Below are 72,089 nucleotides of genomic sequence, written 5' to 3'. Positions count from 1 at the left end.
AAATTTTATTGATCTCTTCTAAAATACTTCTCCATCATACCAAATTCAGGCCTGTCAACCCTCCTTCATAATTTATGAGTTCAAGCAAACACTGAGCTCATAATCCCTTGCTTCAGTTCCAAGGCTTTATTTTTTTCTCTTATATAGACAAACTCTTGTGATAGCCTTTGCTTATAGATCATGGGTCTCACAAACTTCACAGAAGGGGTGCAGTGTTACTAGAGAAGACCACACACACACACTTCCTTGGCCACTCCTCCACCTGACTACAGAAGTAAGTGTACAGTAATACTACCTTCTACAAAGCATTATGGCAACTTCAAATAGGAATCAAACAAACAATCAAAAAAAAGCAAATAAAAGCAAATAGTGAAGGTTTGGTTTTGTTTTATTCTTGTTTTGTTTTATGCTTTTTGTTGCAAAAGTTCTAAGTACTTTCTTTCTCTTCTTCCTGGCAGATCTTTGTGATTAAGGAAATGTGTGTTCATTAGGAATTCCGAATCTTGACCTGAAGCAAGCAGATGTTTTTGTTCTTTAAAGGTAGTCAGTCAACATCATTTACTGTTCACCTTATGCTTGCTAAGGCCCTTTCTGACATTGTGAAGACATTTCAGTCTATATAACGTGACAAAACAAACATACATGAGATGACTTAAGACCAGTTACAGAAAACATGTCAGCATAAGCAAATGTCTGTATGAATTGTGTCTATAAGTCCCGAGAACACATAGGGCATTTTGAACCAGGTGTTAAAGGAGGGGGTTGAACATAATTTAATGTAGAGAAGTAGAATAAAGGGAGGGTAAATATGAAGGGGGAAAGCATGCCAGTTTTGCACACCAGCAGTTATATTTGTAGCCTATATATTTCCCGGGACATTTTGTTAGCATTCCTTTCCCACTAAAGACCATTCTGACAATAGTCATATACTGATGTTATATTGCACAGCACTGTAAAACTTCATATAGTTTAAAAAGATTTAAAATCTGTACTACTCATACAATACTAACTGGAACTATCATACTAAGAAAAATTAACCCTTTGAATTTATCAAGATAATGTGGACTGTTTAGGCTAGATAGTAAATACTTATTTGGACAATTCTACAAGCAATTTATTTATCTAATCCACCTTCTTTTTTTTTAATTTTTTATTTTTTATAAACATATATTTTTATCCCCAGGGGGGAGATCCCACCTTCTTTTTAAAAAAATTATTTAAATTCCAGTTACTTAACGTGTAGTGTAATATTAGTTTCAGGTATAAGATATATTGATTCAACACTTCCATAAAACACCTGGTACTCATCATAACAAATGCACTTCTTAATCCCCATCATCTATTTAACCCATCCCCCCACCCACCTCCCTTCTGGTAACCATCAATTTGTTATTAATAGTTAAGAGTCTGTTTCTTGGTTTTCCTCTCTCTTCTTTCCCACTTTGCTCATTTGTTTTGTTTCTTAAATTCTACATATGAGTGAAATCATGTGGTGTTTGTCTTTCTCTAACTTATTTCACTTAGGATTATATTCTCTACCTCTAGTCACATCATTGCAAATGGCAAGATTTCATTCTTTTTATGGCTGAGTAATAGTCCATTGTATATTCATACTATATATTCCTTATTCATTCATCAATCAATCGATACATGGGCTGTTTCTATAATTTGGCTATTGTAGATAATGCTGCTATAAACATGAGGGTGCATGTATCCCTTAAAACAGTGTAGTACTGGCACAAAAATTGACACATAGATCAATAGAACAGTATAGAAAATCCAGAAAAGAACCCACAACTATATGATTGATCTTCAACAAAGCAGGAAAGAATATCCAATGGAAAAAGACAGTTCCTTCAACATTGGTGATGTTGGGAAAACAAAAGCAGCATGCAAAAGAATGAAACTGGACAACTTTCTTATACTATTCAAAAAAATAAATTCAAAATGGATTAAAGACCCAAATGTGAGACTTGAAACCATAAAAACCCTAGAGGAGAACACAGGCAGTAACCTCTTTGACATCAGCCATAGCAACTTCTTTCTAGACATGTCTCCTGACCCAAGAGAAACAAAAGCAAAGATGAACTATTGGTACTTCATCCAAATAAAAAGCTTCCACACATCAAAGGAAACAATCAACAAAACTAAAAGTCAACTACAGAATGGGAGAAGATAGTACAAATGATATCTATGATAAAGGGTTAGTATGTAATATATATATTAAGAACTTATAAAACACAGCACCTGAAAAATAAATAATTCAATTTAAAAGTGGGCAGAAGACATGAATAGACATTTCTCCAAAGGCATACAGATGGTCAACAGACACATGAAAAGATCCTCAACATCACCGATCATCAGATAAATACAAATTTCACTGATCATCAGGGAAATACAAGGTAAAATTATAATGAGATATCATGTCACACCCATCAGAATGGCTAAAAGAAACAAAAGATGTTGGAGAGGATGTGGGGAAAGGGGGATTCCCATGCACTGTTGGTGAGAATGCAGCCTGGTACAGCCACTGTAGAAAAAAGTATGGAGGTTCCTCATAAAGTTAAAAATACAACTACCCCACAATCCAGCAATCGCAATACTAGGATTTACCCAAATAATACAAAAATATCCAATATATTTTCGTGACTTCATAGGAATATTTTAAATTCATCATTAAAATGTATCACTAAACATTTTTAACATGTATAGTTTACTTGTTAGACTCTGAGAGTTGACCCAGAGACATCAGTAGCTGTACATAGAGAACTTTTGGAGCATTCTTGAAAGTAGTTCATAAAGAAAAAAGGCATAGAAAACAGAATTACATCCTCTGTCACTGGAGAACTTTGCACATGGAGTAATCAAAAATTTATGAACTGTAGTGATGAAATACCTTGTTTTGGATTCAAGCCATCTGAGCTAGAATTCTGGCTTTGCCACTTATTAGCTGTGTGATTTAGAAGAAATCACTTGACCTCTGTGCCTTATTTTCCTTAACTGCAAAATGGAGCTAATACAATAATCCCCTCCATCCAAGGGGGATATGTTCCAAGACCCCCAGTGAATGCCTGAAACCATGGATAGCACCAAATCCTATATATACAATTTTTTTTCTTATACATACATACCTATGATAAAGTTTAATTTATAAATCAGCCAGTAAGAGATTAATAACTAATAATAAAATAGAACAACAATATACTGTAATAGAAAGTATGTGAATATAGTCTCTCTCTCTTTCTCTCAAAATAGCTCTGTTCTGTACTCACCCTTCTTGTGATGATGTGAGATCATAAAATGTTCACATGGTGAGGTGAAATGAGGTAAATGACATAGGCATTATGATATAGTGTTAGGCTGTTTACTGAACTTCCTGACCTCTGCAATATTGTTAACTGCAGTTAACCACAGGTCACTGAAGCCACAGAAAGCAAAACTAGATAAAGGGGACTACTGTGCTGGTACTTACATTGCAGCATTGGTGTGAGGATTAAATAAATATATGTAGAGCATCCAGCACAGTGTCTGCCACACAAAAAGCATTCATTCCTACAATGGAGGAGAACTTTGAGGTGAATATTGCTGCTGTGGGGAGAGAAAAGATAAAGAATGAAATGAGAAATTATAAGCTCAATGTTCTTGAACTCCTAAGAAATGTATTGTTTTTATACTCAGTCCCTTGATTACAGCTAAATCTATCAACAGGTCTATGTATGTTCATCAACAAATGGTAACTGCTAGATGCTATCTACACCAGGGAAATTTATATGTCAAGGTATTTTTAAAAAATAAATAATGAGAAGTACTGATGATATTTGACTCATACACAGTATGACCAGCCTGTCAAGTTTCAGTTATAACAGATAAAAAGATTCACATAAAATCCTGGAACAGTATTAGGTGTCAAGATGATGAATTTCTAGAATACAGGTGAGGTTCAGTGAGGTGAGGTCCGGAGCCGATGACCAAGAAAGAATTCTTGATACATCTTTGGTGCAAAATGGTGGTTTATTAAAGCACAGGGACAGGACCCATGGGAAGAAAGAGCTGCTGCTGCCCCGAGGTTGTGAGGGGTGGCAGGTTATATACCATGGGTTTGGGGGAAGTAAGGAAAAGGGAGGTTTCAATAGAACTTTCATAGGCTAAAGAGGACCTACAAGACACCAGATACCAGAGGCCTTGCCATTGTCAAGGTGTTCTGCCCTTTTTAGCAAGCTATTAAGATAGTTGGGAGATTCCTAAAGAATGTCACATATGTCCCACCCAGGAGTGGGGGTTAGGGGAGGTTGCAAGGTGTAAGCCTTTTGCTTTGTCCTCAGCCAGCCTTCTGTTCCCTCATCAAAGAGGAGCTGTGGATTTGATGGCTATGATGTTATTGTAAGCCTGTCAACTGTATATTCCCACTCCTTTATTCAAGGGAAAAACTTAGAAAGCCATCTTTTACACCAAGTGATCCGATCCTACACCATCACTGATGCCACAAACAAAGGCAATGACTGATCCCATATCAGCCATTCCAAGTATGGACAGAAACTCAAATGACAAGCAATCTAGACTAATCTAATTCTCCCTTTTGGAAATGTTAACAGGGTAATGCAAAGAGAATCTTGAGAGGTGAAACGGAGAAGATAATTTTAAAAATGCCATTACACAAAACTAAAGTCATGAGGAAATTATAGTCAAGAGAAAACTGTGATGATGAAAAACCAGAGAAGGTGGAGAGTGTGGAGAGTGGGATGGAGAGAAAAAATACACACACACACACACACACACACACACAGTAAAATAATAGAAAGCCAGTTTACAGGAAGAGAGAAAGAAAAGAGATCCTCTGAAAATTCCCTACTCTGATGTACAAGTCTCTGAAGTTCCTTTGGATTCTGAATTCTCTTCTAGTTCTATCTCTAAGTAGCCCATTTTTTTTTTTTAAATTCTAGCAGCTCAGCACCACTGCTGATGTCAGAAAATAGTTCTTATAAACTTTATGGCCTTAAGGAAGTAAATTCACTTATTGTAAGTTCTCTTACTGTAATGAGGATAATATGTGTACCAATTATCTTCTTGCCTTGAGTATTGTCTAAGCACAAAGCCACCCAAAAGAGACTGTATTTCCCAGCCACACTTACTGCCAGCTGTGGCTATGTGACTAAGTTCTTACCAATGGCTTGTGAGCAAAGTGTTGTGTATCCTGAAATAAAATTAATTACTCTAAATTCACTCTTTTCTCTTCCCACAATCTGGAATGAAAACATGGCAGAAACCATGCACATGAGGACAATGTCCTCGAGTAGGGGCTGACAAACATTTTGTGTAATATGCCATACAGTAAAAAGTTAGGATTTTGCAGTCCATAAGACCTCTATCAAAACCACTCGGTTCTGCTGTTGTAGTGCTAAAGCAGTCATAAACAATATGTAATGGAATGATGGTGGCTGCATTCAAATAAAACTTTATTTATAAAACAATCAGCAAGATAGATTAGGCCTGCCAGATGTAATTCATCAATCTCTTCTCTAGAGGATGCTGAAACAACAATGGAAGGTACCTGGATCCTTAAACTACCTTATGGAGCACAACTGCACAACCTGCCAAAACTACCTATACTAAAATGAGAGAAAAAAAAATGGAGGAGAGAGGGAGATAACAGAAGGGGTGAAAGAGGGTGGAAGAAAGGAGAGAGAGAGAGGGAGAAATTGAGAAATGGAGAGATTTCCATTTAACTTAAGTCATTATGTTTTGGGAACCCTTATAGTAGCATATCCCTTACCTTAACTAATACATCTCTCTTCCTGAGACCTGGTTTTCAACCATTTTCTGGGTTCTAACTAACACAGGTCTTTGTTATAAATTATCCACTACTTAAGGTACCTTGAATGAGCCATTCACGACCAAAAGAACCTAGTCAGTTATTTTAGTCTTGTGAAAAAAGCTGTTGGTATTTTGATGGAGATTGCATTGAATCTGTGATTGGTTTGGGTGGTATGGCATTATAGCAATATTAATTATTCTAATCTGTGAGCATCAAATATCTTTCCATTTGTTGTATTGTGTTATTATGTTGTCTTTAATTTCTTTCATCAATGTTTTCAGAGTACAGATCTTTTATCTCTTTGGTTAAGTTTATTTCTAGATATTTTATTCTTTTGGTGCAACAATTAATTAGATTTTTAAAAAAATTTCTACTTCTGCTACTTTATTATTTTGTAGGCTGAGACTTTAATGAATTCATTTATCAGTTCTAATACTTTTTGGTGACGTTTTTATGGTTTTCTGATACTCATCTGCAAATAGTGACAGTTTTACTTCTTCACTAATTTGGGTACTTTTTATTTCTCCTTCTTGTCTGACTGTTACAGTTAGGACTTCCAGTGGACAGTTCCAGTGAAATAAAAGTGGATATCCTAGTCTTGCCCCTGATCTTACAGAAAAAACTATTTTTCCCCATTGAGTCTGATGTTAGCTGTGGGTTTTTCACATATGCCTTATATTATGTTGAGGAACATTATTATGTTTCCTCTAAACATAGTTTATTGAGAGATTTTATCATAAATGGATATTGTATTTTGTAAATAATATGAAAATTTGTATGAAACCACAAAAGATACTGAATGGCCAAGCAGTCTTGAGTAAGAACAAAGCTTGAGGTACCACAATCTCTGATTTTAGAGGTTATCAGAGATTGTGGTACCTCAAGCTTTGTTCTTACTCAAGACTGCTTGGCCATTCAGTATCTTTTGTGGTTTCATACAAATTTTCATATTATTTACAAAATACAATATCCATTTATGATAAAATCTCTCAATAAACTATGTTTAGAAGAAACATAATAATGTTCCTCAACATAATATAAGAGGCTTAAGTGGGTAGAAGAAGAATAAATGAAACAAGATGGGATTGGGAGGGAGACAAACCATAAGTGACTCTTAATCTCACAAAACAAACTGAGGGTTGCCGGGGGGAGGGGGTTTGGGAGAAGGGGGTGGGATTATGGACATTGGGGAGGGTATGTGATTTGGTGAGTGCTGTGAAGTGTGTAAACCTGGTGATTCACAGACCTGTACCCCTGGGGATAAAAATATATGTTTATAAAAAATAAAAAATTAAAAAAAAAAAGATATACTACAAAGCTATAATTATCAAAACAGTATGGTACTGGCACAAAAATAGACACAAAGAAATCATCAACAAAATGAAAGTGCAGCCTAATGAATGGGAGAGGATATTTGCAACCCTGGTAAAGGGTTAACATTCAAAATACAAAAGACTTATGCAATTCAACACCCAAAAAATGAAGTCTGATTCAAAAGTAAGCAGAGAACCATTTTTCCAAAAAAGACATACAGATGGCCAACAGGCACATGAAAAGATATTCAGCATTACCAATCATTAGGGAAATGCAAATCAAAACCACAATGAGGTATCACCCTACACTTGTCAGAAACAAAAGACAAGAAATAGTAAGTGTTGGCAAGGATATGGGAAAAAAGGAACTCTTATGCACTGAAGAAGGGAATGTAAATTGGTGTAGCCACTGTGGAAAACAGCACAGAGGTTCCTCAAAAAATTAAAAATAAAAATAGGTAATTCCACTACTGAGTATTTACCCAAAGAAAATGAAAATACTGATTTGAAAAGACATATGCACCCCTGTGTTTACTGCAGCATTATTTACAACAGCAAAGATATGCAAGCAACCCATGTCCATTGATAGATAAATGGATAAAGAAGATATGTGTATATACATATATACAATGGACTATTATTACTCAGCCATAAAAAGAATGAGATCTTGACATTTGCAACAATGTAGATAGACTAGATGGCATTATGTTACATGAAAGAAGTCAGAGAGAAAAACAAATACCATATGATTACACTTATACATGGGACCTAAAAAACAAATGAAAAAAATAAACAAAAAGTGGCGCCTGGGTGGCTCAGTTGTTAAGCGTCTGCCTTCAGCTCAGGTCATGATCCTAGAGTCCTGGGATCCAGCCCCACATCGGGCTCCCTGCTCAGTGGGAAGCCTGCTTCTCCCTCTCCCACTCCTCTTGCTTGCACTCCCTCTCACTGTGTCTTTCTCTGTCAAATGAATAAATTTTTTAAAATCTTTAAAAAAATTAAACAAACAAAAAATAAACAAAAAGACTATTACATATAGAGAACTGTCAGTTGCCAGAAGAAAGGTAGGTGGGGAGACCGGTACAATAGATAAAGGGGATTAAGAAGGGGCGCCTGGGTGGCTCAGTGGTTTGGGCTGCTGCCTTCGGCTCGGGTCATGATCTCAGGGTCCTAGGATCGAGCCCTGCATCGGGCTCTCTGCTCAGCAGGGAGCCTGCTTCCTCCTCTCTCTCTGCCTGACTCTGCCTACTTGTGATCTCTGTCAAATAAATAAATAAAATCTTAAAAAAAAGGGGGGGGATTAAGAAGTTCAAACTTCTAGTTATAAAAATAAATAAATCAAGAGATGGAAAGTACAGCATAGTGAATACCATCAATAATACTCTAGTAGCATTGGTTGGTGACAGATGATGACTACACTTATTGTGGTGAACACTTAGTAATGTATGGAACTGTTGAATTGATATGTTGTAAATCTGAAACTAAGGTAACAATGTATATTAATTATACCTCAATTTTTTAAAAGAACCTAATTAAAACAGGTGTCTGAGAGAAGAGGTCTACCAAGAATCTTGGAAAAACACCACAAAGATAGCACTAAATTTGCACTTGCTCAAACATTCTTTCTTTCTGAAAACTTTTTCTGACCCTCCTAACTATTATGATTGAGATAATGGAAGAGAGAGAGAGAACTTAACAACCAGAGTCATTATTTTTTTTTTCCGGTTTTGTTTTGTTTTGTTTTGTCAATCCAGATAATCCTATGATAATATACATTGGACTGGAGGCAGTGGAACCTTGTGACAAATTTTGAGTTGTAAGAATGAGACCAAAAATAGCACAACAGAACCATTAAGCAGTTACAACTCATATCTTCAGACAGAAGAACTTTCTATGGTAAGCAGCTTCTAAAATTGCCCCCAGTGATCCTTGTCTCCTAATATTCATATCCTTATGTAATATTATCCTCTCCCCTTTGGGTCTGGGATGCTTTCCTGGAGAGCAGCTGGGCCTAGTGAGTTGTTTGAGTTATTTCTAAGGAGCAGTATATGGCAAAAGTGATGAGACATTATTTCTAGGATTAGTTTATGAAAGACCATGATTCTGTCTTGTTGTCACTCACTTTTTCCCTTGCTTACTCAATTCAATGAAGCCAACTGCCATATTGTAAACTTCTCTAGGGAAAAGCCAATGCCGCAAGTAATTGAGGGTGACCTTGGGCCAACAACCAGCAAGGAACTGATGCCCACAGTCAAAAACCCATTAGGAACTGAATTCTGCCAACAGTCATGTGAGTGAACTTAGAGGTGGAGCATTCCTCAGGTAAGCATTGAGATGACTGGAGTCCTGAAAAATACCTGGATTGTAGTCAGTGAGAAACCCTGAAGCAGAGTATCCAGCTAAATCATAACCTAGTGCCTAGTCCATGGAAGCTGTAGAGCAATAAGTGTGTATTGTTAAAAAACTTTGGAGTAATATCTTAAGCACTGATAGAAGGTTTATATAATATATGTCTATTAATTACAGCTGGTTTGAGAATTAAACACCTTTTCTATACTTCCATAACATCCTAAAGTTCAGTGGTTCCAGCTGATAATGGCACTCAATTGGGAACTCCCTGGTTAACCTGGCTGCATCTCACACTAGACTATAAGCTCCAAAACAACAGGAATTGTATCTGTCTTGTCTGCTCTTGCATCTCCAACCCTAAAAAAGTGACTATTAACAATATTGGCTTGAATTAATGAATGAGTGGTTAAGTGAGTGGGTGGATGGATGAACGAATGAAACCATAAAGGCAATTGGGACCTTGTGGTTTGTGAAATGTTGCTTAGAAAGCCTTGTACAAAAATAACAAAACTGTCTTTTTATTTCACTGTTTCCTTCCTCAAATTCCAATAAATCTCAGTTCAGTGAACCACTTTAAGTCACAAGTTCAGTTCAATGGACCATGAAGAACAAAAGCTATGAAACAGCAGAAGTGAAGGAGACCTAAGTCAAAAGTGGTATGTTTTCCAGAAAGCACTTCTCTTGTCTTTTTTTTTAAAGATTTTATTTATTTATTTGACAGAGAGAGATTACAAGTAGGCAGAGAGAGAGAGAGGAGGAAGCAGGCTCCCTGCTGAGCAGAGAGCCCGATGCGGGACTCGATCCCAGGACCCTGAGATCATGACCTGAGCCAAAGGCAGCGGCTTAATCCACTGAGCCACCCAGGTGCCCCCACTTCTCTTGTCTTTTAAGGGTAGCATATACCAAAACCTTATTTATCTCTAATTCAGGAAACATTCAGATCACTTTATACAGAACTTTAGGTAAATGATCCTAGCTCATGCCTGGACACCTCACTTATATTGTGTATCTTCTTACCAGGTTGCATTATTAACAGTGCTGAAAATTGAATTCTGCCTTAAAAGTGTTAGAGGAGCTCATTATTGAAAGGAAACATATAATGTGTCCTCTAATACAACAAGTAATTCAGTTACATGGTCAACAAATTCAGATTTCTACACCTATAACCTTTGCCATATTATAAATTCAGATTTTCATATATCAAGTTGACTTAAAGCAGTGAAATCTCTGATTCTCCTAGGACAGAGAGACCAAAATTTCAAGTGGAGGGTATGCCAAATCCATCCTGCAGGCCTCCCCTCCTGGAATCACTGCAAGTCAGACTTATTCAGAACCAGATCTTCCCACAGCAAATAAATAAAAGGAGCTCTAGGAGGTCTAGCTGCTGGTCCAGCCCTGACTACATACTTCAGTTCCTCCTCTGTGGAGAAGTTACTGCACAGAACTTCAGTTCCTATACAGTCCCATTATAGCTTGTTACCTCTGAACTCCAGTGCTGGTGATCAACTAAACGCCTGCATTCCCTGCTATTTGAAACCCCCAAATTTCCAACCCCTACCTTTCATAAATGGATAATAGGCACGTAGTTTCTATCTTTAGCTAATGGTACTTGCACCTATCTGTCCCATGAACCAGTAGCAGTGAAGTATAGCCCATTGTTTCTCAAACTTTAAATGTTCATACAAATACAGATTCAGATTTACAAACTTTAGAACAGTCCTCTGATGAGCTCTGATGTCAGTGTTGCTGATACTATGTGTACCAAGGGCATAGTAACAAAACAGTATCTTACTGACAGAACACCTAGGTTCTTCAAAATTTTAGTTCCACTAGCTATTTAACCTTGAACAACTTACTAAATCTGTGTTTTAAAGACAGAGATGATAATTCTTTTGCTGCCATCATAATTAACTGCTTCAGTTTGAAATCTAGCTCTCAAATGAAATAGCTCTGTAACCCTGGGAAAATTAAACTTCCTTCTCCTCAATAGATAAAAGCAGTACCTACTTCATAGGGTTTTTGTGAAGTTTAAATAAATTAATACAGATGAAGTACTGAGAAGAATACCTGAAACTCAGCAACCCCTAATTATTATTATACCTGCATGTCTGTCCTTCAGATACCTCAATTTGATATCACTTATTCTGAAAAGGAATTTTCATTTTCGTTAGACCTGATATATCTACCAAGTCTACCTAGCTGCTACCCACATCATGATTCTGATGCAAGGGCACACATTAGATCCATCTCAAATCTCCTGGTCCCAAAGTCTACCACTTTTTCATCTCAAAATCTTCCTTTATTCATATGTACATTCATTTTATATAGACCATTAGCCACACATGAGCACATTTATGTTTTAATAGAATATTCTAGTTCCTCAGCTAAAAGCATTTATAGAAATACTAAAGAAACATACACACACACACACACGCATGCACACACGGTGCAAAGGAATCTATACTTCAGAAAGAAATTATATTTTCTGCTTTCATCTTAGTTCATTTAACTTAAGACAACAGAAGACTTCTTCACATGGGGCTCTTGATTATCTTCTCTCAGAAGCTCCAGAAAGTCAAGAAAGACTTTTTGCCAATTAACACTAAAAAATAGTTGATGGTCACATAATTTAGGTTCTGTCATGGCCTCCAAGCAGAAGAATCTTCTCGCTGCAGACCTCCATGTATACCACCTAACATACTTCTTGGGGTAAGAGGCAACATATAATGGCAGAAGTACAGATCAAAAAGCCAATCAATGGATTGCGGAGTGACAGTGAGAGCTAAGACTAGACACTATCTCTTTATAATGGCATTAACTCATATTTTTGATGAATCAGGGCTACAGAGAGCTGCTCATTAATTTACTAATGAAGTTTTCAAGCTTTTCAATATGGTCATTTTTTGGCAGAATCATTTCAGTTTAGCCTTTGTTTATAGGGACAATTAATTTAGGGGAAGAGGCTGTGTAAACAGGGTCTATTCCAAATTTTACTTACTTTTTCAAGCTCTGTTCTTCCATTTCTCCTTTTCTTTCAGTTGATGGTCCTTACCTCCAACTTAAATTACAAAATGGAAGCCATTTTGACTTCCAGTCTCCAAAACTAACAAACTGTGTCTGTCCCCAACTTTTTCTCCTTCCCTACTCTTATAATAAAAAAATACTTTTTTTAGCATTTCCTTCTGAGCTCTGGACCCCAGTCCCTTCTGGGTATTTATTTTACTTCTTTCTTTATCCCTCTCATTCCTCGATATTTAAAATCTCCCTCCCATTTTCTTTTTTAAAAAATTAACATATATTATTTGTTTCAGGTGTACAGTCTATGATTCATCAGTCTTACACAATTCACAGCATTCACATACCCTCTCCAATGTCCATTGCCTTAGCACCCCATCCTCCTATCCCCTTCCCCTCCAGCAACCCTCAGTTTGTTTCCTGAGATTAAGAGTCTCTTATGATTTGTCTCCTTCTCTGGTTTCATCTTGTTTTATTTTTCCCTCCCTTCCCCTATGATCCTCTGTCTTGTTTCTTAGACTCCTCAGATCAGTGAGATCATATGATAATTGTCTTCCTCTGATTGACTTATTTTGCTTAGCAATACCCTCTAGTTCTATCCACATTGTTGCAAATGGCAAGATTGCACTTTTTGATGGCTGCATAGTATTTCTCTCTCTCTGTGTGTGTGTGTGTGTGTGTGTGTGTGTGTGTGTAATATAAATATAATCACTTCTTCTTTTTCCATTCATTTGTTGATGGACATCTAGGCTCTTTCCATAGTTTGGCTATTGTGGACATTGCTGCTATAAATATTCAGGTGCATGAATCTCTTTGGATCACTACATTTGTATCTTTAGGGTACCCAGTAGTGTAATTTCTGGGTTGTAGGGTAGCTATATTTTCAGATTTTTGAATGACCTCCATACTGTTTTCCAGAGTGGTTGCACCAGCTTGCATTCCTACCAACAGGTAGGAATTTATAGATTCCTACCAGGAGGGCTCCTCTTTCTCTGCATCCTCGCCAACACCTGTCATTTCCTGACTTGTTAATTTTAACCATTATGAGTTGGTGAAGGCTAGTATCCAAAATGTATAAAGAATTTATCAAATTCAACACACAGAGAATAAATAATCCAATCAAGAAATGGGCAGAAGGCATGAATAGACATTTTGCAAAGAACATAGCCACATGGCCAACAGCCACATGTAAAAGTGCTCAACATCACTCAGCATCAGGGAAATACAAATAAAAACCACTGTGAGATACCACCTCACTCCCTTCCACTTTCAAAAAGTTCCCCAGGATATGAGCAGAAGTGGAACATAGCTGACTAGAAGGAAACTGGACTGAGTATCTAGCAGGCCAAGAAAGTTTCAGAAGATATCTTAGGTCTAGAAAGGTAAGCAGAGATATCAAGTAGAACAAATAATACAGAACAGTCCAGAATAGCAAAATACTTAAATTCCATGTCAGAGTATTTGATCAGTCTTAGTAGCACTAGCAAACAGGACTAGTGGAAAGGGCAGTCTATTGGCCCTGTGTCCTTTTTCCACTACATGCTGTGAGTTGGTGGCTCTAAGTTCACAGGTGTTGATAACAGTTGGAAAAGATGAAAGACTTGAAAATGAGTTCTGTCTCAGAATAGGAGTGAGGAGAGGCAGGAGTTTTCACGAATTTCTTAATGACAAATTCTGATGATCAAAAGGAAGGCTTGAAAGAATCCTGGTCCAAGTGTGCGTGCCCATAAGTCTTTGATATGTATTGCTTAGCTACATATCGTTTATATAATCATAAAGACTAATCTTTTCCACAGAGCTGCATATGAGGTTCCTCCTAAATGGAAATATGCTTAATATCCCAAACAGGGTGAGGACAGTTGGGGATATAAAAAATGAAAGACCATTTTAGTTTTGGCAAGATTGGCTAGACAGTTCTTTCAGAGTCATTATGAGCTATTAATGCCTGCACTAAAGAAAAAATCCACAGAACCCAAACTTTCGCAACTTAATTAGAACGCATGAAAGCTGCTCTAATATTGAGCACCAATACTATGAAGCAGAGCTAAATCAGAAAAAAAAGGTGCCCACATTACAACCCTAAAAACAAGGTGGTCCAATGTTCTAAGGCTTAATTAACATTTTCAAAAAACGGAAATTTTCTCCAGTAAAAGGACAATCTGGATTCATTTCTGCCACAAGGTGCTTCTCATTATAAAAAAAAAAAAAAAGTGAATCCTCTGAATATAGGAAATTTAAATATATGATTAAAGAACAGCTCACACAATTGCATGCTTTATTTCAGCCAAGATATCACCATGTGCCTGTCCCTTTCTGCAAATGCTCCTCAATGATGGTGACCCATCATGCAGCAAACCATTGACTAATATCCAGTACTTGACAAGTGACTTTAGGATGAGGGTTAGTTACTTAAGTATTTAATGTCCTGTGCACATTTCAGACCCTCTACAGATAGCCTAGCAAACCTACTAGCCTCTCAAGTACGGCCTTGAAAAATAAACCTGTTGTGTATAGAAGGAAGAGACATTTCTAAGTAGGAGTAAAAGAAAGAGGAAAGGCACAGAGAGAGCAATGAGATATTAAAAAGTTATCTAGCCAACCTTGCCAATTTTTTCAGTGATTCAGTTGTTTCTTATCACATATACCATGGCAGGAGAATGCTCATATTCAGCATTGGATGATGATAATATAGAAATAGAAAAGATTTGTGTTTACACTCTCTATGCATTCTTCAAAGGGCTCAAAGAGTCTGGCAAAAACCGCCTCTACTATAACAATACAATCTTCCCATAGAATTTTGTTCTAAACTCTGTTATTCCTACAACTGAATTTTATTAAAATTTTTTGTGTGTATCTCTCCTATTGCAAAAGATAGTGCATATCTCCAGATATGGTTTGTATCTTTTTCATCTCCATCTTTTTAGTGCCTAGACTATTTCTGCTGAATGAATTAGTGAATAAATTAATGTCATTTGCCCCATCTTTATAAAAAGGAAACAGAGGAACCACTCATTTAATAGACTTCCCTAAAACAAGGAATAAGTTAATATTAATAGAGCTTCAGGATAGTAATAGTCTAACCAGTAATACATAAAAAAGGGAGCAAAATTCTATTACAAACTTGTGGAGTGTGGCCCTGGACCAGCTGTTTTGCCAGTTAACTAAGCATTGGTTTCTTCTTCTATAAAATAGGGCCATCTGGTACGTGAGAAGACCTAACTGTTCAGTTCCTTCTTCTGTCAGGATGAATGGTTCTGTCTCCTCAATGTATCATTACCATTCAGACACAGGTGACTCACACAGATTGCCACTAAAAAACACAGAGATAGAGGTCAAGACCCAGTCTTGTCTTACCTATTTTGGAAGAGAATTCAGGGTCTCAGAACAGCAATGATATCCTTGTTTCAACTCTTATTGGCAAAACTAACTCCTTTCTAGAGATTCAATACAAATATTTACAACTCATTTTGAGAGAAAATGTTTGCAACTTTTTTGGGGGGATTTAAAAAATTCCAAAGCCTAATCAGTAGGGTTTGTTTTTTTCTTTCCATACTGATTAGGCTCTGGTATAGGACAATAGAGGAAAAAACTAACAGGTAGGGGATTAGGGGAAGAAGTTTTCATGAAGAAGCTAGGCCTGGGGTGGCAAAAGGCCCCATCTGCTTTAAGAAATGTGATGTACATGGAAACCATTGTAGAGTTCTGCTAAAATGGTTGATATCATACTTCAACCTTATTAATTAAAAGCTAGTGAATATCTTAGACCACTATAATTGCAGATCTTACAATCTACCAATCTTTGTAAGGCAAATATGCAAAAGAGACTACTATTCTTGCACTTTGCTTTCCAAACTTTTAAATCCTTCTACATCTGAACCTTAACCAATTACAAATGACCCAGGGCCATTGTGTTGTCACAACACCACTCTCCTGAGGAAAAGGCATAGAAAGCAGGCTGTTGGATTATCTTTCTGTCAGTTCTTGGCTCCACTCCAAGACACATTTCCTAATTCTATTTATTAGGGACAGAGAGCTATGAGCAAATGTTGCACTTCACCAAACAAGAAGTAAAGGTCTTCCCCTGAGGGAGCCTCTTATCTAAATGAAACTAAAGGGAGCCCTAGGAATTGATAAACACTACATCTGGCTGTTTTCACTGAAGATGTCAGAACCAGGGATTTCTAAGAAGGTAAATGAACAAGAAAAGGAAATCGTAAAACATGGGTAGAGTGAAGAAAAGACATGAGTATATATGATGTCATTAAAACTCATTGCAGACTTCAAGTTGCATAAGACAGATTGGTTGAGTTAAAGAAAAGAGATACAAGATTTTTAAAATGACCTATACACTACCACTTGGGACTTGTGCAATAGCTTGGCAACTTTGAGATAAGACTAGAGCTAATGAATTGGCTGTCATATGTATTGTCCTGTTTGAAGTATAGTCATGACATCTCTAATGTCACTACTGGTTTGCTGACAGAGAAACTCAAATATATTTAGGGAATATTTTGGTATAAACATCTTCAGCAAGGTCCTTGGAGATACTGCAATGATTTATTAACAGGTCACATGTAAGAAAGTGTTTGATGAGGAAAAAAAAGAAATAGTCAAATACAATTCCAAATATACATTTATTGCATTAGGCTTAGAATCTATTTCTCCCTCAAGGCAATTATCCCTGAATAAATGAGTTACTAAATAAATACATAAATAATAAATAAATAAATAGTTCTTCCTATAGACTTTTTTCATGAAAGCAAATTATTATGACTCTTAATCATAATCCATTATCTACACAAAAATTTGAAAACTGAAGGTGCCTGGGTGGCTCAGTCATTGAGTGGCTGCCTTTGGCTCAGGTCATGATCCCAGGGGTCCTGGGATCAAGTCCCACATTAGGCTCCCTGCTCGGTGGGAAGCCTGTTTATCTCCCTCTCCTGCTCCCCCTGTTTGTGTTCCCTCTCTCTCGGTCTCTCTCTGTCAGATAAATAAATAAAATCTTTTAAAATTTGAAAACTGTAGATATTATCAAGCAAATTCATTCTCATAAATAAATGTACCAAATTATAGATAGCAGAGGGAACAAAAGCCAAGTCATGGGCAGTTGGGATGGGTTTGACTTATTAATGTAGTTCTTTTCAAATATATTTTAAATACCTTTGAGCCCATTACCATCTGTGTGTATTCTTTTAATGAGCTTTGGCCTCCAGGAAGATCAGTCACTTAGCATTGATTAGTTAGATGGAGACTGCTTAATTTCTAAGCCATGAATGAGGCACATTCTCTCATTAGGTTGAATCTTCCTCTTGTTGGTGTAGTAATCTATTAATGAACCTTTAGCATATCATGGTGAAGCCTGCTTACAAACGAAGCCAAAACATGACAAAGAAACTCATCATGAGCCATACTGGCAGTGTTAGGGCACTTGGATGTAACTCGTAATAAGTAACAGACACTGATAACCTTTTGGGGAGTTTCCTTTGTCTGCATTTTTCCACCCATGTTTTCTTTTTTTTTCTTTCTTTTTTTTTTCTTCTTTTTTTTTTTTTTTTTTTGGTGGGGGTTATACTCTTCTAGGAGTGGCCCTTCTCAAAGAACTTGCTCTGGGTATCTTGCCTCATCCAATTATCAGGAAGTTACCTTAGGGGCTGTACACTGTGCTGTCCTGGTAGTTCTACCTCTTCCCAGCCTCTCAAATAGTCCCAGAGGACTCAGAGAATTAGGGAAGCAAGTACAGCATTTGGTTTAAAAGCTCAGTTACTGTGCCCAAAGTTGTGATTGCCTTTGTTACAGGAAATGTGCCACAGATCACAACTGAATTTGTAATCCTGCTTGGTAGCAATGAAAATATGTTCCATGTGTTAGAAGTAGGACCATGTGAAGGAATATATATAACACCACCACTGTCTTACATAAAAACCTGCCAACACATATTTACTGTGTACTCACTCTGTGGTTTTGGATTTGCAAGCTCAGCACCCATAAAGGTATTTCCTTCCAGCACTGTGAAAAAAGTTGATGGTATTTTGATAGGGATTGCCTTGAATGTAAAGATTGCTCTAGATAGCATAGACATTTTAACAATATTTGTTCTTCCAATCCATGAGCATGGACTATCTTTCCATTTCTTTGTGTCCTCTTCAAATTTCTTTCTTCAATGTATATTTTACAGTTTTCAGAGTATAGGTCTTCCATCTCCTTGTTTAGGTTTAGTCCTAGTTATTATATTATTTTTGGTACAATTGTAAATGGTACTGATTCCTTAATTTCTCTTTCTGCTGCTTCATTATTTCTTTATAGAAATCCAACAAATTTCTGTACATTGATTGGATATGCTGTGGCTTTACTGAATTCAATTATGAGTTCTAGAAATTTGGGGGTGGAGTCTTATAGGCTTTCCACATAGAAAATCTTATCATCTGCAAAGAGGGAGAGTTTGACTTCTTCTTTGTCAATCTGGTTGCCTTTTGTTTCTTTTGTCTGATTGTTGAGGCTAGGACTTCTAGTACAATGTTAAACAACAGTGGTGAGAGTAGACATCCCTGCTGTGCTCCCGACCTCAGGAGAAAAGCTCTCAGTTGTTCACTACTGGGAATGATATTCACTGTGGGGTTTTATAAAATTTGTGTGGAACCAGAAAAGTCCCCAAATAGCCAAAGGAATGTTGAAAAGAAGACCAAACTTGGTGGCATCATAATTCTGGACTTCAATCTATATTACAAAGCAAAAATTATCAAGACAGTATGGTGCTGGCACAAAAACAGACACATGGATCAATGGAACAGAATAGAGAACCCAGAAATGAAACCTCAACTCTATGGTCAACTAATCTTTGGCAAAGCAGGAAAGAATACCCAATGGAAAAAAGACAGTCTCTTCAACAAATGATTTGGGAAAATTGGACAACCTCATGCAGAAGAATGAAACTGGACCATTTTCTTACATCATACACAAAATTCAAAATAGATGAAACACCAAAATGTGAGATAGGAATCCATCAAATATCTTACAAGAGAATACAGGCAGCAGCTTCTATGATCTCAGCTGCAGGAACTTCTCGCCAGACACATCTCTAAAGTTAAGGGAGACAAAGGCAAAATGAACTGTAGGGATTTCATCAAGATAAACTCTTTGATACAACAAAGGAAACAGTCAACAAGACCGAAAAACAACCTACAGAATGGGAGAAGATATTTGTGAATTTCTTATCAGATGCAGGGCTAGTATCCAAAATCCATATAGAGCTTATCAAACTCAACACCCAAAAAAAACAAATGGTCTAGCCAAGAAATTGGCAGGAGACATGAACAGACATTTCTCCATAGAAGATAAACAAATGGCCAACAGACACATGAAACAATGTTCAACATCACTCAGCATCAGGGAAATACAAATCAAAACCACAATGAGATCCCACCTCACACCAGTCAGAATGCTAAAATTAACAACTCAGGGAACCACAGGTGTTGGTGAAGATGCAGAGAAAAGGGAACCCTCCTTCACTGTTCATGAGAATGCAAGCTAGCACAGCCACTCTGGAAAAGAGTATGGAGGTTCCTAAAGAAGTTGAAAACTGAGCTACCCTATGACCCATCAGTTGCACTACTGGGTATTTACCCCAAAGATACAAATGTAGTGATCTGAAGGGGCACATATACCCCCATGTTTATAGCAGCAAAGTCTGCAATAGCCAAATTATGGAAAGTGCCCAGGTGTCCATCGACAAATGAATGGATAAAGATGTAGGGTGTGTGTGTGTGTGTGTGTGTGTGTGTACACAATGAAATACTACTCAGCCATTAAAAACATGAAATCTTGCCATTTGCAACCATGTGTATGGAACTAGAGGGTATTATGCTAAGTGAAATAATTCAATCAGACAAAGATATTTATCATATGATCTTACTGGTATGTGAAATTTAAGAAACAAAACAGAGGATCATAGGGGAAGGGAGGGAAAAATAAAAAAAGATGAAATCAGAGAAGGAGACAAATCTTAAGAGACTCTTAGTCATAGGAAACACACTGAGGGTTGCAGGAGGGTTGGGTATGGGAGGATGGGATAACCAGGTGAGGGACATGATGGACATTAAGAGGGACATGTGATGTAATAGGCACTGGGTATTATATAAGACTGATGAATCACTGAACTCTACTTCTGAAACTAATAATATACTATATGTTAATTGAGTTTAAATTAAAAGTATTTAAGACTGAATGAATAAATAAATAAAATGTATTTCCTTCTTTTGTGGGCTTTCAGGCCTAGTCTGAAGGTCAGATGTTAACAGACTCATGTGGGACCTGAACTTCATGGCCTAAGAAAGCCTTTCCACCGGTATGGCTAATCAGGAAAAAAAAATGTAGTGCATTATTTTGCTCTGTTATTTTGCTTTGAACTAGAACTTTTAAAATATTTAAAGCTAAGTATTTTAAAGAATATTATATAAAATGTTAAAAATAGTAAATAAAACATTAAATGATTTTAAAAGATTATTAATTTAAAAATATGAAAGCAAGATATGGTTCTTTTTTTTTGTTTTTTTTTTCAAGATTTTATTTATTTATTTGACAGAGAGAAATCACAAGTAGATGGAGAGGCAGGCAGAGAGAGAGAGGGAAGCAGGCTCTCTGCTGAGCAGAGAGCCCGATGCCGGAGTCGATCCCAGGACTCTGAGATCGTAACCTGAGCCGAAGGCAGTGGCTTAACCCACTGAGCCACCCAGGCGCCCCTTTTTTTGGTTTATAATTCCTTTTTAAAAAATCTATTTAAATTTTTTATAAACATATAATGAATTTTTATCCTCAGTGGTACAGGTCTGTGAATCCCCAGATTTACACACTTCACAGCACTCACCATAACACATAAACCTCCCCAATGTCCATAATCCCACCCCCCTTCTCCCAACCCCCCGCTCCCCAGCAACCCTCAGTTTGTTTTGTGAGATTAAGAGTCACTTATGCTTTGTCTCCCTCCCAATCCCATCTTGTTTCATTCATTCTTCTCATACCCCCTTAACCCCCCATGTTGCATCACCACTTCCTCATATCAGGGAGATCATATGATAGTTGTCTTTCTCTGCTTGACTTATTTAGCTAAGCATGATACCCTCTAGTTCCATCCATGTTGTCACAAATGGCAAGATTTCATTTCTTTTGATGGCTGCATAGTATTCCATTGTGTATATATACCACATCTTCTTGATCCATTCATCTGTTGATGGACATCTAGGTTCTTTCCATAGTTTAGCTATTGTAGACATTGCTGCTATAAACATTCGGGTGCACGTGCCCCTTCGGATCACTACATTTGTATCTTTAGGGTAAATACCCAGTAGTGCAATTGCTGGGTCATAGGGCAGTTCTATTTTCAACATTTTGAGGAACCTCCATGCTGTTTTCCAGAGTGGCTGCACCAGCTTGCATTCCCACCAACAGTGTAGGAGGGTTCCCCTTTCTCCGCATCCTCGCCAGCATCTGTCATTTCCTGACTTGTTGATTTTAGCCATTCTGACTGGTGTGAGGTGATATCTCATTGTGGTTTTGAGTTGTATTTCCCTGATGCCGAGTGATATGGAGCACTTTTTCATGTGTCTGTTGGCCATCTGGATGTCTTCTTTGCAGAAATGTCTGTTCATGTCCTCTGGCCATTTCTTGATTGGATTATTTGTTCTTTGGGTGTTGAGTTTGCTAAATTCTTTATAGATTTTGGACACTAGTCCTTTATCTGATATGTCGTTTGCAAATATCTTCTCCCATTCTGTCAGTTGTCTTTTGATTTTGTTAACTGTTTTCTTTGCTGTGCAAAAGCTTTTGATCTTGATGAAATCCCAATAGTTCATTTTTGCCCTTGCTTCCCTTGCCTTTGGCGATGTTCCTAGGAAGATGTTGCTGCAGCTGAGGTCGAAGAGGTTGCTGCCTGTGTTTTCCTCAAGGATTTTGATGGATTCCTTTCGCACATTGAGGTCCTTCATCCATTTTGAGTCTATTTTTTGTGTGTGGTGTAAGGAAATCGTCCAATTTCATTTTTCTGCATGTGGCTGTCCAATTTTTCCAGCACCATTTATTGAAGAGGTTGTCTCTTTTCCATTGGACATTCTTTCCTGCTTTGTGAAAGATTAGATGAACATAGAGTTGAGGGTCTATTTCTGGGCTCTTTATTCTGTTCCATTGATCTATGGGTCTGTTTTTGTGCCAGTACCATGCTGTCTTGATGATGACAGCTTTGTAATATAGCTTGAAGTCCGGAATTGTAATGCCACCAACTTTGGCTTTCTTTTTCAATATCCCTTTGGCTATTCGAGGTCTTTTCTGGTTCCATATAAATTTTAGAATTATTTGTTCCATTTCTTTGAAAAAGATGGATGGTACTTTGATAGGAATTGCATTAAATGTGTAGATTGCTTTAGGTAGCATAGACATTTTCACAATATTTATTCTTCCAATCCAGAAGCATGGAACATTTTTCCATTTTTTTGTGTCTTCCTCAATTTCTTTCATGAGTACTTTATAGTTTTCTGAGTATAGATTCTGTGCCTCTTTGGTTAGGTTTATTCCTAGGTATCTTTTGGTTTGGGGTGCAATTGTAAATGGGATGGACTCCTTAATTTCTCTTTCTTCTGTCTTGTTGTTGGTGTAGAGAAATGCAACTGATTTCTGTGCATTGATTTTATATCCTGACACTTTACTGAATTCCTGTATAAGTTCTAGCAGTTTTGGAGTGGAGTCTTTTGGGTTTTCCACATATAGTATCATATCATCTGCGAAGAGTGATATTTTGACTTCTTCTTTGCCGATTTGGATGCCTTTAATTTCCTTTTGTTGTCCGATTGCTGAGGCTAGGACCTCTAGTACGATGTTGAATAGCAGTGGTGATAATGGACATCCCTGCCGTGTTCCTGACCTTAGCGGAAAAGCTTTCAGTTTTTCTCCATTGAGAACGATATTTGCAGTGGGTTTTTCATAGATGGCTTTGATGATATTGAGGTATGTGCCCTCTATCCCTACACTTTGAAGAGTTTTGATCAGGAAGGGATACTGTACTTTGTCAAATGCTTTTTCAGCATCTATTGAGAGTATCATATGGTTCTTGTTCTTTCTTTTATTGATGTGTTGTATCACATTGACTGATTTGCGGATGATGAACCAACCTTGCAGCCCTGGAATAAATCCCACTTGGTCGTGGTGAATAATCATTTTAATGTACTGTTGAATCCTATTGGCTAGTATTTTGTTGAGAATTTTCGCATCTGTGTTCATCAAGGATATTGGTCTATAGCTCTCTTTTTTGATGAGATCCTTGTCTGGTTTTGGGATCAAGGTGATGCTGGCCTCATAAAATGAGTTTGGATGTTTTCCTTCCATTTCTATTTTTTGGAACAGTTTCAGGATAATAGGAATTAGTTCTTCTTTAAATGTTTGGTAGAATTCCCCCGGGAAGCCGTCTGGCCCTGGGCTTTTGTTTGTTTGGAGATTTTTCATGACTGTTTCAATCTCCTTACTGGTTATGGGTCTGTTCAGGCTTTCTACTTCTTCCTGGTTCAGTTGCGGTAGTTTATATGTTTCTAGGAATGCATCCATTTCTTCCAGATTGTCAAATTTGTTGGCGTAGAGTTGCTCATAGTATGTTCTTATAATAGTTTGTATTTCTTTGGTGTTAGTTGTGATCTCTTCTCTTTCATTCATGATTTTATTTATTTGGTTCCTTTGTCTTTTCTTTTGGGTAAGTCTGTCCAGGGGTTAATCATTCTTAGAAATTCTTTCAAAGAACCAGCTCCTAGTTTCGCTGATTTGTTCTATTGTATTTTTGGTTTCTATTTCATTGATTTCTGCTCTGATCTTTATTATTTTTCTTCTCCTTCTGGGTTTAGAGTTTCTTTCTTGTTCTTTGTCCAGCTACGTTAAGTGTAGGGTTAGGTTGGGTACTTGAGACCTTTCTTGTTTCTTGAGAAAGGCTTGTATGGCTATATATTTTCCTCTCAGGACTGCCTTTGCTGTGTCCCACAGATTTTGAACTGTTGTGTTTTCATTATCATTTGTTACCATGAATTTTTTCAATTCTTCTTTAATTTCCTGGTTGACCCATTCATTCTTTAGTAGGATGCTGTTTAGTCTCTATGTATTTGGGTTCTTTTCAAACTTCCTTTTGTGGTTGAGTTCTAGCTTCAGAGCATTGTGGTCTGAAAATATGCAGGGAATGATGCCAATCTTTTGATACCGGCTGAGTCCTGATTTAGGACCGAGGATGTGATCTATTCTGGAGAATGTTCCATGTGCACTAGAGAAGAATGTGTATTCTGTTGCTTTGGGATGAAATGTTCTGAATATATCTGTGATGTCCATCTGGTCCAGTGTGTCGTTTAAGGCCTTTATTTCCTTTTTGATCTTTTGTTGGATGATCTGTCCATTTCAGTGAGAGGAGTGTTACAGTATCCTACTATTATTGTATTATTGTTGATGTGTTTCTTTGATTTTGTTATTAATTGGTTTATATAGTTGGCTTCTCTCACGTTGAGGGCATATATATTTAAAATTGTTAGATCTTCTTGTTGGACAGATCCTTTGAGTATGATATAATGTCCTTCCTCATCTCTTATTACAGTCTTTGGCTTAAAACCTAATTGATCTAAGAATTGCCATCCCAGCTTTCTTCTGATGTCTATTAGCATGGTAAATTCTTTTCCACCCCCTCACTTTAAATCTGGAGGTGTCTTCGGGCTTAAAATGAGTTTCTTGGAGGCAACATATAGATGGGTTTTGTTTTTTTATCCATTCTGATACCCTGTGTCTTTTGACAGGGGCATTTAGCCCATTAACATTCAGGGTAACTATTGAGAGATATGAATTTAGTGCCATTCATTGTATTGCCTGTAGGGTGACTGTTACTCTATATTGTCTCTGTTCTTTTCTGATCTACTATGTTTAGGCTCTCTCTTTGCTTAGAGGACCTCTTTCAATATTTCCTGTAGAGCCGGTTTGGTGTTTGCAAATTCTTTCCGTTTTTGTTTGTCCTGGAAGCTTTTAATCTCTCCTTCTATTTTCAATGATAGCCTAGCTGGATATAGTATTCTTGGCTGCATGTTTTTCTTGTTTAGTGCTCTGAATATATCATGCCAGTTTCTTCTGGCCTGCCAGGTCTCTGTGGATAAGTCCGCTGCCAATCTAATATTTTTACCATTTTATGTTATAGACTTCTTTTCCCGGGCTGCTTTCAGGATTTTCTCTTTGTCACTAAGACTTGTAAATTTTACTATTAGGTGATGGGGTGTGGACCTATTCTTGTTGATTTTGGGGGGGTTCTCTGCACCTCCTGGATTTTGATGCTTGTTCCCTTTGCCATATTAGGGAAATTTTCTCCAATAATTCTCTCCAATATACCTTCTGCTCCCCTCTCTCTTTCTTCTTCTTCTGGAATCCCAATTATTCTAATGTTGTTTTGCCTTATGATGTCACTTTTCTCTCGAATTCTCCCCTTGTGGTCTGGTAGCTGTTTGTCCCTCTTTTGCTCAGCTTCTTTATTCTCTGTCATTTGGTCTTCTATATCACTAATTCTTTCTTCTGCCTCATTTATCCTAGCAGTGAGAGCCTCCATTTTTTATTGCACCTCATCAATAGCCTTTTTGATTTCAACTTGACCAGATTTTAGTTCTTTTATTTCTCCAGAAAGTGCTTTTATATCTCCGGGAGGGTTTCTCTAATATCTTCCATGCCTTTTTCAAGCCCGGCTAGAACCTTGAGAATCATCATTCTGAACTCTAGATCTGACATATTACCAATGTCTGTATTGATTAGGTCCCTAGCCTTTGGTATTGCCTCTTGTTCTTTTTTTGTGGTGAATTTTTCCGCCTTGTCATTTTGTCCAGATAAGAGTATATGCAGGAGCAAGTAAAATACTAAAAGGGTGGCAAAGACCCCAGGAAAATATGGTTTAACCAAATCAGAAGAGACCCCAAATCGTGGGGGGGAGAAAGGGGATAAAAAGAGGTTCAGGAAAAAAAGAAACAATTAAAAAAAGAAAATTAATAAAGAAAAAATATTAAAAAGGTATATATGTATGTATATATATATATATATATATATATATGATAAACTAGTTTAAAAACATTTCAAAAGAAAAGAGTAAAAATTTAAAAAAATTTAGCAGACAAAAAATTGAAAAAAAAAGAAACAACAGCAAAAATAAACAAATTAAATTAACTGCAAGACTAATGAATCATGGGGAGAAAGCCATGAGTTCATTGAAAAGCCAGTTATTGTTCTTATCAACACTCAATTGCTATCAATCAATGCTGACTCTAATTTTTGCTTTCCCTTCAAAAGTGATCTGGTTCAAATAAGAAAGAAAAATCCTAAGTAGGAAGAGATTATATAAAAAATATTAAATTATTCAATAGCAACCCAACTATAAAATAGCATGCCAGTGGCACTAAGAATCATATTCATTTTTTCATTCATTCAGCACATATCCCTATCATGAGGCAGGCACTTCATTAAGTACTGGGGTGCAGCACTAGTGTACAGACATGGTCTTTGTTCCCATAAGTCCGGAGTCCAGTGGGAAGATAGTCATTAGACAAATAAACATTGTGATAAATTATCTGAAGGAAGAGAACAGGCTATTTCATGCCTCTCCTGAAGTTAATAATACATGTTATTGTATCAAAGGCTCTGAAATTTCTACTGTACAGAAACCTCTTCAGTTTTAACCCAGAAAAACTGGACGCCCCTAATTTTGAGGGGTGGTTAGTGACATTCCCTCTGAGAGAGTAGCATTTAAGCAAAGAGATGAAGGGTGAGTAGGAGTATCAAGACAGGTGAAAGGTCTTTCCAGATAGTAGAAATAGAATATGCCCTAAAGAGGAATTAGCTTGGAATACCAGAAGAACAGACAGTGTAGCTGCCTTGGAGATTGCCTGGGGCTGGGTGGGAGGAAGAGAGAATGGTAAGTAATGAGGCTGCAGAGATTGGCAAGATTTAGGTTGAACAGAGATTTGTAGGCCACAGTAAGGTGTTAGAGTTGTATTCTGAGTATGATGGACGTTTTAACAGGTTTTCAGTAAAACGGTAGGGCAATGCAGTTTTGTTTTTGCTTGTGGGTTTGTTTAGGATCACTTACTGCAGCATGGACAGTGGTTTAGTGAAAAATGAGAAATGATACTATTTAACTCCATGGTCACAAACTTAGTTTTTATAATTTGGAAAGAAGTAAAAAATTGTGTTCTGAAATATGTCAGTCTAATGGAGTCTGGTCTATGGGTCTAATAACAGTAGAATATTGACTTTTCCTGGTGTTTATTATGGAATCCATCAGTACTGCTATACAAATTTCACAGTTTTTTGAAGCTGGTAATAACTACGTTGTATGATGAGAACACTAGAAGTAGTTATAGTATAATGATGCTTTAAATGAAAAAGCAAAATACACTTTATGGCAAACTTTGTTTTATAATTGAGAAGTCACTGTGGTCTTTTAAAGTATAAAAATCAAAGAACAAACAGTACAAATGAAGTTGTTATAAAGTGGTCAATTTACTTCCTATTCTTTTCTTAAATAATAAAATTTCTATATAAAGAAACATGTGAAAAAAAAAAGAAGCGATGTTTGGCGATCAGTTAGAAATCTACTACAATAGTCTTGGTGATGGATGATGGTGGCTTGGACATAAAGAGATTAGGGGCACCGATCCAGTTTTCCAGGGAACAAATATAAACTCACAAGTTGTTTTAAGATTAAGTATTATGGGTTACTTGGGGACAAGACAAAGGCCAGGGCAAAGACCGAACACGGTCCAATTTTTAAGGGTAATAAGCATGCATTCCACAAGAAATCTATAGGACAGCATATCCCAAAGAGTGTTCATCTCTTCAGGTATTATATGAAAAAAAAAAAAAAAAAAAGGTTTTCATGCTCCAATACACTTGAGACAGCAGCCTACTCTAAGTCCCTCCTGGAGTTCTTAATTAGCATATTGAAGGTTCTGAGAAGTCCTGCAATAAAGAAACCCCCTTAATTTTTTTACTCAGTATTTTCAAACTTTTTTGGCCACAGAATCCTTTGTTCTATGTAACACCTCCTATAGGGTTGTTACAAGCATTAAAGATCTTCTGCATTGAGTGATCAGCACAAAATCTGGCACATGGTGAAATACTGAATGTGTTAATTTTAACAGTTATTGTTGGAATCATTAGTTTTGTTGCTTTCAGAGACAAGTCATAACAGTTAGAACAAGATTTGAGGAGCACCAATTCCCCTAACTCCTTGAGAACTTTGGTTTTTGTACTGGGAGAGTATAGGCCCAACTGTTCAGTTCTACCTTGCCTATTCAGCAACTCTGGGGATGTGTTTTAGGTAAGCCAGGAGGGCTTCATCCTCAGTATGAACAGAGAAACTGTCAGAGTTAAAAGGCTTGGGGGAGGTAACCTTAAAAACCAGCCCACATCTTCTATACCTTTTTCAGAAAGCTAACAAGGATCCTTAGCTATATGGACCCATCTACCTAGTGATTTTACTCTTCCCCAAAAACTATAGGTCATGAGTGTTCAAATCTCAGAGCAAACAAATTCTAAAATATTCAGCTAAACTTCCAGTTCCTTTTAGATCATTGCTTATTTTATTTTATTTTATTTTATTTTATTTTTACTATTTTATTTATTCGTTTGAGAGACAGAGAGAGCGCAAGCTGGGGGGAAGGGCAGAGAGAGAGGGAGAAACAGGCTTGCTGCTGAGCAGGGAGCCTGATGCAGAGCTCCATCCCAGGACCCTGGATCATGACCTGAGCCAAAGGCAGATGCTTAACTGACTGGGCCACACAAGCACCCCAAGTGGAATGCCATTCGTGGAATTTTTTGCCAAAACAAAAAGCGCCTTCTTTTAAAGCATTTTCTAACTTCCTACACAAAATTTAATAAGCTTTCAAGTTATGCTTTAAAGGGCTCTACTCACTGAGATGCCTGGCTGGCTCAGTCTGTTGGATGGCTGACTCTTGGTTTTGTCTCAGGTTCTGATCTCGGGGTCCTGGGAGCAAGCCCTGCATCAGGCTCCCCATTCAACTGGGAGTTGGCTTCAGAATTCTCTTTCTCTCTCTGCTCCTAACCACCCCTTCATTCTCTAAAATAAATAAATAAGTCTTTAAAAAAAATAATTTAAAAAGGCCTCTACTTGCCAAGAGTGAAAAATAAGGCCAGTGTTTATATATACGCTCAGTACATCTTGCATTATTATGTAATCTTTTACAAAATGGCATCATTATCTCATGACATCTTAAATACTAAAAATAAAAAAAAAAACAGGTGAATGAAAAACAAGGCCAGTGTGTGTGTGTGTGTGTGTGTGTGTGTGTGTATACTCAGTTATATCTTACATTATTATGTAAATAATCTTTACAAAATGGCATCATTATCTCATGACATCTTAAAAAAAAACAGGTAACTACTAGTTATGGAAAAGGAGAGCAGTGAAATAAGAAAAATAATAAAACCTACTTCCTAGTGCTACCTTTTAAACTCATACATAAAATGTTTTCTGTGTCTAGAAAAGTAGAACAAAAAGCCCCTCCTTAGGACTGCTATCATTTTTATTTTGTCTAAATTAACTAAGCAAATTTTGATCTAAGGAATACAACAGCAGCAGCAGCAATAAAACAACTTGCCATCGACTAAGTATCAAGTATAATGTACCAAGCTCTGTATGGGTGCTCTTTCTACATTTGTTTTCTCCAGTTCTCTTATGGTGACTCTAAATAAATTACTTTATTATACAGATAAAGCACTTGTGATTTGGTAATGTACTTGAGGCTCCATAGATAGTTACCTATGGCATATATTGAACTTAAACCCAGATGGGTGTGGTTCCAGAGCAAGGCCTCTTTCTAGTACCTCTTCCTGAGTAGTTACCTAATCTGGCTGCATAGGTGCTTATGATACAAAGAAACAATGCATGCCTATTGCATAGGTGCAAATGAATAAAAGCATATCTTACGGCAAAAAGAAAACAAGTTTTCACAATTAAGCTTGAATAGAGCAGTAATAATTTCCTACTGCCCCATTAGTCCTGGAAGCCTTCTTAAAAGCAGAAGACTGGGGGTCATGTCTAAGTGGACATTCAAGGTTACTCCAATTCTAAGGGAATCAGAAGGGAATATTCTTTTACCTCTTGTGTGTGCCTGAAAAACAAGTGAGTATTAAATTCATAATTTTTTAATACTTTACTTATTTGTTTGACAGAGAGAGAGAACACAAGTAGGCAGAGAGGCAGGCAGAGAAAGAGGGGGAATCAGGCTCCCCACTGAGCAGAGAGCCCAATGTGGGGCTGGGATCACGACCCGAGCTGAAGGCAGAGGCTTAACCCACTGGGCCACCCAGGGACCCCTTAAATTCATAATTATTAACAAATAAGCCTAAAAGCGTGAATTTCACATAGCAGTTATTATTTGCCTTCTTTCCTCTTTCTCATTCTATTCACTTTAAAATGGTTTTAAATGTTTTTGAGCCAAAGAATGCTGATCTTTGAGCTGAAGAGGAAAATAGGAGCAATTTTGGTTGCCAAAAGTGAGAATCCATAACTCCAAAAACAGTGCTGCCCTCACTTTTTGGGAATATCAGAGTGAGGAAGCTGTACTGTCAGGTGACCTTTAAATGCAATCCATCCCTATAGGCAACCCAAGTTGCATTTCATTAAAACAAAGTAAAATAAAGCAATTTTTGGTGAGTTCTCTGCCATGCCTAGACCCCTAACTTTTGACGCTTTATAAATGAACAACGTCACAACACCTGTACTGCTAATCATTCCCTCCTGCAAGTTTCAACAAGAATCCTGTAGCATTTGTTGCTTTGTTCCCGTAAGGTCAAACCACAGAAATTCTTCAAATGACCCTAAGGATCAGGGCAAAGCTTCAGTCATACCTTGCATTTTCTAGTAAAGGCTTCCAACTAGCTCAATGGAAGGTTTTATTAGTATTGTACAGTATTCTTGCAGTAGGAGATTGGATATATGTGTGGGCTTGTGGAAATTTGATACTGGTAAACTTCACCTCTGCCATTGATTTACCATGTGACCCTGGGCCAGCTCACTAGTTCCTCCTTGTACCTCTGGCTTCTCATCTGTGAAGCTAGAATGAGAGCAATGACCATTCACATGACCCCTAAACCACTGGGCAAATGAAATTGCTACACATAGTCACTGCTAAATAGTAATAAAATCTAAGAAAAAAGCAGGTCATTTTCACTGAAAAAACCATCACACTTTGAACCACAGATCAGTGAGTAGCAGAAAATAAAAAACGCATTTCAGATCACAATGTATTTTCCCCTTTCCTGGTCTATCTCTAGAGTACTATATGTCTTCCTGTCAGCCTGTTAAGAGCACTAATCATACTTCCGACACTGAAGGATTGATTGGGTTTGAAAAGATGAGCGTTAATAAAATGATAAAATGTACACTCTGGGGGTGACTCTGTTACTTTGATCAATTTAGCTTTCAGTATATAGGCACGCAATCATTTACAGGAAGTCCAGCTCTAGGCCTTGGGATAGAGGTGGGAGAAGGAGGGTATGTTAACAGAACTCCATACAGTCCTCTCCAGAACTCTTTATCCCCTACCACAATCTCCACAAGAAGGAAAAATAGCCTCATCTCCTACCATGTGCATAATTTTCATTCCTTAATCTAAAGCTACTGCTGCATTGATCCAAGTAGAGGCAGCCAGGTGGCAAACTAGGTAGCCCCTTACAGCAATTGATCAGATTGTTGCGTAGTCAATTCAACCAGCAACAGCAAAAGCCAATAATACTAAACTGTGAAGCTGTAGATAGAATCAGTTTGACTACCTTAACAACTCAACTACAGCTACCATGCACTCTCATGTCAATGAATATATTTTTCAAACAAATCTTTCAAGGAAGTACAGCATATCAAACAAATAAGAGTGAGGACACTGTGGTTGGAGTGGGGTGGTTGAACCCAGAGTGGCCCTCATTCTGCTTCTGTCTGAACCCTGTATTAGACCCTGAAGCATTTCCAATGAATCTCTAGGGATTCACAGAACACAATTTGAGAAGAATTTGGACCTATCCCAAGACCCTCATTATTTTTTTCGATGAGAATAGTAAGGCCCAGAGAGGAAAAAAAAAAAAAAAGACTTAACCATAGGCTCATAGATTGTAACACTGCCAGGACTAGAATCCAAACAAGTCAGGTTTCTGTCCCATGGGTATAGCTATGCTGGGAAAGGAGGAAAGTGGGAAAGACTATGTACTGGGCCAGCATATGGGAAGTACAAAGCTCAAAGACTGAAGCGCACACCAAGTAAAAGCTAGATATGCAGCAGAATATTTCTTTTCCATCATCCTGATCTCTTCTTAGCAGATCATAGCTAGCTCCTTACAGAAGCAATACTAGGCCAAACAATTCCACATGGCACTTGGCAATTAGCAGCTATAAGTGCAAGAAGTCACATTTGAATTTAGCTCACACTACAAAGACAGTCTTAAAAAACTAAATATCTGAGGAGATAGGGCAATATGTATTTATTTATAGAAAATTCTCACTTAACTGGAATACCAATAAGAATGCACAAATAACCAGATTACCTTCCTTCCCCTGCTCCATAGGTTTGAATAACTATTAACATGATAATAACTGTAAGATACTGTAATGTCCCGTAGGATCTTCCAAACCCCTAAATATATTCATATATTCATTAATCCAATGACTATTTATTAAGTACCTACTATTTCTTAAGCCCTGACCAGGCACTAGGGAAACGAAGTGATTTTTGGTTGTCCACTGACAGGCCAATGATAGTCTTCATCAAATGAGAGTTTAGCTGAAATATGAATATGAGAATGATAAAGGCAGGAGTGAGAGCACTAGACAAAAGGATCTCTAGGGATTTCAAGAGCTAACATCCCATGATTCCATGACTCTATTTTGTTAATTGACTATATATGTGTAATATAATAATGAGATTATTTTGCATCCAAAACAAGAAACAATATGAAAAACAAAACAATTGAATTTAAATTCTGAATGAGTATTTTCCTTTAGTCACTGAAGTAGTGACGAACCTTCTATTTTACCCACTAGCACTATTTTAAGCCCTATTATAATTTTTAAGTTTTTTCCTTTTAATTGTGTCTCCATACCCAGTTTATTGCTTTACAATTATAACATGATTTTTACTGAAAATGAGCTACTTCATTGATCTAAACAGTAAGATAGCTTGATGTAGATGCAAATGTATGTTAACTATTTTAAAGAAGAAAATTACTCTTAAAGGTTAGTTTGAGAGTAACTGTAGTTATTTATAAAAACTGTAGTTATTTATATCATGCCATGAGTTCTGAAGGGAATTTTCAAATAATATATGAAAAAAATGTTGTGGGTAGTGACAACAAAATTGAAATAACTATATAGCCTCACAGATGACAAAGCTGAAAATGACAATACCTGCCTTGATATTTAAGGATGGTCATTCTGGTTACTTACCAAGAGACCTCTTTCCTTCTATTCATTCTTCCCCAGGAGTGACATATGCCCAACACATAATTAATAATGGGGATGAAAAATACAAGATGAAAGGCAAATCAGCAGAAAAACCCATGCAGTCTTGGTGTAGCACAGAAGCAGGATCCTAAGTCCAAGGGTGGAAACTTAGAATTTGAAGGAAAATCTGTCTTAGAGAAATAAACCTCTAACCTACATAGAACATGATTCTCTTAATTTAAAAGAAAGTTTCTTCAAATGTAAATCTTAAATCATCAATACCTCTTTGAATACAGAAGATAACTCCTCTTCATCAAAGATATCTCATTTCTTCCAACTCACTCAATCTTTAGACTTATTTCAAGGTAAAACATAGTTCCTTTAGTATTTCATCCCAGAACCCATTTTTTCCCCTTTCATCACCTTTAAAAGACTAGACCTACCTTCAGCTGACCAATATAGATTTGTCTCAGATCACATTCACATATTCCAGGGTGTAGTGTTCTTCCTTTCTTCACAACAAAAGCCAAGGTCACCAAGGAACAATATCATATTTGCCTAGTGAACATGAGGGGGGCCTGTGCTTACTGTACTTGGTGTAATAAAATTACTGATGTGTTATTAACTTTATTTTAATAATATGGCTAAACAAAATATGCAATTAAAATTTTAAATTAAGTGTTTCTAAGTTTGATATTATAAATTAGATATATAATTTGGTATGAGAATATGTGATATGCTATATTAAATTTATTTTATTTTTTTTTTAATTTTTAAAAGATTTTATTTATTTATTTGACAGAGAGAGATCACAAGTAGGCAGAGAGTCAGGCGGAGAGAGGGGGGAAGCAGGATCCCTGCTGAGCAGAGAGCCAGATGTAGGGCTCCATCTCAGGACCCTGAGATCATGACCTGAGCCGAAGGCAGAGGCTTAACCCACTGAGCCATCCAGGTGCCCCACTATATTAAATTTATTAAGGGAGTATTATATGTGAGGGGGAAAGTCGCTGATGAATCAAAAAAGAAAAAGATAAATTTAAAAGCTTTTCATATAGAATAAGATAAGATAGAACTTAATAAAATTAAATTGGATACATCTGAACTCTTTAATTTAAGAATAGTTTTTGTTTGCTCTGACCGAACTCACTGTGCTCCAATTCCAGATATCCAAGGAGAAAAAGAACTCTCCTAGTTTTAATGAAAGTTGTTAATTTTCTCCAGTTAGACTTAAACTGCCTTTGCACTTAAGTTGCTTTCAAGGTTTGAAATATTACATAGATAAATGATAAGTTCCAAAATGACAATGAATTTTAGGTTGAAAGTCCTTGGAATATGGATGCTTGTGTGGCTTAGTTATTAATCATCTGCCTTTGGCTCAGGTCATGGGCCCAGAGTCCTGGGATCAAGCCCCACATAGGGCTCTCTGCTCAGCAGGAATCCTGCTTCTCCCTCTCCCACTTCCCATGCTTGTGTTCCCTCTCTTGCTGTATCTATCTCTGTCAAATAAATAAATAAAATCTTTTTTTTTAAGTTCTTGGAATAGGACAGGCAAGAAACTGAAAAGAGCTTAAAGAGGAAGCAGAGATTGCTCTCATTTCATTCCTAATTAAGAAGATAAACTGTTTGGAAATACAAGCAGGACAGAAGCTAAATGGAAGGAATATATAAGGCTCTCTGAAAGAACTTCCCAAAATCTCATATTCTAGGAATTTTTAGTGATTTGTTTGAGCTTCAGATTATTAGGTAGCTCCTCCATAATTTGAGGGCCCGAGTATAAAATGAAAATTCAAAGTCACAGTTAAAAATTAATAAGAATTTCAAGATGTCAACAGCAAAGCATTAAACCAAGTATGGGTCCGTTGTAAATGTGGAGTCATGTGCAGCTACACAAGTTGCAGACTTGGGAAGCTAGCTCTGGTTGTTACAAATAATTTTGAGGACCATATGCCCCCTTCGGAAATTTAATGAAAGCTATAGATACATGCATACATTCACACATCTACATACACATAATTTTACATACAGTTTCGGAGGGTTTGTGAACTTACTTAAACCCTGTCCATGTATTCTAAATTAAGATCCACTAAATTAGACTGATTCCACGAGACTCTAGGAGGCAGAGCTAGGATCCACTAGTGGAAGCTTACAAAAGGAAAGATTTTGGCTTCCTCACAGTTAAAGTCTTCCCAAAATTGAGGAGGCTACTTTACTAGACACTTGGTTCTGAAAGTATAGCTGTTAAACAGATGATCACCTATGTGGTGGGCTCCAGAAAGGATTCCTATTCCCATGAGAGCCTGGATTAGATAACCTCTCTTGCTCCCTACTACAGGAAGATTTTGTGAGTACAGTATAATTATAAGAAGTTTCTACCTTACAGCTTTGTCCACCCCATTTTCTGATAGCTTGAAAATACTTGGGTTCAACTGTCTTGATTTATTTCATTTTCTTTGACAAGGTCTTTATCTTCCTAAAAGCCAGGTTTATGTAAATTAACTTATAACCTATGGGTTTATATAAAATCAACATGTTAAATTTATGCAAAGTAATGCAAAAGATCCATCTTCCAGTTTCTCAAAAGAAAAAAAAAAATCTGATCGACTTCCCAAATGGACATTCAAAGAAGTACAAATAATCAAGAATGTGAAAATGGCAACAAAGCTTTAATAAAGAGCAACAAAAAAAGCACCAACTAAATGCAAGAGGGGACATCTAAGAAGACTGATGATATAAGTCCCTTCTAATAAAACTTGTAAGAAGTCAGGGGGTATAACAAGGCCCATCTTATAATTCAGGGACTAAAAGTACAAAAATAAAAATCCCAAAACCACATTAGAAAGGAGAAAGGTGAGATTACCCAGGACATGGAGCTGCTCATTCTTTTCCCTGTTCTTATATATGAGAGAGGTAAACATAATATCCTGGGCCTGAAAACACCAAAGTTAGAGTTTAAGCCTTTTAAAGGAGATGGAAAAGCCCTCTTCAGACTGAAAAACAAATGTTTTGGCAACAAATTGTCAAAGGCTCTAAAGATGTTTTGTCCTAATTTCCTAATCATGACATTCACCATAAATGACATGTTTCTTGTTCACTTTTTCTAATCAACAGGATGAGTTTGTGAACTACATTTTTGTACCCTTCAGGGGCTCTGCTCCACAATCAAAAGGAGCAAACTGGAAAAGCAAGAGGCAAAGGCATATGACTGGATAGTGGATTTAAAAAAATGCATGTCCTAAAAGCCCCTTTGCTATACAGTTTTCATTTTTATGGCATTCAAATTGTAATCAGGATCTAAGATAGATTTCTTAAACTCAAAATTAAATTTTAGATAGCTACTCACTAATTGGTCAGCTCTTTAAGAAAACAGAATTAATTCTAATTAAAAGGCAAGCTAAAATCAGTAGCATCAGCTTTGGCCAAGCAGCAGTTATGTGAAACAGAAAGGATTTAAGAACAACACCTAGGGATTAGATAAAATGAAAAGAAGTACAAGAAGTCTAGGTTCTGATATCAAAGGAGAAATTAGAGAGTGACTGAGGAAGAGCTCAAAGAGCTAGAAGACTTTGTTTTGAACAAAAATAAAAAAGGAGGATGAAATGCAGAGGCTCAATAAAAGTCTAACTTAGACCTGACAGATATAGGAGTGTGCTGATAAAATCAGGCCCCCCTACTCTCTTGACAATTGGGGAACTAGTTCCTTTATAATTGTCATTCCACTGGGTGTGCTGGATAAGGAGGGAAAAACACTTCCAGAAGTACAGGGTTTAAAACCTGCTCATTCTCAACTCTGCCATTACTGTGGTTTTGTCTATTATTTTGCAGCAAAAACATAAATTTAAACATAGGATCTCATGGCTTATAGTGCAGAAACAGGCTTTGGCTCTTCATTTACACAGCAGCTTTTTTAAGGCTCTTCATAATTCCTGGCCTCATGGATGCCATTTTCTCTTAAGAAATATAAAACAATTGGCTAGCCCTCTCCAGATTCTGCTCTCCAATGCTCTGTCCTTAGCTCACACCATGTGAGTCACAAATAGGTGGTCACCAGATTAAGCTGAAGTGGGTGGTGTTTATACATTGAAAGATTATAGACTATAAAGTCTATGCAGATTTGGACTCTACAGAAGAGGATGGAGCTGCAGAGGGCTCCGACAGTACTGGTAAATTCTCCTCACCAAACAGCAGAACCTGAGGGTAGGCAGGCTGTGCTCTGGCCACAACCCCCACCTGTGAGAGGTGGAATCCTTGGTAATTCAAGATGGTTCAGTGACTTCCTATCTCAATCATTCTGCTCCTCAAGCTTGCTAGTGTGCCAGCAATTCATAAGCATTTATTCAGTCATCTAACAAACATTTGTAGATAAACCACTATGTGTAAGGCAGTCTTCCAGTATAGAGAATTCAAAAACACAGTTCTTGCTTTTACAGAGTTCACATGTGGGCTGCCTGGGTGGTTCAGTTATTAAGTATCTGCCTTCAGCTCAGGTCATGATCCCAGGGTCCTAGGATCCAGTTCCACATCAGGCTCCCTGCTCCATGGGAAGCCGGATTCTCCCTCTCCCATTCCCACTGCTTGTGTTCGCTCTCTCACTGTGTCTCTCTCTGTCAAATAAATAAATAGAAGTAGCAGACCTAAAAATCCTTTTTTAAAAAGTTCAAATGTGTAGTGGAAAAGACAGACATACAAATAACTAAATCACATTATGACCAGTTCCAATATAGAGGTATAAACAAAATGCTACAGAGTGCAGAAGAGGCAAAATTAATTCTGCCTGGAAGACTTGGGTGGGCCGGGACAATCCAGGGAGAGCTTCACAGAGTAAATGACATTTGAAATGGGTTTTCAGGGGTGTCTGGGTGGCTCAGTGTGTTAAAGCATCTGCCTTTGGCTCAGGTCATAATCTCAGGGTCCTGGGATCAAGTCCTGCTTTTGGGCTCTCTGCTCAGAGGGGAGCCTGCTCCACCCCACCACCTATTTGTGATCTCTGTCTGTCAAATAAATAAATAAAATCTTTAAAAAATGTGTCTTCAAAGATGAGTAGGATTATCAAAAGGCAGAGAAAGTGGGAAGAGATTTACAAGTAAGGAAAAGCATAACATCAAATGTTCAGAGCTGAGAGAGTGAACAATTTTGTTTTGTGTTTTTTTTTTTTTGATAATGAATAACCCAGAATGACTTGTGTGTGGAGGGGCATGTGGCCTGTTTAATTATTGAATGAATAAATGAATTAAGAAGTAAAGTAAGAAGGATCTCATATATCACAGATTGTACACCACAAGGCATTGAAACTTTATCTTGTATGCAGTAGGGAGTCAAAGGACTTTTATTTCATAGGAAAAAGGCATAATCACATCTACAATTAAAAGTAAACTAGTAAAAACCCCACCTGCAAGTATTATTTTTAAAAATGGGTGAGAGGGGCGCCTGGGTGGCTCAGTGGGTTAAAGCCTCTGTCTTCGGCTTGGGTCATGATCCCAGGGTCCTGGGATCGGGCCCCACATCGGGCTCTCTGCTCAGCAGGGAGCCTGCTTCCCCCTCTCTCTGCCTGCCTCTCTGCCTACGTGTGATCTCTGTCTGTCAGATAAATAAATAAAATCTTTTAAAAAATAAAAAATAAATAAAAATAAAAATGGGTGAGAGCATAGAAGGGACTGGGAGCTGAATGTAGGAAGACCAAGTGGAAGGGTTGTGCAATCTTTAGGAAAGAAACAATTAAAGCTGGAGGGGGTCAACAGCAGGTAGGATGAAGAGGAGTGGTGTGGATTTGGAAGATATTTTAGAAGTAGAATTAGTAGGGGAACCTGGGTGGCTCAGTGGGTTAAGCCGCTGCCTTCGGCTCAGGTCATGATCTCAGGGTCCTGGGATCGAGTCCCGCATCGGGCTCTCTGCTCAGCAGGGAGCCTGCTTCCCTCTCTCTCTCTCTGCCTGCCTCTCTGCCTACTTGTGATCTCTGTCTGTCAAATAAATAAATAAAATCTTAAAAAAAAAAAAGAAGTAGAATTAGTAGAACTTGGTGATTGCTAGATATGGAAAATTATGAAAGATTTGGAGATCACACGATATATTCTGGCTTAAAAAGAATGAGCTGTTTTAACCAAATATAATACACAAGAGGAAGGGTAGAATTTGAAGGAAGGAGATTAAAAGTTCAGTTTTGAATAAGTTTAAAGTACCTATGGGATAGCCAAATGAAGATGTCTAACAGAAAAATAGTTCATGTATCTCAGATGATACATAAAGACAGGACTGCTAGATCTAGATGCTTCAAAAGAGCAGGCGGTCTCCCTTGTGACCATACCTTAGAATCACCTCAAAGTAAAATGAAAACTTGCTGAGGTCTAGGCCTCACTCTGCCCTAAATAAATCAGTATCTCTGGGTGATGAGACTTGTGAAAGAGTATCTTTTAAAAGCTTCCCAGGTGATTTTAATACATAATCAGGGTTGAGAAAGATTGACAGCGAATAGTTAATACCAAAGGAATGAAAACTCAGGAAAAATAGAGGGAGCATTAAGGAGAAAATGCTGGGGGAAAACAACAACTTTTTAAGGACAGTCAGGAGAAAATGAAGTAAAGATGGAGACTAAAAAGACATGGATGTATCCAAGATAAAATGATATCACTTGAGCAAGAGAAGAAGAGAGTGTCAAAATGGAAAGCATGTCTAACAGCATCAAATGCTCAGTAGTGTCACAAAGTACCAACCTGGATTTGTTTAAAGATGAACTAGTTGTCACCCATTAAAGAATGGAACAGTTCCTCCTAAAGGGAAGAGGGAGAGACACGTCAAGAAAACTGTAGATCTTTTGAATAATGTTCAGCCTTAGCAATGGCTAAATGCCCAAGAAAGAAGCAAGGATGTTAAAGCAGAGTGGCTAGGGGAAGTACCAAAAGTAAAATCTGCCAAAATCTGTAACTTTTTTCTGCTTTGAGCCTCCCTGTGGAATTGCTTGGTGAACAACTAGCACTAGGCCTCAGTGTCACCTTCTTTGGGAAAAATGGAAAGATTCAGAGGTGGTTCTACAATCATCTAAGCAGAGTAGCTCTCACAAACTGGAGAATCCTCGAGGGGGTGCTTAATGCATGTGTGCAAAGATCAGCCCAGTCACCAGCACAGAAACTATAAACGCTGTTATTCCTTCTGTCAGACTCAAGACAGCCACATGATGGTAAAATGCTACTTCAGAACTATGGAAGGAATGTATTACAGTGCCACCTGCTGGTAATACTAAGACCAGAAACAAATTCCTTTACTTTTTAAATTTAATTTAAATTTTATTTTATTTTATTTTATCTTAGAGGAGGTTCGGGTTTATTGAGATATAATTAACATATAATGTTGTGTACGCTTTTTTATTTCGTTTTATTTTTTTTAATTGACAGAAAATGTATTATTGGTTTCAGACTCATTTTTTAATCATTAATTCCCTGAGACTGAAGATTGAAGAACACAAACTTAATTTTGCTTTATAATTGAGGGTTATGCCTTACTCGGTAATCTCTTTTATTCAAAAGATATTTTCATATTGAAAATAAAGCTCTGATTGAGCCTTATTATAACAAATGGAAAGTGTGTGAACAGAAACACTAGAAGCCCAAGACTAGAATGTCCCCTCAACCTTGCCCCTTGTTTTCCAATTTGAAGCAACTCAATCCATATTTCCTTTCTAGACTCAATATATTTCCTATAAATTTTAAAACTGGATATATATTCAAGACACCATCTGTCCAGCTCCTTCTTTCTGTCCAAATATGTCTCCTGAACTAGTTGAATCTTATACTATTCTCCAGCCAATCTGGGCTACTTAGTACTCAAAAATAGCCTGAACTTTAAGCATCCATACATCTGCTCTTGCTTTTCCCTCTGCTAAGAATATCACCCCCATCACTATCCCCCCCCCCAACGTCTTCAATTTCAAATGACACCTCTCCCATGAAGCCTTCCCTAATTACCCTCATTCTCATCTGGAAATAATTTATTTTTCATCTAAACCATACCTGTTTCTCTTTTATGACTTATTATTTTATATCTTTATAAGAGTTATAAATAAGACATATCCATGGTGTAGTGAAAGAGCATGAATTTTGGAATCAGTCCATGGTCCAAAACCTGGATTAGCCATTTAATAGTTGGGGATCTCAGATAAACTTATCCTCCCTTAGTTTCAGGTTTCTCATCTGTAATACGAGGACAATGATGCCTACACAAAGGAGCAGTATGGCAGAGAATTTAAGAGAAGGACTCTGGAGCCAGATTAATTTGGGTTTAAATCCTGTTTTTTTCCTTTACTCGCTATATAAAAGTGGTCAGTTAGCCACTCTAAGCCTCAGTTACCCCATCTGTAAAACAAGACAAGAGTGGGACCTACTATCTCAGTGTTTCTGTATGAGGAAACAATGTATGTAAAGTGCCTAGCACATAACTGCACTCAATGCATGTTAGTTTCTCCCTTCTCCTATGATTTACTGAATTCCATGGGGGACAAAGAGCATGCCTTATCCATTTCTGATTACCTCAGGTGTTTAGGACAATATTTTTTTCTTTTTACAGTCAGCTTGCATATTTGGCAAATTAATAAATCCCATGTTTCTATGACATTCCTTAGCAGAATTTAGTTTCAGGCACTGTCTCATTTCTCCACACACCAGTGATGCCAAAAATATATCATTCATCTTAAGGGTTTAATGGGTGTCTCTTAGAACCATGTGTTCTTGTCTGTAATCATTTAGGGAGAACACACCCACAAGTCTCCTAAGTCACACCCATAGGAAGAAGCAGGGCTTGACTTTTCTTAGCCTGGGGGAGGGTCACTGAATTTCAAGACATTTCTTTTAGACAGAACAGTTCTGGTACAATCCTCACAAAGTGTTCTTCTCTGTGATAGTTACATATAAATATATGGAAGTAAAAAAAAGGGCAAGAATCAAAATATGAACAAAAGTTTAAACCTGCCTATTCAGTATTCCTCTAATGGACTAAGGGTGTCATGCATAATTTAAGAAATCTCTGGATGCCAGTTTTCCCCAGGGACCAAACTACAATAGTTAGTAATGGTGTACTTTTACAGAATACATATTTCGTCTAAGGCAAATTACACCTGTAGAAGTCAACAGAGCCACAAGGGATGCACTTTAGCCTGACATGCCTACATGAGCTGCATTATGATAGAAACTAACCTAGCAGAAATTACAGCCATTCAAATCTTCTCTCCATTCTGGAAGATACACTATCCTTTCATTCCAAAACAACAGAGTAGAAAAAAGCCCATTCACTGCAATTCTTGGCTGTTCTTGTGGATGGGCTAAATCCCAAAATCAAAATTAATTGAACGCTCAATTTATTCTTACTTCTCTCTCATTCTTCCCCCTTATGGACAGTAACAAATCCAACATGATACCAAGCTTGGTAACTTCTGTATTTGGATGAAACTATAGAGCTGGATAAGATCCCCACATGGAACTGTTTTCAGACTTTCCAGCACTTAAATTCACTAAATATTTTAATTAGCTTAATTATCCACACATTTTCATTTAAAGAGGACCAGTATCATTGAGGACTTCAGTATTTTAACCATATCAGATCTTGCTGATGTTGTACAACAACCCAAATAATGAATTTAGGTCTTAAGTCACATTTTGCCCTGTTCCTTCACCATCCTTTGTTGCCCAACTTAATAGAATGGTCAGAGATCTAACCATATGGATTGCTCTGCTGCTGATTTTAATCTCAATCTCTCTCTCCCTCCCTCTCACTCTCTTCCTCTCTCTCTGTCTGTCTCTCTGTCTCTCTCTCTCTCAGACACACACACACACACACACACACACACACTTCTAAGGAAAATACACATATAACCAAGATGGGGGTTTTAATAAACAATGAGATTTTTCTCATTTGGATTTAGATTGACAAAAATTCTTTAATTGACAATTATAGTTAGTAAATGTATAATGAGAGAGGAACTCTGATATTCTGTTCATGGAACTATAGATTTGGCACAGTGACAATGGCAGGCAATTTGTCAACATCTTTTAAGATTTTACATAAAAATTTTGTGCAATATTTCCACTTCTAGGGATTTATCCTACAAAAAATCCCAAAACCTAAAGATAAAATAATAACTTCTATAAATAAAGCACAGGTTTAAATTTATAATAAATCCATACAATGGAAAACTGGACCATATTTAAAAGTTTGAGTTATAGAGGTATTGCCAAGGATCTGAGGTTATTGTATAAATCACGTTAAGTGACAAATCAAGTTGGAAAATACTATATGCAGCATGATTCTAAGTTTGAAAATTACATGACTTAGTCTATATATGCCTATCTGTCTATCTATCTATCCACCCAAAGAAACTATCTGGAAGAACCTATATGAAATGCAAAGGGTTATCACTGGAAATGAAATCATAAGAGAGTTTTCCATTTTGATGTTTGAACTTTTATTAAACATAATATATTATGATAGTAAGAAAAAATATCAAAACAATCCTACTTCATTTCTAAGATACAGTAAGTGGAAAAAACAAGAAGCAAAGAAAATAAATAGATGGGTTATATTTTGCTACATTTCAAGTATGAAACAAGGGGAAACAAAATACACATATTGATTTGTGAAAAGAGGAAACACCAGAAACTAAAGAAATTGATTATAAACAGCGGCTATGTGAGACCAGGAGTTAGAAAAGGGTATGCAAACAAGATTTCTTTTTAAAATGTTAGTCACCATACAATACATCATTAGTTTTTGATGTAGTGTTCCATGATTCATTGTTTGTATATCACACCCAGCACTCCATGCAATATGTGCCCTCTTGAATATCCATCACTGGGCTAACCCATCCCCCCACCGCCCTCCTCTCTAAAACTCTCAGTTTGTTTACTGGAGTCCATAGTCTGTCATGGTTTGTAACAAGCAAACAAGATTTATTTGATTAATTTCTCTTTCATTAATTTTGAAATTTCAATTATATAAATGTTTGATGCTTTTGAAAATAAAATTTAACCAAAAAGTATAAAAAAGTAAATCAAGTAAAGACACAAATTAACTTGTCTGTTGAATTAATAATAACATAACCACAGAGAAAATTAATTAATTCAAGTAAATTTTGAACACAACACTCTCACTATACAGATTTAGTTGGATTAGTTTGAAGGACAAAAAGAATTGTAAAGTATCATGTACTTTTTAGTAAGTTTGTTGTTAACAGTAGTTTTGGTATAGTAGTTCTGAAACTATTTTGCATGAATTATAGGATAAAATAATTAAGTATGTATATTGATGTTAATGAGATGAGTTTTACACATAGGAAAAGAAGATAAAATATGGAATGGGTAAAGGTGAAGAACCCTGTCATGTTACATTTTAATCAAAAGTATCCAAATTAAATCAAAATTTTAAAGATTTTTTTTTTTATTTTAAAGAGAGAGCAAGAGAAAAAGAAATCACAAGAGGGAGGGGCAGATGAGAGGGAGAAGCAGATTCCCCTCCCGCTGAGCAGGAATCGCACCAGGGCTTGATCCCAGGACACAGAGATCTTGACCTGAGCAGAAGGCAGACATTTAACCGAGTCACCCAGGTGCCCCATTAAATCACATTTTTAAGAAATTGTTTCTAAATATCTTTTTCCACCAAAAGAAATCAGTAAAAATGGCTACTTCTAGTGCTGGTACAGAGAAAGTATGAAGGTAAGCCTGGGGCATCTTCATAACAGAAAGCAAGGAAGAGCTCAAAGAAAGATGGGGTATCAAAAGGTAGCAAGAAAATTTTCACTTCAGGCTATATGAAATAACAGGAACCAGACTAGCTCTCCCACAAAAAGCAATGATAAAAGTGGACAAAATATATGAAGCAACTGTTTATAGGTGGTACAAGACTGTGATCTCAGAAAAAAAGGAAACTCATGCAGTGAGTCGCACAGCCAACCCAGCTTTCCACTTGAAGACAATTCACCAACTATGTCACAGTGAATGAGAATCCTAACATAGCCTAGCTATCCTGCTGAGCTGAAGTTACAGAGATCAGAGCAGCTAAAATGTCTGGAACCTTCAGTTAAAGAAGAGAGCTCCATAAAGGGAAGCCCAAGAAATCTGTATGGGGGTTCTCTATGAGACCATGGCTGAAGACTGAATTGAACCAAGTATAGGGCAAGGCTGCCAAAGGTTTATCATCAAAAAGTGATCATTCATTACATAGTTAATGACAGAGCAGTAATATTAGAGTACAAAGAGTACTAAGCAACACTTTGTTAACTTCTAGTCATTCAGCTAAGACTACAGAAAGGTTCTGCTTTATAAGAAACAACTATGTCATAAAATAAAGCCTACTCTAGATTCTCCCTAATTAAGCCTAAAATCAGGCTCTGACAAGATCCACAAGGGAGAAAAAGGTTAGAAGTCAAATCCCACTAAGTTAAAGGTGATTGAGACTTACTCTGGGTTTTCCACAGATATATTCTAACAAAGGATAAAACTAAACACCAAAAGTTCAAGATTAGTAACTGGACTACTGCTAGATCACAATACCCTTTAGAGGGACATAACAGAATCTAGTATCCCTATAATTTATTATCAGCACTCAATAAAAAAATAACTTGACATGGAAAAAATGTAATCCACATTAAAGATAAAAACTTTGAAAAAAAGTTTGAGATGGCCCAGACATTGGATTTAGCAAAGACTTTAAGGCAGCTATAATAAATATGTCCAAGGAATTAAATGAAATATTCTCAAAGACATAAAGAAACATATGGCCTCAATGAGTTACCAGATGATAAGTATCAACAGAGAAATGGAGCCTATAAAAGGATGCAAAGGGAAATTTTTAAAACTGAAAAGTATGAAATAAAAATTTCACTGGATGGGTTTTAGCAGATAGTAGAATAAAGAATCAGTGATATTGAAGACTGTCAATAAAATTTTTCCAATCTGAATAACATAGAAAAGATAATTTAAATAATATGAATAGAATCTCAGAACCTGAGGAATAATTATAAAACAGTCAAGCATTCTGGTAATAGGTGTTTCAGAAGGAGAGGTGATTAAGAATGAGGCAGAAAATACCTAAAAATAATAAGCATTTTTCAACTTTGATGAGAAACTTTAAAAGTTCTAGAGTTTAGGCTATACCAAAAATGATCAATACAAAGAAGACAAGTAAACATATGATAGTCAAAGCTCTGAAGACCAAAGAGAAAGAGAAAGTCTTAAAAGCAACCAGAAAAAAAAAGACATTACATGCAAAGGAACAATGGTAAGATTGTTTACTTGGCTTCTCTAAATAATGAAACTTTCAGCATACCATTCTATATCTGGAGCAAATAACCCTCAAAAATGAGGTTAAACAAATACATTTTTGTATAAACAAAAGTTGGATTCTCTCCAACATACTTGTGCTATGACAAAAGGTAAAAAATGTCCAACAAACTGAAAAGGAATAACCCAAAGGAAAGAAGAGCACTAGAAATGGTAAATACATAGAGAAATGTATAAAATGTTTTTCAGCTATCATAATTACTTAGAAAATTAAAACTATTTAAAGCAATTAATTACAGTTCAAGAAAGTGTTTATAATATATGTAGAAGTAAAATACATGACAACAATGCCATGAAGGATTGCATAAATAGAATTATACCATTGTAAAGTTATTACATTTGTGAATGAGAAGTAGTAAGTGTGGGTGTGAAATACGATGTATAAGTAGGAAGGGAGAAGTATAAATCATGAAGTGATAAGCAAGAAAAGGAAAGTAACAAATATGATGGTTCATGTGTAAAATATGTAGTGGAACAATATAAACTCTAAATAAGCTTTATAAAGTTAAGGATGCTCACTGTAAGCCCAACAGTAGGGGACAGCAGATATTTTTCTGTAAAGGGCAAGATAGTAAGTATTTTTTAAAAGATTTTATTTATTTATTTGACACACACAGAGATACAGCAAGAGAGGGAATACAAGCAGGGGCAGTGGGAGAGAGAGAAGCAGGCTTCCCACTGAGCAGGGAGGGAGCCCAATGCAGGGCTTGATCCCAGGACTCTGGGATCATGACCCTGAGCTGAAGGCAGACAATGACTGAGCCACCCAGGAACCTCAAGATAGTATTTTAAGCATTGCTGACCACATGGTGTAGTAACTACTCAACTCTGCTATTATAGCACAAAAGCAGCCATAGACAATATGCAAATAAATAATCGTGACTGTGTTCCATTAAAATATTTTTTACGAAAACAGGAAATGGGCAGGTTTGGCCCATCAATGGGCCATCCAACGATGGTCACAAGCCATCATTTGTGACCTCCAAACTTAAGTACCCACTAAAAATATTTAAAAGTTACACTTATAAAGGCAATAGAGAACATTAGATAGAAAACTAAAAATTGTTAGCCCAAAATAAAACAGAAATGGAAAACAGGTAAAAACAATAACAAAAACTAGAAGAGAAAAATAGAAAATGGAGTCTTAAACATATAAAAAATTATTTTCACTTTAAATGGACTAATCCCTTTATCTAAAAGACAGACATTGTTAGGATAAAAAGACATAATAATATGCCATCTATAAAATATGCATTTCACATTTAGGTCAAAATATGCATTTCACAAATAGGTCAAGAATAAAAGGATAAGAGGGGCACCTGGGTGGCTCAGTGGGTTAAAGCCTCTGCCTTTGGCTCTGGTCATGATCCCAGGGTCCTGGGATTGAGCCCAGCACTGGGCTCTCTGCACAGCAGGGAGCCTGCTTCCCTTCCTCTCTCTCTGCCTGCCTCTCTGCCTACTTGTGATCTCTGTCTGTCAAATAAATAAATAAAATCTTTAAAAAAATAAAAGGATAAGAAAAAATATACCACAAAAACAATAAGCATATCAACAGAGCTCTATTAACATAGAGCAAATTCAAGAAAAATAGCATTACAGGAAATAAAGAAGGTAATTCTTCAGAAGGCAAAATAATTCTAAATATGTTTGCAACAAATAAAAGCATCCAAATTCACGAGGTAAAGTTGACAAAAGTAAAGGGAGAATGAGACAAATCCACAATTATAGTTGTATGTATTAATAACCCTCTCTTACTAATTGATAGAATAAGTATCCAGTAAAATCAATAAGGACATAAGATAGAAAAAACACTGTCAGAAAAGAAAAGAATACTGTCAGCTATCTTGACTAGATTGAAGTTTACAGAACACTGCATAGCATAGTACGCGAGAACATATGGAATATTCATCAATGAAGTCCATGTGCTGGGACATAGAATAAATCTCAGTAAGTATCAAGAGACTGAAATATTATAGAATACATTCTCTGACCGGAATTAAATGTGAAGTAATACAAATAAGATATCTACAATATCCTTCAATATCTAGAAATTAAATAACACACTTCTAAAAATTTTCAGCTCAAAAAAGGAATCGCAAGAGAAATTAAAAAATATTTTGACCTACATAATAATGAAAACACAATCGATCAAGATTTTGGGTTCACAGCCAATGCATACTTAGAGGGACATTTTTAGCTTTAAATGCCTTTATTAGAAAAGAAAAAATACTTAAGATCTGTGATTTAAGTTTCCACCTAAGAAACTAGAAAAAAAATAACAAATTAAACCCAAAGTAAGAAAAAAAGAAAGAATAAAGAATGGAGAAGGAACAATTAAATAAGCAACAAAGAAAATTTTAAAAGCCGAAAGCTGGTTCTTTCAAAAGATTAATGAACTTAATAAACCCATAACAAGCAAGACTAATTAATCCAAAGAGGAAGAAAGGAAGGAAGGAAGGAGGAAAGGAAGAAAGGAAGGGAGAAAGAATGAACAGAAATGAAAGTGGGGATAATATTACAGATTTTACAGATATTTGAACAATATTAAATGAATATCTTTTTTTTTTTAAGATTTTATTTATTTGACAGACAGAGATCACAAGTAGGCAGAGAGGCAGGCAGAGAGAGGAGGAAGCAGACCCCCTGCTGAGCAGAGCGCCTGATGTGCAGCTAGATCCCGATCATAACCTGAGCTGAAGGCAGAGGCTTTAACCCACTGAACCACCCAGGTGCCCCTATTAATTGAATATTATGAGTGACTCCATGTCGATAAAATTTAAAACTTAAATGAAATGAATAAATCTTCTACAAAACCACCAATTTACCAAAATTGACCTAAGAAGGAAGAAAAATCTGAGTAGCTCTATACCTACTGAAGAAATCAAAGCATCAATAAACAAACAAAAACTTTCCACAAATATATGTCAAGTCCAGATAATATCGATGGTCAATACCATCAAACTTTTGAGAAAGCAATAATGCCATTCAGAAAACAGAGGAGGCAGCAATGTTTCCCAAGACGAGGCCAACACAATCTTAACACCAAAACCTAATGAAAACATTACCAAAAAAATTAAACAATATCACTCATGAATACAGATGCAAAAATCCTCAAAACAACCAAAAAAAATTTAAATAAATCCAGCAATATATAAGATGAATAATACATCATAATTAACTAGGGGTTATCTCTTATAGCAAGACTTGTTCAATATTTGAAAATCAATTCATTTAATTTACCATATTAATATAATAAAGGAGAAAATCATTGTCATCTCAATAGTTGCAGAAAAAGCATGTGACCAAATTCAATACCAATTCATAATAAAAAAAATCTCAGCGAACTAGGAACAGAAGGGAAAGTCCACAATCCCTTAAAGATTACCTATAAAAATTCAGAGCTAGTATCCCAGGGTTCTGGGATCAAGCCCTGCATTGGGCTCTCTGCTCAGTGGGGAGCCTGCTTCCTCCTCTCTCTCTGCCTGCCTCTCTACCTACTTGTGATCTCTGTCTGTCCAATAAATAAATAAATTTTTTTTAAAAGGAGGAGAAAGGGAGAAAAGAAAACATGCAACAGAATGTTAACAACTACTGAATACAGATGAAGAGTATATGGGTGGCCATTGTGCTATTGTTGTAACTTTCTATAGGTTTGAAAAGTTTCAAGATTATAAAAACATAAAGAGAAACTAACTCTGTCTGACAGCATAATTCCCAAGTTCTGTTTTCCCCCATGGGATCTTTCTAGAATTCTCTTCCACCTGGCTACTTTTTGCAGTCATCCCTCTAGATTACTGCAAAGTCATCATTCATCACTTATTCTGCTGAAAAAATAAGCTCTGCTGCTAATCTATACTACTGGAACCAGAACTTGGAAACTGCTTTAGCTTGACTTGTTTTGCTTAGTCAACTTCAACTGTTTCCCATTTGCTGACTTACATCTCTCCCTAGATACATGTGCCATACTCACTGCCACCTCTTTCTGTTCCCACACAATGGTCCCTCTCCCTTACTCCAACCCACTTTTGTTCTACCTGCTGTCAGGCCTTCCCTCAATCCTCTCGTCTTCTACAGAATGTCCAATATTGGTCCTGCCTTTCTCTGACTCCCCCAGCTTTGGAGGACTTGTGCAAGTTTAATACTGAATCAAATGATCTTGTGTTACTCTGAGTCTCATATGTGAAGCATCCTCCAGTTAAATGGATCTCTTATTTTATCGTGCATTTAAGTGGCTTTGTAGAAAAAAAATCATTCATAAATATATGTGTAAATACTAAATATATCTATAAGTGATAAACATCATTACAAATTATTTTCTAATTTTGATTAGAAAACGCATATTTTAACATCACTGTGTACCAGGTTTTTTCCTTAATATTATTTATATTCACATTTCTGTATAACTATATGGTCTAAATACTGGTCATTTTAATAGCTGTATACTGTTCTCTCAGGTTAACACAATTTGTTTAGCTATTCATTTATCTCAATGAGATTAAATATTATTGAAAAGGGGGGTTTGCTTTATTTATTTATTTTTCTGTGTTTTCCCTACCGTCTTCCCCCACCATAAGGCTGGTGTAATATTTCACATATAGTAAGAGTTTATTAAGTATTTCATGACTGGCTATGCCTTTGGCTGTATAAAATTCAATGACTAAGAGTCCTAAAATTACTTGCCCTTCAACTTCTTTAATAAGGGGGTTTCATCCAGCTCCAATCTTTCTAACTGATCTCGCTCATCTCTGACTACTCCTTACTTGCTGTAAACTTTGTCCCAAACTCCTTTAATCTTACACCAGCTCCAATGACTAAGCCAGTCCTTCCTGTACCGCTTTCCCTTCCTTCCAAGATCCAGTTTCCTCCATGGAAGTCACCCTAGCTAAAGAGGTAAAAGTATCAAATCTCAGATTATCCACTTCAGGTAAAGAAGAGATGATGGGGAGGTAGTTTTCTCCTTGATCTGAGCTTATTAGAATAAATTTAAAAGACGAGACTTCAGTAACACCCTATTGATCTTCTAACTTCTAATCTAGTGCTCTTGCATTCCACAGCTAAAGGCACAATGTGAATATCCTCAGAGCAACATTATTTCTAACCACTATTATTTATTTATTTATTTATTTAAAAAAAGTTTTTGTTTACTTATTTGACAGAGAGAGATCACAAGCACGCAGAGAAGCAGGCAGACACACACACACACACACACACACACACACACACACGGGGCGGGGGGGGGGCAGGCTCCCTGCTGAGCAGATAGCCAGATCCCAGGACCCTGAGATCATGACCTGAGCTGAATGCAGAGGCTTAGCCCACTGAGTCACCAGGCGCCCCTCTAACCACTATTTTAAAATAAAACATTTCATCTCCTTTTTAAGAATTCAAAGCATGATACTTCATTTTATTTTTAATTATATAGCAATCATTTCACAAGGAAAGTTATTTTGTTTACATTTAGAATTTGTTTGAGATATTCTTTCTAGCTTTTGCTAGAAATGTAAATTCACATAACCTCTATTTCTGCCTTAAGATCTTCCTTAGTCATAGGACTAGAAATTCTAAAACAAAAGAATTTTTAGTGAAAAGAAACTGCTACTGTCTCAATAACTGTCATAAAACTCCATAACTCTATAAACCTATAAGCCAAATCCTCATGTAAAGCCATTCTCTCATTACATGAAATTGGATGTTCAACTCATTCCAAAATGTATCTATAAGTACCCAATGAGTGACAGCAGGCCTTCACATCCTCCTTACCCTTAGGGACTGCATTTTCCTAGTTGATTAAGATATTTTGGTAGCTCTGCAATTTTCCTTCAAACACCAGATCGCTGAGAAGTTGCTTTGTTATAATCATCCTCCAAATATGCTAATTGCAAAATGACCCAATTTGGATTCAGAATTAAACATACTTTCTCATCAAACTGGTCACTCTATGCCTTTCTTCCCTGATAAGGAGATATAGGCTGGGGGGATCCTAATGCCAACAACTGCCTAACCCAGCTCACATTTTTTCTGTAGCAATAGCAGTAAAAATCAGAGAAAAGCAAAGGGGACAGTTTAATGTGCCCCAAAATGAAAACAGTATATATTCTGGGGACATAATTTTGAGGTAAAAAGAAATAACTACATAGAAGCCCTTGAGTGTTCTCTTCCTGAGGGAGAGCTTTTTCTCCCACCCATCCTATTGAAAATTAGTTTTAGATACATGTGTATCTGGGCATTTCTGCTATTAACCCTTGTCAAGATATTAGCCAATTCCCTGCCATAAAGAATGACACCTTTAAGTAAAGTAAAACTATTTTTAATGGAGTAGACTATTCAGATAACCTTATCTAGCTTTAAATTTAGAGAATGCCAGTGCTAAAGGATCTCATGAGTATTCTGTGATGATGACAAGCTTACACTTGGTCAAACAGTTACAGTCCTTAAAACTAGATGCTATGCATTTTAATATGTTCTTATGAAATTTCAGAGCCATTTTTGCTGTTCCCCTATGCAAGGTTGATAGTTGGGCTTGCCCAGTGTGAATGGGTATTACCTAGAAACATAACCTATGCTGCAGCTTTAAAAACTGTATTGTATATAACCAGAAACTAAGAGGTTCATTTCAATATACGCCCAAACTAAACCTTAAAAAAAGTTGAGTCTTTTATTCTTTTCCTTGATTGACAAGTACAGAACAAGAAGATGCCATCCCTTGATCCTGTGTCTTGTGCATAAAAGAAGCCTTTGGCATTAGTAATTGTAGAGATCTTAGTGAAAGGGATCACTGCCTATAATAAACTACACAGAAATCATTATAAGTGGCTTCACATCTCACACTAAACAGTTATAAATGTTAATGAGTGAAAAGCACATTCATTTTTCACTTGGGGGAAGGGAAGGAATGGAAGAAAATAAAAGTTGAGTTCTGAGGCAGGGGCAAGATGGCAGAGAAGTAAGAGACCCTGTTTCAACCAGTCCCCTAAAGTGAGCTAATTATCTACCAGAACACTCTGAACACCCATGAAATCAGCCTAAGATGTAGGATTGTATACTTCGGGATCTCTATGGGGGCAGAAGATGCCAGGCAAGAGGTAAAGCAAGTGGAAATCGGACTGATATCAGAGTATAAACAGAAGGGGGAGGGAGCCAACAGAATCAACCCATTGGAAAGTACTACCCCAATATGAGAGTGCCTTGATTTGGGGCCCAGCATTAACTTGGAGTCTGGTGAAAAGCACTAAAAAAAAAAAAAAAAAAAAAAAAAAACAACCAAGAGATCTTAAGGGGCAACTGGTGGAATATGGCAGTCAGGGCACAGGCCTAAGCCCATGGACCCAGGATGCCCACTCTCAGAGACCATCCATGCCAGAGAGTACGGCAAAGCCTCCAGGCCAAGGTCTCTGAGCCACCAGAGGATTTCCACAGGTTGCACCGGCACTGAGCCAGGCGCCCTCCACACTTGAGGGAGTCTGATGTGTGCATCAGCTGGCGCTCTCTAGAACCACAGCATTTTGCACTCTGCACGTGCACTGCATGACCAGAGACTGAACTGCACTCCCCACCAGCACCTGAGAGTGCCCTGTGTGGGTGCTACCCGGTTGGTGCTAGGACTGGCCTAGAGTCTAACACTCCCAGCCTGGGCTTGAAAATCTCAGTGAGCTATCTCTGGTTTACTGCAGTCACGGCAAAGGCAGCCAATGGAGGGGGACTCCCTGGACCAATATTGCTCATGGTTTTAGTCACACCTGAGTGCAAAGAAAAGCGGGAACACTTTGGGCAACCACTGAGACTGTGGGTGGGGGTGTGCACTGCCTGTGGGAGGCTCAGTGGATTTTGCGGAGTCTCTGTGTTCTGGAACACCCAGAGGAGAGCAGACTGAGGTTCTTCTCTGAGATGGAGGTCTGAGTGCAGTTTGCTTTCCACTAAAAGCCCCCAAAAGGTACCAAAGGACCAAAACCTCCAAAGAACAAAAGCCTGAAAAACCGACTTCAACAGAGCCCAGCCCCTTGATAGGGAGCAGGAGGACTCAACCCAAGCAAGACTGACTGAAAAACAATGCAGCAATCCCCTCCCCCAGAAAGCCAGCCTAAAAACCAGGAGGACAACCATCACAGGGTTGCCATAAAACTGTAAATCCCCAATATTAGGGGAACACAACATATTAAGCTACCCAGATTGCCCTAAAACCTGTATATTTCATAGATACATCTTTTATTTTTAATTCATTCTCACTATTCTTGTTCTTTTTTAATTTTTTAACCTATTTACCATTATTACAATGGGAGGTTCAATACAACAAATTTCATAAAACCTTTTAACTTGAACTTTTTTCATACATATACCCATTTTTTTAGCTTTTTTAAAAATATACATATAGATATAAACTTCAAGGTAATCCTCTCCCCCTAACCAATACTACCCCTATAAATAAACCACCTTTAATCTCCCTTTATCTTTGGAAAGTTGAATCCATTAACAAAGATATCAAGATATACCCAGGAAGAATCAAAATAACCTTCCTCACCCACATGGAGGATCTATAACCACCCTCTAATCTTTTTCTTCTGTCAGTGTTTCTGTGTATTTGTTGTTGTTCTGGTATTATATAAATCTTATACTAGGACTTCATTTTGACTGGGTTCTTTTTTTTCTTGTCATTTATTTTTGTTGGTCTTTTTGTCCGTTTTTGTTTGTTTACCTTATAAATCTTCCCTTTGGGGCCCATTCTGGCTGGGTCTTCTCATTTTTTTTTCTGTCTTTCTCTCTTTTTTTTTTCTTTTTTATTTCTTTTTAGTGGTAACTTCCAATTGTTCAGAAGCATTCCAAGGTGCACCTTGCCTGGAACACAGTTGATATATTCAGCTACACATCCCCTCAACCACCTCTCACCAAAATGACCAGGAGGAGGAATAACCAACAGAGGAAAAATTCAGAGACTGTGATCTCTCCATCAGAACTATTGGATATGGACATAATCAGTATGTTGGAAAGGGAATTCAGGGTAACAATTATCAGGCAATGACTAGGTTGGAGAAAACAATAACAACATGGAATCTATTGATTGATTCAATCAATAGATTGAAAGAAGTGAAAGCTGCCCAGAAAGAAGTTAAAAATGCTATCAATGAGATCCAGTCTAACATAAATTCTCTAAAAGCTAGCATAACCTCGGCAGAAGACAGAATTACTGATCTAGAGGACAAAATGATAGAGAAAAAGGATCAGGAAGGGGCATGGTACAAATAGCTTTGAAGCCATGCAAACAGAATTAGGTAAATAAATGATACCATGAAAGCTTCCAATGTCTGAATCATTGGGATCCCTGAGGGGATGGAGAAAGAGAGAAGAATAGAAGATATAGTTGAACAAGTTCTCAATGAAAATTTTCCCAGTCTGGGGAATGGAACCAGCGTTCATGTTCTAGAGGCAGAAAATCACCTCCTATGATCATGAAATCTAGAAAGACCCTGAAACGCCTGATTGTGAAATTGATGAATCATAATTTTAGACAGAAGTTCTTGAGAGCAACTAGGGGGAAGAAATTCCTTACATACAGAGGAAGGTCCATCAGAATAATGTCAGACCTGTCCACAGAAACCTGGCAAGCTAGAAAGGCCTGGCAAGACATATTCTGGGCACTAAGTGGGGAGAACATGCAGCCAAAATACTTTACCCAGCAAGGCTGACATTTAAAATGGATGGAGAGAAAAAGAGCTTCCAGTAAGGTTTAAAGAGTATGTGACCACCAAACTAGCACTACAAGGAATATTAAGGGGGGCTCTATAAAAGAAGAAAGAACCCAAGAGTGACATACAACAGAAATTTACAGAGACAATCTATAGAAACAAGGACTTCACAGGCAACATGATGTCAATAGAAACATCTTTCAATAATCATTCTCAACATGAAAGGCCTAAATGTTCCCATAAAACAGCACACAGGGTTGCAGATTGGATAAAACAACAGGATCCATCCATATGTTGTCTAAAAGAGACGCATTTGGAATCCAAGAATACATCCAGACTGAAAGTGAGGGGATGGAGAAACATCTTTCATGCCAATGGCCCTCAAAAGAAAGATGGAGGGACGCCTGGGTGGCTCAGTTGGTTAAGCAGCTGCCTTCGGCTCAGGTCATGATCCCAGCGTCCTGGGATCGAGTCCCACATCGGGCTCCTTGCTCCACAGGGAGCCTGCTTCTCCCTCTGACTCTTCCTTCCACTCTGTCTACCTGTGCTCGCTCTCACTCACTCTCTCTCTGACAAATAAATAAATAAAATCTTTAAAAAAAAAAAAAAAAGAAAGATGGAGTAGCAATTTTCATATCAGATAAATTAGATTTTAAACTAAAGACTATAGTCAGAGATAAAGAAGGACACTACATCATTCTTAAAGGATCTATCCACCAAGAAGATCTAACAATTGTAAATATTTATGCTCCTAATATGGGAGCAGCCAACTACCTAAGACAACTGTTAATCAAGATACAGTCATATTGGTATGAATACCTCAATAGTAGGGGATCTTAACATGCCACTCTCAGTAATAGATCATCCAAGCAAAAAATCAATAAAGAAGCAAGAGCTCTGAATGACACATTGGACCAGATGAACCTCATAGATATATACAGAACATTCCACCCTAAAACAACAGAATACCCATTCTTTTTGAGTGCACAAAGAACTTTCTCCAGAATAGATCACATACTGGTCACAAATCATGGCTCAACCGATACCAAAAGATTGAGATTATTCCTTGCATATTCTCAGACTACAGTGTTTTGAAACTAGAACTCAACCACAAGAAAAAGTTTGGAAGGAATTCTAACACTGGGAAGCTAAAGACCACCTTGCTTAAGAATGTTTAGATCAACCAAGAAATCAAAGAACTTAAACAATTCATGGAAACCAAAGAGAATGAAGACACATCGGTCCAAAACCTATGGGATATAGGAAAGGTGGCCAGTCCAAAGGGGGAAATACATAGCTATCCAAGCCTCCCTCAAAAAAATTGAAAAATACAGAATACACCAGCTGTCTTTACACCTTAAAGAACTAGAGAATCAACAACAGATTAAGTTAACCCCACACATAAGAAGGGAAATAATCAAGATTAGAGCAGAGATCAATGAGATAGAAAGTAGAGATATGGTAGAATGCATCAACTAAACTAGAAGTTGCTTTTCTGAAAGAAAAACATTGATAAATAATTGGCCAAACAAAAATCCAAAAGAAATGAGAGAGGACTCAAATTAATAAAATTATTAATGAAAAGGGAGAGATCATGACTAACACCAAGGAAATAGGAACAATCATCAGAAATTATTATCAACAGTTATAGGCCAATATGTTAAGCAGCGTAGATTAAATGGATGCATTCCTGGATACCTAGAAACTTCCAAAACTGAATCAGGAAGAAACTAACAATGAGAATAGACTAATATCTAATAATGAGATTGATGCAGTGATCAAAAACCTCCCAAAAAACAAGAGCTCAAGACCTGACAGATTCCCTGGGAAATTCTACCAAGCATTCAAATAAGTACCTATTCTCCTGAAGCTGCTTCAAAATATAGAAACAGAAGGAAAACTTCCAGATTATTTTTATGAAGCCAGCATTACCCTGATCCCCAAACCTGTCAAAGACCCCACCAAAAATAAGAATTTCAGACCAATATCCCTGATGAATATAGATGCCGCGAGTCTCAACAAGATCCTAGCTAATAGGATCCAACAATACATTAGAATAATTATCCACCTTGACCAGGTGGGATTCATCCAGGGGGTGCAAGGGTGTTTCAACATTCAAAAATCAATCAATGTGATAGAAAAAATCAATAAGAGAAGAGAGAAGAACCACATGGTCCTCTCAATTGATGCAGAAAAAGCATTTGACAAGATAAACCATCCGTTCCTGATTAAAATGCTTCAAAGTATAGGGATAGAGGGAACATTCCTCAAATTCATAAAATCTATCTTTAAAAAATCCACAGCGAATATCATCCTCAATGGGGAAAAGCTGACAGCCTTCCCTTTGAGATCAGGAACACGACAAGGATGCCCACTCTCACCACCCTTGTTCAACATAGTATGAGAAGTCCTAACAACAGCAATCAGACAACAAAAAGAAATAAAATGTTTTCAAATGGCAATGAAGAAGTCGAATTCTCTCTCTTTGCAGATGACAAGATACCTTATATGGAAAACCCAAAAAACTCCACCCCCAAATTACTAGAACTCATATAGCAATTCAGTAATGTGACAGGATACAAAATCAATGTACAGAAATCGGAAAATATAGAAAGGGAAATTAGAGAATTGATTCCATTTATTACAGCACCAAGAACCATAAGACACCTGGACATAAACCTAACCAAAGAGATAAAGGATCTGTACTCCAAGAGCTACAGAACACTCATGAAAGAAATTGAGGACATGAAAAAATGGAAGAGCATTCCATGCTCGTAGATCAGAACAAACATTGTTAAAATGTCTCTACTGCCTAGAGCCATCTATACTTTCAATGCCATTCTGATCAAAATTCCACTGGCATTTTTTCAAAGAGCTGGAGCAAAAAATCCTAAAATTTGTATGGAACCAGAAGAAACCCCGAATTGCTAAGGAAATGTTGAAAAGGAAAAACAAAACTGGGGCATCACATTGCCTGATTTCAAGATTTACTACAAAGCTGTGATCACTAAGACAGCATGGTACAGGCACAAAAACATATAGACCAATGGAACAGAGTAGAGAGCCCAGATATGGACCCTCAACGCTATGGCCAAATAATCTTCAATAAAGCAGGAAAAAATATATAGTGGAGAAAATAGTCTCTTCAATAAATGGTGCTGGAAAAATTGGACAGCTGCATGTAGAAGAATGAAACTTGACAATTCTTTTACACTATACACAGAGATAAACTCAAAATGGATAAATGACCCCAATGTGAGGCAGGAATCTATCAAAATCCTAGAACTTCGGCAGTAATCTCCTTAATATCGGCCACAGGAACTTCTTTCAAGATATGTCTCCAAAGGCAAAGGAAGCAAAAGCGAAGATGAACTTTTGGGACTTCATACAAGATCAAAAGTTTCTGCACAGCAAAAGAAACAGTGACAAAACAAACAGGCAACCCACAGAATGGGAGAAGTTATTCACAAATGACAGTACAGACAAAGGGCTTATATCCAAGATCTATAAAGAAGTACTCAAACTCAACACACACAAAACAGATAATCATGTCAAAAAATGGGCAGGAGACATGACACTTCTCCAAAGAAGACATACAAATGGCTAACAGACAGATGAAAAAGTGCTCATCATCATTAGCCATTAGGGAGATTCAAATAAAAAACACATTAAGATACCATCTTATACCAGTTAGAATGGCCAAAATTAGCAAGACAGGACACAATGTGTATTGGAGAGGATGTGGAGAAAGGGGAACCCTCTTCTACTATTGGTGGGAATGCAAGTTGGTGCAGTCACTTTAGAGAACAGTGTGGAGATTCCTTAAGAAATTAAAAATAAAGCTTCCCTATGACCCTATAATTGCACTACTGGGTATTTACCCCAAAGATACAGAGACAGTGAAAAGAAGGGCCATCTGTACCCCAATGTTTATAGCAGCAATGGCCACGGTCGCCAAACTATGGAAAGAACCAAGATGCCCTTCAACAGATGAATGGATAAGGAAGATGTGGTCCATATACACGATGGAGTATTATGCCTCCATCAGAAAGGATGAATACCCAACTTTTGTAGCAACATGGACAGGACTGGAAGAGATTATGCTGAGTGAAATAAGTCAGGCAGAGAGGGTCAAGTATCAAATGGTTTCACTTATTTGTGGAGCATAACAAATAGCATGGAGGACAAGGGGAGATGGAGAGGAGAAGGGAGTTGAGGGAAATTGGAAGGGGAGGTGAACCATGAGAGACTATGGACCCTGAAAAACAATTTGAGGGTTTTGAAGGGGCAGGGGGTGGGAGGTTGGGGGAACCAGGTGGTGGTTATTAGAGAGGGCATGAATTGCATGGAGCACTGGGTGTGTTGCAAAAACAATGAATACTGTTACGCTGAAAAGAAATAAAAAAAAATTTTTTTAAATGGCCAAAATTAATAAGACAGTAAACAACATATGTTGGAGAGGATGAAAGGTGAACTCTCTTACACTGTTGGTGGGAATGCAAGTTGGTGCAGCCACTTTGGAAAACAGCGTGGAGATTCCTTTAAAAACTAAAAATAGTGCTTCCCTATGACCCTTCAATTGTATTACTGGATATTTACCCCAAAGATTCTGATGTAGTGAAAAGAAGGGTCATCTGTACCCCAATGTTCATAGCAGCAATGGCCACGGTTGCCAAACTGTAGAAAGAACCAAGATGCCCTTCAATGGACAAATAGATAAAGAAGATATGGTCCATATATACAATGAAGTATTGTGCCTCCATCAGAAAGGCTGAATACCAAACTGTTATTAACATGGATGGGACTGGAGGAGATTATGCTGAGTGAAATAAGTCCGGCAGAGAGGGTCAAGTATCAAATGGTTTCACTTACTTGTGGAGCATGAAGAATAACATGGAGAACATGGGGAGATGGAGGTGGAGACAAACCATGAGAGACTGTTGGCTCTGAGAAACAAACTGATGGTTTTGGAGGGGAGGAGGGTGCAGGGTTGGGTGATCCTGGTGGTGGGTATTATGAAGGGCATGTATTGCATGGAGCACTGGGTGTGGTGCATAAACAATGAATGCTAGAACACTGAAAAGGAATTAAATAAAATAAAATGGAAAAAAAAAAGTTCGGGGGGTGCCTGGGTGGCTCAGTGGGTTAAGCCGCTGCCTTCGGCTCAGGTCATGATCTCAGGGTCCTGGGATCGAGTCCCGCATCAGGCTCTCTGCTCAGCAGGGAGCCTGCTTCCTTCTCTCTCTCTCTGCCTGCCTCTCAGTGTACTTGTAATTTCTCTCTGTCAAATAAATAAATAAAATCTTAAAAAAAAAAAAAAAGTTCGGCATTCCATTGGTGATTCCACAATGAATAACTATGCAAGCTTAAATCCAGATCTCTTTACTTGGTAAAGGCCAAAGAACCTCACAGATTGAATGAAACAAAATTTTGCACTACAGATTTGTCAATGCAATCTTTAATGATAAGGTGAACTCAAATAGGACCATCATAATGAGAGTACAAATTAAGCTCCACACATACAGGCATGTACAAACCAACAACATCATCACATTAGTCTTTCCTGCCTCCTCCACATACACCATAAATAAAAGCAAGAAGGCATAAGAAAAAAGACTAACTGTATTCAAATTATCTCCACTGTCCAGATCTGCAGGAAAAGTTTTGCTCCAGTATTATAATTACTTTTGTCCTAGGAGGTAGCTGAGGGTAAACAGATTGGGGAGAAGAGACTGAAACTATTCAAATGTATTCACTCTAAGTGAAATTGCTTTTTAGGTAATGTTTCTTCAATAAAATTCACTGAAAACATGATACCACTTGGCTACACCAAGAAGACAAAGCTAAGAACCACTCATAAGCCATGAATGGTCTTACCCTTGATAGGAATAAAGAAGCAAAGCATTAAAAAGTTGATTTTTAAAGGACTCCAGTGCATCAATGATAATTTCCTCTAATGTATATATTTCTAAAATCCTCTCTCTTCATAAATAATAAGCAAACCAAAAAAAAAAAAGAAGAAGAAGAAGAAGAAGAAGAGAGAACATATATATACACAGCAGCTTGATTTGTTTCTTAGTTTGGATTTTACTTGAATTAAACTACCATAATGTAGATGTATAAACCTCAATTCATCTTTTTTTTTTCTTTCAGATTCTGCTATAGACATTATGACATAACCAAGTAAGGAAAACGAGATCTGGTCCAAGTTACAAGTAATATCTCTAAGCATTTTATTTCGTCAATAATCAATTTGAACCAAGACTGAAAGTGAAAAATGTGACTTCAAAAGTGAGGCAAAGAAAGGCAGCCACATAAAATATACCAAGTTGGAGATACTATAGGTAAAATGCTATACACAAACACAGCTGAAAGAGAGTCACAATATACAAAAATGTATTAAACATATATGTAAGTTTTAAGGGGAGAAAAAGCCAATATATTGCCCTACCATTGTCATTCCAGAATCCTTTGGACTTCAGCAGTGTTGTTCTATTTTACTACTTGTGACTCATTTTTGTGAAAGACTTATTACCATGCTATCAATTGAAGAACAAGACTATTCTTTAGCTATTTCAATTAGCAAGTATTCTCACCTCAGAAAACAAACATCAACCAAACTCTAAGTTCTAGCCAGCATTTATTGCATTGAAAAATAGGCATGCACTTTATTGACTGGGTTTTATACTTACTGAGAAAGTAAAGAGTATACATTTAATTCTAGGAAATAATTGAATTAGAAGTGAGCAGAAAGCCCCATGATGGTCTTTTGTTTCCATGTGATAATACATTCTTCAGTGTCTTACTGGAATAATTGTAGATAGAAAATCAATTCTTAAAATCTCATGCATTGTTTGTGATTATAGCTAGACTATATAATCAAAACTTAAAGACATATATATTCAAGTGCTATTAAACAATGTTTAAGCTTTGATTGGGATATCTACTGGCTATAGATAACCTTTCAGGACGATCATGGCTGCCGGCCAGACCACCGTGTTCCAAAAATAGATATTTATGTCAAGAAATTCATCTTCAATCAATTAGCTAATATTTCTGAACTTGGAGGCTTTAAACTTCTGCCTGTTAGAGATTTGGTACAAATGTGAAAATGTACCAAAAAAAAAAAATAAAGCTCACTAATATTTGTCAAAAGCTTTAATTTAAACAGTAATGCTACACACTTAATTAAAGGCAAAGGATATATATTTTTAAAGGTTTCCTGTCTTTTCGTTTGCAAATGTTTCTTCCCAGGTGTATAGTCACTAGCAAATGTAACCAACCCTAAGTAGGCTCTTAACATTTCATTGTCCACTGAGAATATGCTGTCACTGAAGTTGAACAAAACTCCACTAGTTTCCCAACATTTTTTCAGTTGTAGGCTAAAACCTCATTCTTACCTTGGCTACTTTCCAACATAGCTGGAATTCAAGAACTTCTGTTTAAAGATATTCATAGTTAAGGGCACAAATGCTCTCTGGATTCTCACAAAAACTACACATTTTTGACTAAGTGGAGTTTGCCAGCAACTTACCAGAATTTCTCTTTGACACCATCCTCAAATTTGTGCTGACTACAGAACAGACCACAAGGGCCAAAAGAAATGGTGGCTTCATCATTCACTTTCCTTGGCAGCTGAAAAGTCAGAAAAAGAATATGAAGTTGGATCACAGATCTTGGCCTCAACAAAATAGCAGCTAAAATTTCATATATCTCAAAGATACTTTATAGAAACAATGACATTCTGGTGACTTCTAGCTTTCTTTTTATGCAAATGGAAGAAAACATGAAAGTGCACAGTTTAATCATGCCAAAGTTCCCTGCTTAAAACTTTTCAGTGGCTTCCCACTGAATATTGAGTAAACTCTGAATTCTTTCCACTAGACCATCAAGGACCTAAAGGTGGAACCCTGGCTGCCTCTTTGATCTCATATCACATTTTATTCCTTTTTGGCTATGCTCCAGCTCTATGAACATTTTATCTATCCCTGGAATGTACCAAGGTCATTTCCTCCTCATGACCTTTACATTTTATTTTTTTCCCAGGATACTTCTCCCCACTTTTTACACAGTTCTTTAACATCCTATTGTCCTCTATCACACAAAAACACCTTTTCCAACTACCTAAAGTCTTACTCTGTCATTCTCTAGCTAACTTCTTTGCTGTTTTATTCCTAAGACTGATCAGTACTGATGGTTATTTTGCTTGTTTATGTCACAAGAATTTTTACTCAACTTTGACACTGATGTTTTAAAATTAACAATACTGAACTTTACTTTTTAAGATTTTATTTATGTCAGAGAGAGAGCGAGAAAAAAAAAAAAAAGAAATAGCATATGCAGGGGAAGTGGAAGGCAGAGGGAGAAGCAGGCTCCCCATCGAGCAAGGAACTCAATGTAGAACTATCCCAGAACCCTGAGATTATGGCCTGAGCAAAAGGCAGACACTGAACCAACTGAGCCATCCAGGCATTTTAAAGATCCAGAATTCTATATAAAGATCTGTTTCTTGAGTAATTGGTTTCTACCTGAATATGTCGAACCTTACCCAGAAGGTAAGGATAACAGGATGATATTAAGTGTCAAGTGAGATCCTCTATTCCCAGAATTGACCTCAGAATGATATCTACCTAATATCCTAAATTCAGAAAACTTCCAGAATTTGAGAACTGCGGCCACCCATTTCAGCTGTTCAATGCAGCTATTTCCTTATAATCTATCCCCACTCCATCAATAAACAGAGAAGCCTGAGAAAGAGAATGTTGTCTTCTGATAATGAAGGAAAGCTTTCCTTTCCCAGCTGACATGCTAGACTTCTCCTATATCACTGGAACAGTGATAAATAACTTTAAGGAAAGATGGTGCATTGGAGATTTCAGATGACAAAAGAAGTCAATATTAATCCCTACCAACACATATTAAACTTCTGGGTCCCAAGAAGGATGGAAGGTGGATTTGGCATATTACCCTTAATCAAATTTTGCAAGGAACTTCCAATGTCCAGAGGAGATGCTGGGGGGATAATATCAACATCAAACTTGTTATAAGAACTATCTGTTTATACAGTGCCCATGGACAGCTAGAAGAGCAATTATAACCAACCAAGGAGAAAACACAGGCATTCATGAGCATATTTTCCCCCTTTCCCTCTTCCTTACTCATTTGCCTCCTAAAGCAACACCAAGGGAGAAGGCACAGGGGAAAGAGGAGGAAGAAGGGGAAATGTGCAAAAGCCTACCCTGTACCCTCCAAATTCCTAACCACTAATGCTAAATGTCTTATCTGTTTGAAGAAAAAGGAAGAGATAATATTTGAAAACAGCTGAAAATTTATATAATCAGACCAAATTGTTTATCATGGTCACCGTCTCCTCATGGAAAAAGGTAAGCACAGTAGAGCACAAGTAGTAATCACCAGGAAAAATAATACTATTTCATATTTATACTTCAGTGAGTTAAAACTCTTAATTAGCTGCATTTATTAACTTGGTTGTTTCTGACCACTCCTTGACCACTAGAATATAAACTTCATGAAGACAGTCACTTAGTCATTAAAACTGTATCCTCAGCAACTAGTGTAGAGCTTGACATATAATAAGTTATCAATAAATATTTCAATGAATAAAAGAAGAATACCAGTGTAGATAATATCATATTAGGGGTTTAAGTAATACAAATAAATGATAGCTTTCAGTGTTATTTTCCAAGTTACCCATTTGTTTGAAATAGAATATCTATTAAAAAATATGATTATTCAAATCCAAGATGTGTGGTATCTCCTGCTATAGTGGACACTGTTGGTACCCTAACCATATCCTTTTGACCTACCCCAAAAGTCATTTGCAGAAGACTTCCTATGTTTCTCTACCTGAGGGGCTTCTCTAAATACAAAAGTACCATGAGCAGAAGAGGAGGAAGACTGGAAGTTCCAGATTGATAACACCCCATGGGTTATTGTCAGTGATGGGAGTTAGTAAATAAACACTGCAACTTCCTCATCCCTTGGTATATTCCAGTAAAACTGAGTGGCAAACTGCTCTTTAACATACTCTTTATTTGCTTTTCTTCCCTTCCAGTCTGACTTTCCCATTCCCTTGTAGTACTTTCTGAAATCACTTCCCCAATAAAATACTTATTTCCAAATCCTTATCATTGGGCCTGCTTTTGGGAAAACCCGAACCAAGACTCTGAAAAGACAATTACAAACTCCACACAATCCTTTATTTTATATAAAGGATTTTATATTTTATATTTTTATATTTTATATTTTTATATTTTATATTTTATATAAAATATATGTCAAATTTCCAGCTCAGAAGATTATGTAGGCTCTGGACTTTCAAAATGTGTCTTATTTTTCAAAGTTTTCCTAAACCACAGGCACATTCTAGCTCTCCTATCTTGTTTCCCAATTTAGAACTTATGTTATTCCCTGTGACTTCAATAAGAACATTGGTTCATCTCTGATTTAACACTTTCTGCTGTATATAATCAGTTACCAACTCATTCTTGCTGGTTAGATATTAGAAGTCTGCTATGCTATCCTTATCTACAACTCATCCTTTCCATGATTATGTTTTTCCTATTTCCGTCTCCCAGTCAGTCACATAAACATGAGGGTAAACAACAGATACACTTCCAATCCAACCATTTTGTTTTTCACTTCCAGTACAGTATTCAATAAAGGACATGAGATATTTCAATACCTTATTATAAAATACACCTTGTTCTAGAGGATTTTGCCCAACTGTAAGCTAATGTAAGTGTTCTAAGCATGTTTAAGGTGGGCTAGGCTAAGCTATGAGGTTTGATAGGTTAAGTATATTAACTGCAATTTTGACATGATATTTTCAACTTACATTGGGTTAATCAATATGTAACTCCAGTGTAAGTCAAGGAAAATCTGTATTTTATTATAATAATTATTATAATGTATTGCACATTTGTGTGTGTCAAACACTACACTAAACTCTTATGTATATGATACTTTATCCTCTATCAATGACCTTATGGGTGTTATTATCCCAATTTTACTTTTCAGAAAATTGATACATATAACTTACCTAAGATTATTACAATAGTAAATATTAAGGAGGAGTAGATTTGAATTTAGGTCTATGTGATTACAAACCCCAAGTTTTTAACCACCACTAAACTATTTTTGCCCTAGGAGTTAGATGCTATAACAGTCATAAACCGAGTTTAAGACTATAAAACATCACTCTTTGACTTCAAGGAGCTATAACCTAACTGTGGCGATGCATGCATACTAGAGTGCTTAGTCAAGTGCCAGACATTGAAGAATAACCTGTATATGTTAAGTGCTAAGGGAATATAGAGTAAGACAAGTATTTTGTAGCATGTTCAGTAGGTGATTCAGATTTCCCATTGAAAGGGAAAATCTGCCAGAGTGCCAATTCCAACAGTCAAAAAGAAAGGCCAGTGCAATCAGTCTCCTAGCGTGTTCATCTGCAACAGCAATAAGCCTTAAATATCATAATTGATCAAGGAATGTCTCAGAACTGTGATCACTGGGCACCCAACACACAGTTTCACACATTTGTTTAAATACTAAAAGTGTCAGAAACATCTCAGGTTATCCCCTAGAAAACTTAAACTGAAATTCAGGTTATTACATTATAACTTTTTCCTCTTCATGATTTTACAACCAACTTACTGCTGTCTGAAGAAAATGTATAGGAGCATGTGTAATACTTTATATGATCACAATCATGATGCTATACAATTACTTCAAAATTACTCCCCCCCGCAAAAAAAAAAAATTCTTCTCCCTACCAAGGATATAAATATGCAAGGGTTTGTACTCCGGAAGTTCATATTCCCCTGGGGGTTTGTGTTTATTGATTTTCTAAGGTTAGAATATAAAAATCTCAAAAGGCCACATAAGGAATTCTAAAGACTGAAGATGCTGGCACAGTGGCTAATGAAGGCATTAATATTCCTCTCTTTGGGGTACCAAATCCTGATATGAGTAGGGCGATACTTTCAAGAAATTTTTTAAAAGTATAATTAAACTAAATTTTTTTTAATTGTTTTTTTTAATTAATTTTTTATTTTTTATAAACATATATTTTTATCCCCAGGGGTACAGGTCTGTGAATCACCAGGTTTACACACTTCACAGCACTCACCAAAGCACATACCCTCCCCAATGTCCATAATCCCACCCCCTTCTCCCAAACCCCCTCCCCCCAGCAACTCTCAGTTTGTTTTGTGAGATTAAGAGTCACTTATGGTTTGTCTCCCTCCCAATCCCATCTTGTTTCATTGATTCTGCTCCTATCCACTTAAGCCCCCATGTTGCATCACCACTTCCTAATATCAGGGAGATCATATGATAGTTGTCTTTCTCTGCTTGACTTATTTCGCTAAGCATGATACGCTCTAGTTCCATCCATGTTGTCGCACATGGCAAGATTTCATTTCTTTTGATGGCTGCATAGTATTCCATTGTGTATATATACCATGTCTTCTTGATCCATTCATTTGTTGATGGCCATCTAGGTTCTTTCCATAGTTTGGCTATTGTGGACATTGCTGCTATAAACATTCGGGTGCACGTGCCCCTTTGGATCACTAGTTGTATCTTTAGGGTAAATACCCAATAGTGCAATTGCTGGGTCATAGGGCAGTTCTATTTTCAACATTTTGAGGTACCTCCATGCTGTTTTCCAGAGTGGCTACACCAGCTTGCATTCCCACCAAAAGTGTAGGAGGGTTCCCCTTTCTCCGCATCCTTGCCAGCATCTGTCATTTCCTGACTTGTTGATTTTAGCCATTCTGACTGGTGTGAGGTGATATCTCATTGTGGGGTTGATCTGTATTTCCCTGATGCCAAGTGATATGGAGCACTTTTTCATGTGTCTGTTGGCCATCTGGATGTCTTCTTTGCAGAAATATCTGTTCATGACCTCTGCCCATTTCTTGATTGGATTATTTGTTCTTTGGGTGTTGAGTTTGCTAAATTCTTTATAGATTCTGGACACTAGTCCTTTATCTGATATGTTGTTTGCAAATATCTTCTCCCATTCTGTCAGTTGTCTTTTGATTTTGTTAACTGTTTCCTTTGCTGTGCAAAAGCTTTTGATCTTGATGAAATCCCAATAGTTCATTTTTGCCCTTGCTTCCCTTGCCTTTGGCGTTGTTCCTAGGAAGATGTTACTGCAGCTGAGGTCGAAGAGGTTGCTGCCTGTGTTCTCCTCAAGGATTTTGATGGATTCCTTTCGCACATTGAGGTCCTTCATCCATTTTGAGTCTATTTTTGTGTGTGGTGTAAGGAAATGGTCCAATTTCATTTTTCTGCATGTGGCTGTCCAATTTTCCCAGCACCATTTATTGAAGAGGGTGTCTTTTTTCCATTGGACATTCTTTCCTGCTTTGTCAAAGATTAGTTGACTGTAGAGTTGAGGGTCTATTTCTGGGCTCTCTATTCTGTTGCATTGATCTATGTGTCTGTTTTTGTGCCAGGACCATGCTGTCTTCATGATGACAGCTTTGTAATAGAGTTTGAAGTCCGGAATTGTGATGCCACCAACGTTGGCTTTCTTTTTCAATATCCCTTTGGCTATTCGAGGTCTTTTCTGGTTCCACATAAATTTTAGAATTATTTGTTCCACTTCTTTGAAAAAGATGGATGGTACTTTGATAGGAATTGCATTAAATGTGTAGATTGCTTTAGGTAGCATAGACATTTTCACAATATTTATTCTTTCAATCCAGGAGCATGGAACATTTTTCCATTTCTTTGTGTCTTCCTCAATTTCTTTCATGAGTACTTTATAGTTTTCTGAGTATAGATTCTGTGCCTCTTTGGTTAGGTTTATTCCTAGGTATGTTATGGTTTGGGGTGCAATTGTAAATGGGATGGACTCCTTAATTTCTCTTTCTTCTGTCTTGCTGTTGGTGTAGAGAAATGCAACTGATTTCTGTGCATTGATTTTATATCCTGACACTTTACTGAATTCCTGTACAAGTTCTAACAATTTTGGAGTGGAGTCTTTTGGGTTTTCCACATACAGTATCATATCATCTGCGAAGAATGATAATTTGACTTCTTCTTTGCCAATTTGGATGCCTTTAATTTCCTTTTGTTGTCTGATTGATGAGGCTAGGACCTCTAGTACTATGTTGAATAGCAGTGGTGATAATGAACATCCCTGCCATGTTCCTGACCTTAGCGGAAAAGCTTTCAGTTTTTCTCCATTGAGAATGATATTTGCGGTGGGTTTTCCATAGATGGCTTTGATGATATTGAGGTATGTGCCCTCTATCCCTACACTTTGAAGAGTTTTGATCAGGAAGGGATGCTTTACTTTGTCAAATGCTTTTTCAGCATCTATTGAGAGTATCATATGGCTCTTGTTCTTTCTTTTATTGATGTGTTCTATCACACTGACTGATTTGCGGATGTTGAACCAACCTTGCAGCCCTGGAATAAATCCCACTTGGTCGTGGTGAATAATCCTTTTAACGTACTGTTGAATCCTATTGGCTAGTATTTTGGTGAGTATTTTCGCATCTGTGTTCATCAAGGATATTGGTCCATAGCTCTCTTTTTTGATGGGATCCTTGTCTGGTTTTGGGATCAAGGTGATGCTGGCCTCATAAAATGAGTTTGGAAGTTTTCCTTCCATTTCTATTTTTTGGAACAGTTTCAGGAGAATAGGAATTAGTTCTTCTTTAAATGTTTGGTAGAATTCCCCCGGGAAGCCGTCTGGCCCTGGGCTTTTGTTTGTTTGGAGATTTTTCATGACTGTTTCAATCTCCTTACTGGTTATGCGTCTGTTCAGGCTTTCTATTTCTTCCTGGTTCAGTTGTGGTAGTTTATATGTTTCTAGGAATGCCTCCATTTCTTCCATATTGTCAAATTTATTGGCGTAGAATTGCTCATAGTATGTTCTTATAATAGTTTGTATTTCTTTGGTGTTAGTGGTGATCTCTCCTCTTTCGTTCATGATTTTATTTATTTGGGTCCTTTCTCTTTTCTTTTTGATAAGTCTGGCCAGGGGTTTATCAATTTTATTAATTCTTTCAAAGAACCAGCTCCTAGTTTCATTGATTTGTTCTATTGTTTTTTGGTTTCTATTTCATTGATTTCTGCTCTGAT

This window comes from Mustela lutreola, chromosome X, assembly GCF_030435805.1.
Source record: "Mustela lutreola isolate mMusLut2 chromosome X, mMusLut2.pri, whole genome shotgun sequence".
Classification (NCBI taxonomy): Eukaryota; Metazoa; Chordata; class Mammalia; order Carnivora; family Mustelidae; genus Mustela; species Mustela lutreola.
The sequence above is the reverse complement of the archived record's forward strand: the minus strand, read 5'-3'. Positions refer to the sequence as shown.